This window comes from Bombina bombina, chromosome 4, assembly GCF_027579735.1.
Source record: "Bombina bombina isolate aBomBom1 chromosome 4, aBomBom1.pri, whole genome shotgun sequence".
Lineage (NCBI taxonomy): Eukaryota > Metazoa > Chordata > Amphibia > Anura > Bombinatoridae > Bombina > Bombina bombina.
The window spans coordinates 617,660,994-617,733,082 of NC_069502.1; positions in this window are offsets into that span (position 1 = coordinate 617,660,994).

Sequence of the window (72,089 nt, forward strand, 5' to 3'; positions counted from 1 at the left end):
TTAGGGGGGTTAGGGTTAGACTTAGTTGTAGGGGTTAATACATTTAATATAGTGGCGACGATGTTAGAGACGGCAGATTAGGGGTTAATAATATTTTGCTAGTGTTTGTGATACGGGAGTGCGGCAGTTTAGGGGTTAATATATTTATTATAGTGGCGGCGATGTCCGGTTCGGCAGATTAGGGGTTAAGATAATTATTTTAGTGTTTGCAATGTGGGGGGCCTCCCTTTAGGGGTTAATAGGTAGTTTATGGGTGTTAGTGTACTTTTTAGCACAGTTTTATGCTACGGCGTTGTAGTGTAAAACTCTTAACTACTGACTTTTAAATGCGGTACCAGGCTTGACAGGAGAGGGTCTACCGCTCACTTTTGGTCAGACTCGTAATACCGGCGCTATGCAAGTCCCATTGAAAATATAGGATATGCAATTGACATAAGTGGATTTGCAGTATTCCCGAGTCTGGCCAAAAAAGTGAGCGGTACACCTGTAGATTCAAGAATCGTAATACCAGCGGGCGTTAAAAAGTAGCGTTGGGACCAGCCAACGCTGCTTTTTAAGCCTAACGCAAGACTCGTAATCTAGCCACAAAGATCCCTGTGTTGATGATATTGTGGAGTATGCTATGAAGCGCCCAGCTCCCAAAGTATGAGCGCAAAGGACCGGAGTCCCAGTACAGTTCAAAAAAGTGATCAATAAAAATGCTGAACTTATTAATATTCAATTTAAAAAAAAAGAATACAAGGTGCACAAATGATTTGTTTACAAATGAGCAAAAAATATTTGCCTCCTTCTAGTGGGTGGCTAGAAGTTAAATTTCAGGATTAAGGGCTTTCACAACCATAAAATAATTTTTTTTTAACAGAATTATCCATTTACTGAAACTATGAATTTATCTGCCTTTTGCCATTTGAGAACTTAACTCTACACCAAATGGATGTAGGTACTACGTCACAGTGTACTTTGCCCAGCGTACTGTGTTGACATAATACTTACGTCTAACACTCTAGCACATTTTGCAGTCCTGCTGTCTGCTTTGACAGTGTGAACTGCAACCGGGGGCAGTGGCATTTGACTTCATATGGTAAGGGAGCAATCATCATGCTCCATTACCATATGAAGGCAGATCCAATACAGGCAATTTCGCTGCCTGTATCGGACACCGCTCTGGTTAGGAGAGGTGGGATCAGAGGCGGGTTGGAGGTGATTGTGGGTGGTGGGAGGTGACTGTGGGTGGTGGGAGGGATGAGGCGGGTCCTTATGCTACAGAATATCGTTTGCTGATGGGAGTGAGAGAGGGGTGGAGGGGAGCAGGAATTCCCTACACTACAGAAATAAAAAAAGTAACAAAGGAGCAGTGATCATGGGAGGAGGGAGGGATGGGTCAGGTACCCACGCTACAAAAAATATTTGCAGGGAAGAGGGAGGGTCAGCTCTCTACACTACAGACAAAATGGCAACAACAGAGGGAGGGTGGTGAGGGTGGGCAGGGATCACTACAATACAGAAATTAAAAAAAACTATACTGAGGGGGGAGGTGAGAAGGGATCCCTACACTACAGAAAATGGGGATAAATAAAAATTAAACAAAAATCTGCCCTAACTACACACTGGCAGACTAGCTGCCAGTACTTAACTTGGCGTTCAGCAGTAGGAGGTGGGAGGGCAATCACTACACTACAGCAAATCTTAGGAACCAATATTAGTGGTTCGATGCCTGTGATAATTGCAGTAGGTTGGTGAAGTGATAACATAGGGCAAATAGAAATAAAAAGATAACTATAGAATCTACTCTGACTGTCATCATCGCACTTGCGATTTAGCTTCCAGACTGGCAGAATCATTATTATATTGCAGAAGAGCTTTTGAGTAAGCAACTTTATAGAGCTTTTTATATATCTGCTCATCTATCTGCCTATATAAGTATTATCGGGTCTAATCACCTTTTTCTGCATAACGTAAAGCACGATTTATGCTCATCAGGTTAGCACGACTTGAGAGCTTGCATAATTGGTAGGGGAAGAAAAAAACTTTTATTAAAAACAACATAAATAAACTTAAAAGTACAGTTACACTCATTTAAACACTGTCTGAAAATATTTTAAAAAATATAAGGGCTCAAAGATATATGGTATAAGGTTTTTGAAAGAAAAAAAAGGCTGCAAAGGGCTTTAACATATATATGCATACATAGACATATCTAAATAAGTGTATTTATGCATGTATATATGTATAGATGTGTGTACATATGTATTTAAGTATTTATGTGTTTTACTGTATATTTACTTTCCATACTTAAAGGGACAGTGTACACCAATTTTCATTTAAAGGGACATAATACTCATATGCTAAATCACTTGAAACTGATGCAGTATAACTGTAAAAAGCTGACAGGAAAATATCCCCTGAGCATCTCTATGTAAAAAAGGAAGATATTTTACCTCACAATCTCCTCCGCTCAGCAGAGTAAGTTCTGTGTAAAAAGTTATACTCAGCTGTTCCCAGCTGCAGGTAAAAAAAAATAAAAAATGAAGAAATGAACAGCAGCCAATCAGCATCAGCAGTGCTGAGGTCATGAACTCTTTTACTGTGATCTCATGAGATTTGACTTAACTCTCATGAGATTTCATAGTAAGATGAATAGGGAAATAACATGAGAGTGCACGAGGCTCATCCTTTCAGCTGTCCCATGACAGACACACTAAAATGCTGCTTAGAAATCCTTTACAATGGGAGGTGGCTACTGAGGAACTTTTGAGGTAAAATATCTTTCTTTTTTACATAGAGATGTTCAGGAGATATTTTCTAGTCAGCTTTTTACAGCTATACTGCATCACTTTCAAGTGTTTAAACATTTGGGTATTATGGCCCTTTAACTGCATGTAATAGACACTACTATAAAGAATAATATGTACAGATACTGATCTAAAAATCCAGTATAAACCGTTTAAAAACTTACTTAGAAGCTCCCAGTTTAGCACTGTTGAAAAGGTTAGCTGGAACACTCACTGCAAGTGGTTATATAAAAAATAAGCAGACACTACCCTCTCCTCCCACTGCATATGAAAAGACTCTTTACACAAACAGGAGCAAGCAGGAGTAGGTATACACCAGTATTTTTCACTAAAACTTTGGGGCTTGGTTAGGAGTCTGAAAATCAGCGCTATATAAATGGATCATCTACAAAACATTTATGCAAAGAAAAATCTAGTGTATAATGTCCCTTTAACATTCCAATGTTCTTCACATACAGAACAATGTACTTCATTCTTAGCTGATGAGAGTCCATTAGTCCAGGTAGGTGACATTAGTCCAGGAGCTATCCAATAGTACTCTACACCTGATGAGCTTTACCTATATGTTTAACATGGGAATTTAGGGGAATGAGGCACAGGATAGTTCTTATCTAGCATCCTTAGGACTCCTTAGCAGCTCAATTTACCATTTTTTACCACAAAAACCTTATTTTTGCATTTCATTCTATTTAATAGAGCAAATAATTGCCTTATGCAGTTATCAGTTAAATATCTCACAGTGCAGTTGGGCAGGAGGACACAGGTGGCTGTAGGAGAGTTTTTTTTCACAATTTTAAATTTTGAAAGTTTATTTCAAAATCCTGCACAAGCCTTGGGCCTGCATATTGATAAGCTCTGCCCCTTCAACTTGGCAAAAATTTTTCCTTTTCTGCTTCAGCTGCTGTGAATTTGATTTGGTGGATCTAAAGCATTTTGGTGTTTTATTCTGGCAAGTATAATCCTTTATATGCCCTGGAGGTAAGAGCTGCTAGTGGTGTTCTGTGTAGAAGTTTTATTGGTCCATTTACAGTATTAATGTGCAGACGGACATGATCTAATATAGCGGATCATGTCCGCCGCACATCGATAAATGCCAACATCATACGCTGTCTGCATTTATCATTGCAATACCACCCCATACCAGATTTGCGGCCGCTAGCAGGGGGTGTCAATCAGCACGATCGTATTCGATCTGGCGGATTGCTGTCCGCCACCTCAGAGGTGGTGGACGAGTTAAGGAGCAGCAGTGTTAGGACCGCTGCTTCTTAACTTCCACTTCCCAGTTTTTGTACAACAATTTGCTTTTTAATTGTGTAACCCCCATCAGTCCTCAATTTTGTGTGTTGAGCAGAAAATGTAACCCCCTTTTAATTATTATTATTCTTTATTTATAAAGCGCCAACAGATTCCGCAGCGCTATCCATGGGTACAAAAATAAAAGTACAGTACAATACAATATAAAAGACACCAGACAAAGTTTAACAAACAAATACAGGGGAAATTGAGGGCCCTGTTCCCGTAGGAACGTACCATCTAGATGGGTGGGAGGGTGAGAAACAGGAGGTGGGGACTGCAAAGGTGAGAATGATGTTAGTGTGGAGTTAGATGGGAGCAGCAATTAGGCAAGTGGAATTAATTTGTTACTGATTTGGAGATAGGCTTCCATGAACAGAAAGGTCTTTAGGGAGCGTTTAAAGGAAAAAAGGTTAGGGGAGAGTCTGACAGCTCTAGGAAGTGCATTCCAGATGATTGGTGCCGCACGAGAGAAGTCTTGTAGCCTAGCATGGGAGGAGGTGATGGTAGAAGATGCAAGGAGCAGGTAATTGTTGGATCTTAGGGGGTGGGCTGGAGTGTATTTGTTGATGAGTGAGGACAGGTGGGTGGGATGCACTGGTAAGGGCTTTGTAGGACAGGATGAGAATTTTGAATTTAATTCTACTGTGGATGGGTAGCCAGTGAAGGGACTCGCAGAGAGGTGCAGCAGATACAGAGTGTCGGGAGAGGTGGATTAGCCTAGCAGAGGCATTTAGGATGGATTGAAGAGGGGAGAGGCGGGAGAGAGGGAGGCCAGTTAGTAAGTTATTAAAGTAGTCAAGTCGGGAGATTACCAGGGAGTGGATTAGCTGTTTAGTAGTTTCAGCATTAAGAAACAGACAGATTTTGGAGATATTGCGTAGGTGGTTGTGACAGGAGGAAGAGAGCAATTGGATGTGGGGTATGAAGGACAGATTGGAGTCAAGTGTAACTCCTAGGCAGCGGACTTGGGATGATGGGGAGAAAGTGGTGTCACCAACAGTGATTGAAAAGTTAGGAACCGGGGTAGAATTAGAGGGGGGGATTAGAAGGAGCTCAGTCTTGGACATATTGATTTTTAGGTGGTGAGAGGCCATCCAAGAAGAAATGCCAGATAAGCAGACACTGATGTGAGAAAGGACAGAAGGAGAGAGTGAAGGGGTGGATAGGTAGATCTGAGTATCATTAGCATAGAGGTGGTAGTTGAAGCCATAGCTACTGATAAGTTTACCCAGTGAGGAAGTATAAATAGAGAAGAGTAGAGGACCCATAACAGAGCCTTGAGGTACTACAACAGACAGAGGCATTGGAGAGGAGGAGTCGCCAGCAAAGGAGACAGAATAGGACCTATTAGAGAGATAAGAGTGGATCCAGGAAAGGGCAGTGTCAGAGAGCCCAAGGGAGCTGAGAGTCCGTAGGAGAAGGGGATGGTCAACAGTGTCAAAGGCAGCAGGCAGATCAAGTAAGATAAGTATTGAGTAGTGGCCGTTTTTTTTAGCAGAAAGAATATTATTGGTAACCTTGGTGAGGGCAGTCTCAGTTGAGTGTTGGGAACGGAAGCCAGATTGCAAGGGGTTGAGCAGTGAGTTGGAGGACAAGAAGTGGGTTAAGCGATCGAAGACTAGTTTTGTTCCACTAAGGGGCACTTTGACTCCATTTTATGCAGAGCTGTCAATCATGTGTTACCACAACTTGGTTTATCCTCAAGCAGCAAGTTGATAAAACTGCCTTAGGCCTAGATTTGGAGTTTTGTCGGTAACGACCCGAAAAACTAACGCCGGCTTTTTTCTGGCCGCACCATAAAAATAACTCTGGTATCGAGAGTCCACATAAAGGCTGCGTTAGGCTCCAAAAAAGGAGCGTAGAGCATTTTTAACTCAGCTTCAACTCTCGATACCAGAGTTGCTTACAGACGCGGCCAGCCTCAAAAACGTGCTCGTGCACGATTCTCCCATAGGAAACAATGGGGCTGTTTGAGCTGAAAAAAAAACAAACACCTGCAAAAAAGCCGCGTTCAGCTCCTAACGCAGCCCCATTGTTTGCTATGCGGTAACCCTTCCTACGTCTGCACCTAACACTCTAACATGTACCCCGAGTCTAAACATCCCTAACCTTACACTTATTAACCCCTAATCTGCCGCCCCCGCTATCGCTGACCCCTGCATATTATTATTAACCCCTAATCTGCCGCTCCGTAAACCGCCGCTACTTACATTATACCTATGTACCCCTAATCTGCTGCCCCTAACACCGCCGACCCCTATATTATATTTATTAACCCCTAATCTGCCCCCCACAACGTCGCTGTTCCGATCAGCCAATAGAATGCGAGCTCAATCTGATTGGCTGATCGGATCAGCCAATCGGATTGAACTTGATTCTGATTGGCTGATTCCATCAGCCAATCAGAATATTCCTACCTTAATTCCGATTGGCTGATAGAATCCTATCTGCCAATCGGAATTCGAGGGACGCCATCTTGGATGACGTCATTTAAAGGAACCGTCATTCGTCGTTCAGTCGTCGGCCAGGATGGATGTTCCGCGGTGGAGGTCTTCAGGATGCTGCCGCTTCGCTCCGGATGGATGCAGCTTGGATGAAGACTTCAATCGGATGGAAGACCTCTTCTGGCCCGCTTGGATGAAGACTTCAGCCGGATCATGGACCTCTTCAGCCCCCCGCTTGGGCTTGGATCAGGAAATCGGAGGAGCTCTTCTGGACCGATCGGTGAACCTGGTATGGTGAAGACAAGGTAGGATGATCTTCAGGGGCTTAGTGTTAGGTTTATTTAAGGGGGGTTTGGGTTAGATTAGGGGTATGTGGGTGGTGGGTTGTAATGTTGGGGGGGGGGTATTGTATTTTTTCTTTTACAGGCAAAAGAGCTGAACTTCTTGGGGCATGCCCCGCAAAGGGCCCTGTTCAGGGCTGGTAAGGTAAAAGAGCTTTGAACTTTAGTAATTTAGAATAGGGTAGGGCATTTTTTTATTTTGGGGGGCTTTGTTATTTTATTAGGGGGCTTAGAGTAGGTGTAATTAGTTTAAAATTGTTGTAATATTTTTCTTATGTTTGTAAATATTTTTTTATTTTTTGTAACTTAGTTCTTTTTTATTTTTTGTACTTTAGCTAGTTTATTTAATTGTATTTCTTTGTAGCAATTGTATTTAATTAATTTATTGATAGTGTAGTGTTAGGTTAATTGTAGGTAATTGTAGGTAGTTTATTTAATTAATTTATTGATAGTGTAGTGTTAGGTTTATTTGTAACTTAGGTTAGGATTTATTTTACAGGTAAATTTGTAATTATTTTAACTATTTTAGCTATTAAATAGTTCTTAACTATTTAATAGCTATTGTACCTGGTTAAAATAAATACAAAGTTACCTGTAAAATAAATATAAATCCTAAAATAGCTATAATATAATTATAATTTATATTGTAGCTATATTAGGATTTATTTTACAGGTAAGTATTTAGCTTTAAATAGGAATAATTTATTTAATAAGAGATAATTAATTTCGTTAGATTTAAAATATATTTAACTTAGGGGGGTGTTAGTATTAGGGTTAGACTTAGCTTTAGGGGTTAATACATTTATTAGAATAGCGGCGAGATTCGGTCGGCAGATTAGGGGTTAATAATTGAAGTTAGGTGTCGGCGATGTTAGGGAGGGCAGATTAGGGGTTAATACTATTTATGATAGGGTTAGTGAGGCGGATTAGGGGTTAATAACTTTATTATAGTAGCGCTCAGGTCCGGTCGGCAGATTAGGGGTTAAGAAGTGTAGGCAGGTGGAGGCGACGTTGTGGGGGGCAGATTAGGGGTTAATAAATATAATATAGGGGTCGGCGGTGTTAGGGGCAGCAGATTAGGGGTACATAAGGATAACGTAGGTGGCGGCGCTTTGCGGTCGGCAGATTAGGGGTTAATAAGTGTAGGCAGGTGGAGGCGACGTTGAGGGGGGCAGATTAGGGGTTAATAAATATAATACAGGGGTCGGCGGTGTTAGGGGGAGCAGATTAGGGGTACATAAGGATAACGTAGGTGGCGGTCGGCAGATTAGGGGTTAAAAAAATTTTTTCGAGTGTCGGCGATGTGGGGGGACCTCGGTTTAGGGGTACATAGGTAGTTTATGGGTGTTAGTGTACTTTAGAGCACAGTAGTTAAGAGCTTTATAAACCGGCGTTAGCCCAGAATGCTCTTAACTACTGACTTTTTTCCTGCGGCTGGAGTTTTGTCGTTAGATGTCTAACGCTCACTTCAGAAACGACTCTAAATACCGGAGTTAGAGAAATCCCATTGAAAAGATAGGATACGCAATTGACGTAAGGGGATCTGCGGTATGGAAAAGTCGCGGCTGGAAAGTGAGCGTTAGACCCTATTTTGAGTGACTCCAAATACCGGCGGTAGCCTAAAACCAGCGTTAGGAGCCTCTAACGCTGGTTTTCACGGCTAACGCCAAACTCTAAATCTAGGCCTTAGTTTGTATAATGAGCTTATATATTATAAATGTATTATCTGCTGTAAATGAACAATTTGCATATTCATTTCTCATATAGGATTTTTTTTTATATATTTCAGATGCTTAAATTTTCATACAAAATGTATACATATAATATTACATGTATGTCCTTACTGCTAGAGTATGATCCATTATGCCAGAGAGTTTCTCTAGTGTTCTATGGAATACAGATTTAAAATGCCATACTCTCCTTACAGTACATTAATGTCTGTACAATTTCATACATATATATATATATATATATATATATATATATATATATATATATATATAAAAATCTAAAGAAAAGGAAAAGGTAAGCGCTGCAAAGCATAAAATATAAAAAATCTAATGCAAGAAAAATGAATCAGATCACAACAATAAAAAAAAGGAAATTGAAATAATCATAAAAACAAAAATGTCCATAAACACATAGATAAAATAATAAGTCAGGAGCAAAGTGATGTATGTTCCAAGTGTTCCCAGGAAGTCTTCAAATACAATTCCCCCAAGGATGTAAACTTACTTGAAGAACCCTCAATCCATATGAGGTAAGTAATGACGTAATCACCATCCAATCCCTCTGATTTCAGCAAGCCACTGCTTTCAGATGCATGTCTCCAATAACTCCGGAAGTATCAGTAGTTAGAAACTTTCAGACCACCTCTCCTCCAAATAAAGCTTCACAGATGCTGCTAAACAGCACAAACATCTCACAATTTTTTTGGCGCAATTTTTTTTTTAATTGCGCCAAAAAAATTGTGAGATGTTTGTGCTGTTTAGCAGCATCTGTGAAGCTTTATTTGGAGGAGAGGAGGTCTGAAAGTTTCTAAACACGGATACTTCCGGAGTTATTGGAGACATGCATCTGAAAGCAGTGGCTTGCTGAAATCAGGGGGATTGGATGGTGATTACGTCATTACTTACCTCATATGGATTGAGGGTTCTTCAAGTAAGTTTACATCCTTGGGGGGATTGTATTTGAAGACTTCCTGGGAACACTTGGATCATACATCACTTTGCTCCTGACTTATTATTTTATCTATGTGTTTATGGACATTTTTGTTTTTATGATTATTTCAATTTCCTTTTTTTTATTGTTCTGATCTGATTCATTTTTCTTGCATTAGATTTTTTATATTTTATGCTTTGCAGCGCTTACCTTTTCCTTTTCTTTAGATTTTTAATTTTAGAAGGGGGAATATAGAGAGTCCCTCTTTGCTTTTAGGTACAACAGCAGCTATTGGCATCTATAGAAATAATATTCTATTACTTATATTTATTTGTATTACAGAATGTATAAGATCTCACTGCAGTGGCTCAACTTTGAATATTCATTGCTTCAAGCATGAACATTTACTATGTTATGGTTGCATGACTTTTCACAGGGTGACATGCAAATCTCTGTTGCATGCTTGTTTTTGTAAACCATATGTATGGCAGGTTTTTTTTGTCAAGCTCATACCATATTTAAATTCCTGAATATATATATATATATATATATATATATATATATATATATAAAAGCAACAAGACTCCAGCTCAGCCCTCCTAACGACAACAGCCTGGGTGCAAGGATGTAGATAAATGCAAAATAAAGGCTGCACTCACAGGTCTTTTTGAAACACAAGTACAAGTACATTAATGTGAAACTTTTCGGGGATCTTGTCCCCTTCGTCAGCCTTTTTTTTTTTTGTGTGTAACATACTTGTATATTATGGCCATACTGATGCCAACACGTGGAGGGATACTAGCTGGACACGAAGCAACCAAGTGTATATATGGTTGCCATGGATACAGCCAGGATCGCTAAAGGTGCAAAAGCGGATACCATGGACACAGCTACGATTGTTATTGCAGCCCTAGTGTAATAACTTGTTACAGTGATTATACATTCATGTGCAACACATATAAGTGTCTTACTGGAAAATACAAAGTAATATCAGAAAGATAAGGGTTCTAGATTGTGGATCACTTCCTTATATAAAGTAAAGGATATGTGATTGGAATTAAATCCCAATGCCTATTACCCTGTATGTATGTCCTATAACGAACATAATAAAAGTGGCATAGAAATAAAAAATGGCATAGAAATAAAAAAAAAAAACAGAAAGACTATATCGTAACAGTGTGCTATACAATCAATTGCCTGTATAGTAACAGGTTAAACCTCTACTGCAAGATAACCCATCTGTTCAATAGACATTGATGGTCAAATTCTATTATTTGGGTATAGACAGAATGACACCTTGTAACATAATGGATTATTGTTAGATCCAATGTTAAAGTGCCTTTCATCATCAAAAATACCCCCAGAAATATTGGTCCTTTGACCAGGATCAAATCACTTAATATCCAAACCTTAAAGCCATTAACTGTGCATATATTATGCAGGACTTAGTATATTCAGGTACTCATATAGCATATAGCGATCCATAAATACAGCTATATATGAGATCAAGGCTATTAGAGTGCAGTCCACCCATACAGACTGATAGGTATCCTAAAAGGTTGGCTGACGAAGGGGACAAGATCCCCGAAAACGTTTCACATTAAAGTACTTTTACTTGTGTTTCAAAAAGACCTGTGAGTACAACCTTTATTTTGCATATATAAAAAAACTCTAAAACAGCATACATGTATTATATGCTCTATCCTGTATTGTCAGGACTCATTTTCATTTCTTTAAGTACTTCCCCTTTAAATCTTCTCTCTTACCTTGGAGACATCACTCTCTTACTTTCCCTTTAAATAGAGTACACACCCACTACCAGGTGCTTAGTATTGATTTGTGTTTGCTGAAACACTTGTCTGTTCCTGAGCATTGGAAGGGCTACTCTTCGGAGAATGACACTTGGGAACCAACATCCAATTTGAAAGCTTCCAGACTTGTTACTCTTTTTCATAGGAGAAATCCTGATCGTCCTCGCCCTCAAGCTGTGGAACAGCTTGCTTGAAGAGGGGGTCCTGTCAGGACTCATTTTCATTTCTTTAAGTACTTCCCCCTTTAAATCTTCTCTCTTACCTTGGAGACATCACTCTCTTACTTTCCCTTTAAATAGAGTACACACCCACTACCAGGTGCTTAGTATTGATTTGTGTTTGCTGAAACACTTGTCTGTTCCTGAGCATTGGAAGGGCTACTCTTCGGAGAATGACACTTGGGAACCAACATCCAATTTGAAAGCTTCCAGACTTGTTACTCTTTTTCATAGGAGAAATCCTGATTGTCCTCGCCCTCAAGCTGTGGAACAGCTTGCTTGAAGAGGGGGTCCTGTCAGGACTCATTTTCATTTCTTTAAGTACTTCCCCCTTTAAATCTTCTCTCTTACCTTGGAGACATCACTCTCTTACTTTCCCTTTAAATAGAGTACACACCCACTACCAGGTGCTTAGTATTGATTTGTGTTTGCTGAAACACTTGTCTGTTCCTGAGCATTCCTAAAAAGGATTACAAATATCTTTACTATCAGATTTCCTAATAAATCTGTCAAAGTCTCTACAAGTTTACTTTTGCAGATTCTCCTACGTTTCCAGATGGATGCATTTGTTTACTTACTCAAAGCAGAAGCCTAAACATCGTTTTGTAGCCTTTTCAGCACTACAGATTGCTATACTGCAGCTCCTGTCAGTTCAGCTCAGCTGAATATTACATCTCTCACACAGAAGCTCTGCAGCTCCTCATCTACAAATACTAAGGCACTCTAGTACCAATTACATCTGCTAAGACTGTATTTCTAGGAATTACATAACTGTTTTGATACCTTGCTCTGTTTATATAATACTTTATTTATATCTGAAATTGGATCTTGGCTCTTCCCACTCCAGGACAAACCTGTTTGTTTTTACTTACCTTACTTCAAGTTCATTTCAATTTATGCTTGCTCATAGTTGTTCTTACTTGCTGAAACAGTTACTATCACATGTCATGATCAGACTATTTGCTATCACCTATGCTTTGCAGTGATTACTTCTATACAGCTCTCCTATGGGGTTAATCAGAGAATCAAACTTGAATTCAACAGAATTTTATTTAAATGCATCTGCTATTATAAGACTCTCAATGATTGAGAACTCAAATATATATAAATAATATTCTAATCACTATACTATGATATTTACTTATGGTAGTATTTATCTATGCAAATAGTGATACAACCTGTAATTTAAAGAGATACCGCTCCTAAACAAATCTGCAGTTGTATTGCTTTTAACCAAACCTCACATAATACTAAGCCTTAAAAAAATGGAAACAGCAGATTTGCAACAGGTTGTTTTATAACTTATCACAAAAGGTTGACCAATTAGCACAAGGTTTAAGAGATTTACAGGTTGAAAACCAAACACTAAGGAATGTAATAAAGGATTCCATAGCCTTAAAGTCTAACCAAGCTGAAATTACTCCTGAACCGCAAATATCTCTTCCAGAGACATTCTCTGGGAACAGGAGATTTTATAGACCATTTAAAAATGCTTGTCATCTTTTGTTCACCTTGAGACTAAGAACATATCCAACACAGAGGGTAAAAGTATTAACTACCACAGTTTATATGAGGCTGAAGACCCCTTACTAGGTTCACTAGAGGATTTTTTCTCTGCAATGGATGATCTATATTAAGACATAAATACACAACTTACAGTGGAAACTACCATGAGAAACCTAAAACAGGGAAATAGGCACGTGGAAGAATATATAATAGAATTCAAGCAATGTGCCACTGACTCTCAGTGGAATCCAATCCCCTTAAGAAACCAATTTTGGTTGGGTCTAGCAGAAAATATTAAGGACGAATTTGCTAGAACTGAATTACCAAAAACATTGGAATCTCTTATGAAATTAGTCACACAAATTGACCAGAGGCTCCGTGAGAGGAGATCAGAACGGTTTGGATCTGAGGCACCAAACAAGAATCAAACTGGCAGTTATTTTCCTCTTCCCAACACATCTTCAAAACAATCACTAGCATCTATACCAGTGGAGATTGGAGTTATCAGAGGTTCCCTCTCACAAGAAGAAAGGATATGAAGGAAAAACAATTGTCTCTGTTTGTATTGTGCCAGTTTCACTCATGCAGTCTAGGACTGTCCTATACTACTAAAAACAAAAAGTAGTAAGTCCATATCTATACATACTTCTCAAATTAATAATAAAAAGTTATCCTACTGTTCCCTCTCTCTTCATTTACAGTGGGACCAAAGCCACCTGAAGTCTCAGGCTATAATTGATTCCGGTGCCTCTGGAAACTTCATTGATCTTACCCTGGTAAAAAGAAACAAAATTCCTTTGGTTAAAAAACAAAACCCTTGTTCCATCAGAGTTATTGATGGGTCAAGCATCACCACAGGACCAATCACCCATCATACTATACCAATACTTGTTAAAACCATATCTGAACATACTGAATTTCTAACTTTTGACGTATTAACGTCTCCAATATTCCCTATAGTTTTAGGTTTGCAATGGCTCCAATTACATCAACCACTTATAAACTGGTCAACTCTAGATGTAACTTTAAATTCTGCATATTGTGTTAAAACATGTATTCCACACAAAGGAAATTTCTTTTCTTGGTTATACCATATCTCCCTCTGGCATTAAAATGCAAGACGATAGAGTAGACACCATAAAAGAATGGACTACCCCGAACAATAAGAAGCAGTTACAACGTTTCTTAGGTTTTTCTAATTACTACCGAAAATTTATCAAGGATTTTTCTAAAATAGTCAAACCACTCACCAGATTAACTAGCACTACTACTCCTTACCATTGGACCCCAGAAGCAACGCACACATTTGAGCAGTTAAAAACCTGTTTTACTACTGCACCCATACTAAAATTCCCAGACCCCAAACTTCAGTACATTTTAGAAGTTGATTCTTCAGACTATGCCATAGGAGCAGTGTTATCTCAAAGGAGATCCCTGACAGAACCTCTACATCCTGTCGCATATTATTCAACTATGATGAATACTGCTGAGATGAACTATGCTATTGGGGATAAAGAGCTCTTAGCCATAAGAAAATCTCTTGAACACTGGAGACATTTAATGGAGGGTACTGAATTAAATATAATAATCTATACTGATCACAGGAATCTCCAGTTTCTTCAAACCAACAAAACCCTTTCTTCCCGTCAAGTGCGTTTGAGTTTGTATTTCTCAAGATTTAATTTCAATATAATTTATCGACCAGCTTTAAAAAATGGAAAAGCTGATGCCCTTTCCAGGAAAGATTTGAGACCTAAAGTACCACCAGACGTAACTTCCATCATTCCTGCTGAAAGGTTTATTGGACTTTCATGCCAATTTATCAGAGAATTAAAGACCAACTTGAATAATGATCAGAACTTACCACATTCTTCTGTAGTAAAAGATGCAGATGGACTTTATTATTTCGGGAAAAAATTATATATACCACCTGAATCAAGAACAAAACTTTTAAAAGATTATCATGATTCTCAAATGTCTGGACATCCAGGAATTCACCTAACCCATGAACAACTCTCAAGAGTTTTGGTGGCCTAAGATGAAGAAAACAATTCAAGACTATATAGAATCATGTGTTATCTGTACAACATCAAAATCTGAAAAAAGGCCAGCATATGGATTACTAATGCCCTTATCTATCCCAAACAAGCCTTGGCAACATGTTGCCATGGATTTCATAGTAGAACTACCAAACTCTAAAAATCATAATACCATTCTTGTAGTAATTGACATATTCACAAAGATGGCTCATTTCATTGCTTACCACAAACTCCCCACTTCAGCTGAAACTGCAACTCTCTTTTTGAAACATATCGTTCGCTTACATGGTATACCTCCTATACTCATCACGGACAGAGGAACTCAGTTTACCTCATGATTTTGGACGAATTTATGCAAGAACACACAAATAAATCATCAGTTTTCTACCTCATTTCACCCACAAACTAACAGTCAAGCAGAAAGACTTAATCAATGGTTGGAACAGTATCTTAGATGCTATTGCTCTTATCATCAAGAAGATTGGACACAGTTCCTACACATGGCCGAATATACTTACAACAATTCAGTGAATTCATCAACCAAAATGACACCTTTCTACGCAAATTACGGATATCACCCTACCTTTAACTTGTCACCCTGTAATACCATGGATTTACCATTAGTAGACAAAATCACCAATTCTCTACTAGGTAACTTCAAGATGATACAAAGGAATATTGAGGATGCCCAAGTTTCTCAAAAACATTATTACAATCTCAGGAGGAGAGCTCCGCCTAATTACAAACAAGGAGATAAAGTTTGGCTTTCCACTAAAAATCTGAGACTACAAATACCATCAAAGAAGCTAGCAGGACCTTTCATCAGATCCTTTCCTATTCTTTGAGTTGTTAATGAAAATGCACTCACACTAGAACTGCCCTCTAGTATGAAAATTCATCCTACTTTCCATGTCTCCTTAGTCAAGCCTTATAACTCTATGAGACAGACTCAGACCGTGTTACCGCCCTTGGCCACTGTTGATTCTGAAGAATTTGAAGTTGACTCCATAATCGATTCACGATACTACAGAGGCCAGTTGCAATACTTAGTTCATTGGAAGGGCTACTCTTCGGAGATTGACACTTGGGAACCAACATCCAATTTGAAAGCTTCCAGACTTGTTACTCTTTTTCATAGGAGAAATCCTGATCGTCCTCGCCCTCAAGCTGTGGAACAGCTTGCTTGAAGAGGGGGTCCTGTCAGGACTCATTTTCATTTCTTTAAGTACTTCCCCCCTTTAAATCTTCTCTCTTACCTTGGAGACATCACTCTCTTACTTTCCCTTTAAATAGAGTACACACCCACTACCAGGTGCTTAGTATTGATTTGTGTTTGCTGAAACACTTGTCTGTTCCTGAGCACTCCTAAAAAGGATTACAAATATCTTTACTATCAGATTTCCTAATAAATCTGTCAAAGTCTCTACAAGTTTACTTTGGCAAATTCTCCTATGTTTCCAGATGGATGCATTTGTTTACTTACTCAAAGCAGAAGCCTAAACATTGTTTTGCAGCCTTTTCAGCACTACAAATTGCTATAATGCAGCTCCTGTCAGCTCAGCTGAATATTACATCTCTCACACAGAAGCACTGCAGCTCCTCATCTACAAATACTAAGGTACTCTAGTACCAATTACATCTGCTAAGACTGTATTTCTAGGAATTACATAACTATTTTGATACCTTGCTCTGTTTATATAATACTTTATTTATATCTGAAATCGGATCTTGGCTCCTCCCACTCCAGGACAAACCTGTTTGTTTTTACTTACCTTACTTCAAGTTCATTTCAATTTATGCTTGCTCATAGTTGTTCTTACTCACTGAAACAGTTACTATCACATGTCATGATCAGACTATTTGCTATCACCTATGCTTTGCAGTGATTACTTCTATACAGCTCTCCTATGAGGTTAATCAGAGAATCAAACTTGAATTCAACAGAATTTTATTTAAATGCATCTGCTATTATAAGACTCTCAATGATTGAGAACTCAAATATATATAAATAATATTCTAATCACTATACTATGATATTTACTTATGGTAGTATTTATCTATGCAAATAGTGATACAACCTGTAATTTAAAGAGATACCGCTCCTAAACAAATCTGCAGTTGTATTCCTTTTAACCAAACCTCACATGTATATACTCATATATATTAAAGCCCAAAGTATATCTTCAACAAGGTATTTGGTATTCTTATGTAATATATATACAGAAGTAACTCTGTATAGTCTAACATATCTAGTTGCAATTTAATTTATGACTTTTACGTGTCTGCGTATATACAGTTATATCTTCTGTACAACCGATTATGTACAAATGATGATGCGGTTTTAAATCCAATATAAGTTTTTGGAGGCTACCCAGTGTTTCCACTGTAATTATACTCCAATTGTATACAGCTGCAGCTAAGTAAAAAAGAGTAGACTTAAATCTGGGGATCTCACTACTTACTGTTATTGACATGACACTTTGATTTCTACATAATCAATTTACATAATCAGTAATTTACTCCAAACAATCGGCTAGATTACGAGTTTTGCGTTATGAGTGAAAAAGCCTCATAACGCTGCTTTTTCAGTACCGCTGCTATTACGAGTCTTGTAGCTATAGCTGTACCGCACACATTTTTGGCTGTAACGCAATGTAACTACTACACCTTTCAAAAAGTCATTTTTCAATGGGACTTCCATAGCGCCAGTATTACGAGTTTTGCCTGGGAGGCCAAAAAGTGAGCGGTACACCCTATACTGTCAAGATTCGTACCGCCATCTAAAGTCAGTAGTTATGGGTTTTACGTTTTAAAGCTGTACCATAAAACTCATAACTAAAGTGTTACAAAGTACACTAACTCACATAAACTACCTATTAACCCCTAAACCGAGGCCCGCATTGTAACACTAAAATAAAATGATTAACCCCTGATCAGCCGCTCCGGACATCGCCGTCACTATAATAAACATATCAACCCCTAAACCGCGGCACTCCGGCACCGCAAACACTAGTTAAATATTATTAACCCCTAATCTATAATTAAAATAAATCTAAATAAAAATTACTATCATTAACTAAATAATTCCTATTATAACCAAATACTTACCTGTAAAATAAACCCTAAGCTAGCTACAATATAACTAATAGTTACATTGTAGCTAGCTTAAGTTTTATTTTTATTTTACAGGTAAGTTTGTATTTATTTTAACTAGGTAGACTAGTTAGTAAATAGTTATTAACAATTTACTAACTACCTAGTTAAAATAAATACAAATGTACCTGTAAAATAAAACCTAACCTGTCTTACACTAACACCTAACATTACACTAAAATTAAATCAATTACATTAATTAAATACAATTAACTAAATAACAAAAAAATAACACTAAATTACACAAAATAAAAAAGAAATTATCAAATATTTAAACTAATTACACCTAATCTAATAGCCTTATCAAAATAAAAAAGCCCCCCCCCAAATAAAAAAAAAAACCTAGTCTAAACTAAACTGCCAATAGCCCTTAAAAGGGCTTTTTGCTGGGCATTGCCCCAAAGAAACCAGATCTTTTACCTGTAAAAAAAAATACAAACAACCCTCCAACAGTAAAACCCACAAAACCAAACCCCCAAATAAAATCCTATCTAAAAAATCTAAGCTCCCCATTGCCCTGAAAAGGGCATTTGGATAGGCATTGCCCTTAAAAGGGCATTTAGCACTTTTCCATTGCCCAAACCCTAAGCTAACAAAAAAAAAACACCCAATAAACCCTTAGAAAAACCTAACACTAACCCCCGAAGATCCACTTACAGTTTTTGAAGACCGGACATCCATCCTCATCAAGCCGGGAGAAGTCTTCATCCAAGCGGGCGGAAGTCCTCAACGAAGCTGGGAGAAGTCTTCATCCAAGCGGGCAGAAGTCCTCAACGAAGCCGGGCTAAGTCTTCATCCAAGCGGCAAGAAGTGGTCCTCCAGGCGGGCAGAAGTGTTCATCCAGATGTCATCTTCTATCTTCATCCTTCTGACACGGAGCGGCTCCATCTTCAAGACATCCGGTGCGGAGCATCCTCTTCTGTTGACGGCTACTGAAGAATGAAGGTTCTTTTAAAAGGCCACTGTAAGTAAATATTTTCTATGCCTGTTACTAACTAACTACCCCAAATACGCTTTTTATCAATAGCATTTCATTAACATATCTCTACCGTATATCAGAAATCTTGTCTGCAAATTTAGTTGTTTTCCAAACCCACTCCGTGGGTATCCTTTGCTCTGTACCAATCCGTTTACAATACCTAGGTTTCAAAATGGCGCTTTAAACACAAAGTTATTGGTTTAAGTATTTTGAAACATGCAGTGCTGAAAATAGTGGGCAGGATAACGTGACATCATCGGCGAATAAAAGATATAACTTTTAGAACGTTATGAAACTTCGTTTTGGAGAAAATATAGGTCAGTAGGTTTTAATTAATGTTTATTAACTTTAATATGTTAGTTGTTTAGCTTAAAAATTATAACAGAAAGTAATCCTTTAAGGGACGTCATCCAAGATGGCGTCCGTTGAATTCCGATTGGCTGATAGAATTATATTAGCCAATCGGAATTAAAGGTGAAAAATCTAATCAGCCAATAGGATTGAGCTTGCATTCTATTGGCTGTTCCAATCAGCCAATAGAATGCAAGCTCAATCCTATTGGCTAATAGTCACCTCGGCATGGCAAATAAATCTATCTAAGCAGAGCAGCCTGTGTAACCAAAGTGTGATCTGTGCAGCACCTCTCTAACAGGTTGAACTGTTAGCCTGGAACTACTTCTGCCAATTCATCCTGCATTCCAGCAGGGACTGTAAAACTAGCAGCCACCTTATCTTCTTACTGAGAAGAGTTTTATTAATGGGCTGCCCTGCAGGATTTTTAAGGTAACAACCTTCCATTTGCCTTCATCATGGGGCTTACAGAGTCTGTGATTTATGGTGTCTTTCTCATAGGGCTGTAATATACATGTCATGATTCTCTCCTCTGTTTAGTACAGTACGTGGTGCATTTGCTGAGCTCTGCAAAACAGAGCTCATAGTCACCTGGTCATGGCAACTAAATCAGCGCAGCCTGTTGTTGATCTGTGCCTCTCTCTAACAGAACTGTGAGCAGGGAACCACTTCAGCTAATTAACCCTCCTAACTCCAGCAGGGAATGTAAAACTAGCAGCTGTCTTACTGAGAAGGTTTTTAAAAGCATTTTTAAAGTATTTCCTTACTTACTGTGGGTGGGTTTCTAATATTTATGGTACACAACTACACACTGACTGACATAAACTGCAGTTACCGTTGTGTATGTATGTGTGTGTTTGTGCTTGTGTATTTTTGTGTGTATATGCTTGTGTATGTATGTGTGTGTTGGTGCTTGTGTATGTGTGTTTGTGCTTGTGTATTTATGTGTGTGTGTTTGTGCTTGTGTATTTATGTGTGTGTGTGTGTGTGTGTGTGTGTGTGTTTGTGCTTGTGTATGTGTGAATTGGCTTTATAAGACATTGGCTTTATAAGAAGCTCTTTTGGCTGAGGGGTAACACTTTATCTCTAGCTGTCATTAGTTAACTGTACCTTTTTTATATCATCATATGTCCACTTTGTTAAAATACCTCATGCTTTGTGTTTAAAATCTGTTTTTTCTGCATGTACCTGTCATTAATCTAGGTGCATACAGAGAAGATGATTGGTGCGTACAGCTGTCACTCAAGAACATGCTCAGTACATAACCCCATTGGCTTATGTGTGTATACAGTATATATATATATATATATATATATATATATATATATATACTGTATATATATATATATATATATATATATATATATATATAACACAATTTATGCTTACCTGATAAATTTATTTCTCTTGTGGTGTATCCAGTCCACGGATCATCCATTACTTGTGGGATATTCTCATTCCCAACAGGAAGTTGCAAGAGGACACCCACAGCAGAGCTGTTATATAGCTCCTCCCCTAACTGCCATATCCAGTCATTCGACCGAAAACACGCAGAGAAAGGAGAAACCATAGGGTGCAGTGGTGACTGTAGTATAAATGAAAAAATTACCTGCCTTAAAATGACAGGGCGGGCCGTGGACTGGATACACCACAAGAGAAATAAATTTATCAGGTAAGCATAAATTGTGTTTTCTCTTGTAAGGTGTATCCAGTCCACGGATCATCCATTACTTGTGGGATACCAATACCAAAGCTAAAGTACACGGATGAAGGGAGGGACAAGGCAGGTACTTAAACAGAAGGTACCACTGCCTGTAAAACATTTCTCCCAAAAATAGCCTCCGAAGAAGCAAAAGTATAAAATTTGTAGAATTTGGAAAAAGTATGAAGCGAAGACCAAGTCGCTGCCTTGCAAATCTGTTCAACAGAAGCCTCATTTTTAAAGGCCCAAGTGGAAGCCACAGCTCTAGTAGAATGAGCCCGTAATCCTTTCAGGAGGCTGCTGTCCAGCAGTCTCATAGGCTAAGCGGATTATGCTTTTTAGCCAAAAAGAAAGAGAGGTTGCCGAAGCCTTTTGACCTCTCCTCTGTCCAGAGTAGACAACAAACAAAGCAGATGTTTGATGAAAATCTTTAGTAGCTTGTAAGTAAAACTTTAAAGCACGAACCACGTCCAGATTGTGTAATAGACATTCCTTCTTTGAAGAAGGATTAGGACACAAGGCTGGAACAACAATCTCTTGATTGATATTCTTGTTAGATACCACCTTAGGTAAAAACCCAGGTTTGGTACGCAGGACTACCTTATCCGTATGGAAGATCAGATAAGGAGAATCACATTGTAAAGCAGATAACTCGGAGACTCTACGAGCCGAGGAAATAGCTACCAAAAAAAGAACTTTCCAAGATAAAAGTTTGATATCTATGGAAGAGGTTCAAACGGAACTCCTTGAAGAACCTTAAGAACCAAATTTAAGCTCCATGGGGGAGCAACAGGTTTAAACACAGGCTTGATTCTAACCTAAGCCTGACAAAATGCCTGAACGTCTGGAACATCTGCCAGACGCTTGTGCAAAAGAATAGACAGAGCAGAAATCTGTCCTTTTAAAGAACTAGCTGACAATCCTTTTTCCAAACCATCTTGAAGAAAGGATAATACTCTGGGAATCCTGACCTTACTCCATGAGTAACCTTTGTATTCACACCAATAAAGATATTTACGCCATATCTTATGGTAAATTTTCCTGGTAACAGGCTTTCGTGCCTATATTAAGGTATCAATGACTGACTCAGAGAAGCAACGCTTTGATAAAATCAAGCGTTCAATCTCCAGGCAGTCAGTCTCAGAGAAATTAGATTTGGATGGTTGAAAGGACCCTGACGTAGAAGGTCCTGTCTCAGAGGCAGAGTCCATGGTGGAAAGGATGACATGTTCACCAGATCTGCATACCAGGTCCTGCGTGGCCACGCAGGCGCTATCAAAATCACTGATGCTCTCTCCTGCTTGACCTTGGCAATCAGTCGAGGGATCAGAGGAAACGGTGGAAACACATAAGCCAGGTTGAAAGACCAGGGCGCTGTTAGAGCATCTATCAGCGTCGCCTTGGGGTCCCTGGACCTGGATCCGTAACAAGGAAGCTTGGCGTTCTGGCGAGACGCCATGAGATCCAGTTCTGGTTTTCCCCAACGATGAATCCCCACTCTCCCGGATGAAAAGTCTGACGACTTAGAAAATCCGCCTCCCAGTTCTCTACACCTGGGATATGGATAGCTGATAGGTGGCAAGAGTGAAACTCTGCCCAGCGAATTATCTTTGAGACTTGTTCCCCCTTGATGGTTGATGTAAGCCACAGTTGTGATGTTGTCTGACTGAAATCTGATGTACCTCAGAGTTGCTAACTGAGGCCAAGCCTGAAGAGCATTGAATATCGCTCTCAGTTCCAGAATATTTATTGGAAGGAGTGTCTCCTCCTGAGTCCACGATCCCTGAGCCTTCAGGGAGTTCCAGACTGCACCCCAACCCAGAAGGCTGGCATCTGTTGTTACAATTGGCCTGGGAAAGGTCATACCTTTGGACAGATGGACCCAAGATAGCCACCAGAGAAGAGAATCCCTGGTCTCTTGATCCAGATTTAGTAGAGGGGACAAATCTGTGTAATCCCCGTTCCACTCACTGAGCATGCATAGTTGCAGCGGTCTGAGATGTAGTCGTGCAAACGGCATTATGTCCATTGCCGCTACCATTAAGCCGATTACTTCCAGGCACTGAGCCACCGAAGGGCGCGGAACGGAATGAAGAACATGGCAGGAATTTAGAAGCTTTGATAACCTGGACTCCGTCAGGTAAATTTTCATTTCTACAGAATCTATCAGAGTCCCTAGGAAGGAAACTCTTGTGAGTGGGGATAGAGAACTCTTTTCCTTGTTCACTTTCCACCCATGCGATCTCAGAAATGCCAGTACTACGTCCGTATGAGACTTGGCAATTTGGAAGTTTGACGCCTGAATCAGGATGTCGTCTATACAGGGAGTGCAGAATTATTAGGCAAATGAGTATTTTGACCACATCGTCCTCTTTATGCATGTTGTCTTACTCCAAGCTGTATAGGCTCGAAAGCCTACTACCAATTAAGCATATTAGGTGATGTGCATCTCTGTAATGAGAAGGGGTGTGGTCTAATGACATCAACACCCTATATCAGGTGTGCATAATTATTAGGCAACTTCCTTTCCTTTGGCAAAATGGGTCAAAAGAAGGACTTGACAGGCTCAGAAAAGTCAAAAATAGTGAGATATCTTGCAGAGGGATGCAGCACTCTTAAAATTGCAAAGCTTCTGAAGCGTGATCATCGAACAATCAAGCGTTTCATTCAAAATAGTCAACAGGGTCGCAAGAAGCGTGTGGAAAAACCAAGGCGCAAAATAACTGCCCATGAACTGAAAAAAGTCAAGCGTGCAGCTGCCAAGATGCCACTCGCCACCAGTTTGGCCATATTTCAGAGCTGCAACATCACTGGAGTGCCCAAAAGCACAAGGTGTGCAATACTCAGAGACATGGCCAAGGTAAGAAAGGCTGAAAAACGACCACCACTGAACAAGACGCACAAGCTGAAACGTCAAGACTGGGCCAAGAAATATCTCAAGACTGATTTTTCTAAGGTTTTATGGACTGATGAAATGAGAGTGAGTCTTGATGGGCCAGATGGATGGGCCCGTGGCTGGATTGGTAAAGGGCAGAGAGCTCCAGTCCGACTCAGACGCCAGCAAGGTGGAGGTGGAGTACTGGTTTGGGCTGGTATCATCAAAGATGAGCTTGTGGGGCCTTTTCGGGTTGAGGATGGAGTCAAGCTCAACTCCCAGTCCTACTGCCAGTTTCTGGAAGACACCTTCTTCAAGCAGTGGTACAGGAAGAAGTCTGCATCTTTCAAGAAAAACATGATTTTCATGCAGGACAATGCTCCATCACACGCGTCCAAGTACTCCACAGCGTGGCTGGTAAGAAAGGGTATAAAAGAAGAAAATCTAATGACATGGCCTCCTTGTTCACCTGATCTGAACCCCATTGAGAACCTGTGGTCCATCATCAAATGTGAGATTTACAAGGAGGGAAAACAGTACACCTCTCTGAACAGTGTCTGGGAGGCTGTGGTTGCTGCTGCACGCAATGTTGATGGTGAACAAATCAAAACACTGACAGAATCCATGGATGGCAGGCTTTTGAGTGTCCTTGCAAAGAAAGGTGGCTATATTGGTTACTGATTTGTTTTTGTTTTGTTTTTGAATGTCAGAAATGTATATTTGTGAATGTTGAGATGTTATATTGGTTTCACTGGTAAAAATAAATAATTGAAATGGGTATATATATATTTTTTTTTAAGTTGCCTAATAATTATGCACAGTAATAGTCACCTGCACACACAGATATCCCCCTAAAATAGGCTAATTTGGGAGAAGAAGTAAGGGCGCTAAAAAAGCTAAAGATACCCCTTAAAAGCTTGACAATTAGTTAAAAACAAATAATTGACCAGGGACTTGGATAGACTATATATAAATTTTATAAGTATCAGACTAAACAAACACAAAATTAAAAGCAACACACAAAAAATATATTTAAAAGGGACGTCTCCCTATAATTTCACAAATACACTTGTATCAATGAAACAATGTATATAAGGATAGCAGAGTGCAATAGTGGTAGATACTGTAATATTAAAAAAGGTTCACTCCTTAGGACATTGCCGTTTATCGGATAATGTCTATCTTTGGTTTCATATGTCAAGTCTACAAAACTCTTGATAACCAGTCTATAAATTACTTGCAGGTATAAGCCTCTGCACTTTATCTGAGGTTAAGCAAGTTAAAACGTCTTATATTTGTGGTAACACTTTACCGGTAGTCGATCTCTGTTTAGTGTGCTTCGTGGGTGTTCCTCGAGATCTCGGCGTCTGACGTCACAGTTCCTGAAACAAGGGCTCGTCTCTCTCAGCCAACCAGAGCCTCCGTGGGTTCCGGTCTATTTATCTTTTGTTGTCCGGTCCGTTTCTTAATGTTTGAATAGTAGTTGGAGATTGCTCTTATTGCTCAGCATGCAACCTCTATTGGTGCTATCCGCCAGGGGATAGAAAAGGATAGAATTACAACCCGAGTTGATAACTTTTCCTCTGTCTGATGGTGATTCAATATGTGGTACTAGTGTTTTCTACGCGTTTCACTCCTTTCAGAGCTTTATCAAGAATGACTAGCCCACATTATCCTCCTCCTTTTAAAGAGATCCATTTGTTTCCATTGGTCAATACATCATAGAGGTTAAAGGTGGTATTTCTTCTGACTTTTCAAACTTTGTTCCTTTTTTTTTTTTTTAAATAAGTTTTTTATTGAGGTTATTGGCAAAACAACATCAAATAAACATGTTACATAAACATTCAGAAACATTCTTTCAAACCATGTAAATATTTTGGGATTCAAAACTGTTCTATGGCCACATATAGGGAAATACTGTTCATGAGAAAACCCAAAGTAATCTCTCTATATTTATATGTAACAGGCAAAACTGAAACCTCATTTTCTGCTGTATAGTATTTTCCTCTCCTAGTAAAATAAGCCACCTTTGGGCTCCTGTCTTCTAAAATGGTGTCTAGAGGAAATAGGATGGTAGGACTAGTCTCTTTTGGATATATGTCTAATTAGGATAAGAATTTTTTTTTTTTTTAACTGAGTTAAAGAAGAAAGTTAGGGTGCGAAACATTGAGGGTTATTATGGAGTAGAGACATATGGTGCTAATGAGAAAAAACTATGAAGAAGATGCGGCATAGAAAAGATAAGCCGCGTAGGTAGCCCTCCTGTGAAAGGAGGTTCTTTATGGTGGTGGGGGGGGAGGAGGTGGTAATGATGGTAAGATGTAAGGAATAAATAACAGACGGACTTAGAGGATTGTTGTGAATAAAAAGGAGGGTAGGTGAACACATATAATAGACAGCAAGTGCTTAAGGTATTGAGTAGGCTGGCTACAGTATTGCAGGGTAGTACATACATGTGTGTATCTGTTAAAGCATATAAACTACTAGAGTCATATCAAAATTACAATTCACATCAAGTGCCATGCAGGACCAGCCCGCATAGGCATACATGCGAAATGCATAAATAAAAGGCTGCATGTAGCGATATGTAAGTTCTATTGAGGGGTATAAGTTTGAAGCCATCTGAGAGGATAGAGATATTTAATGGGGAGCGCTAGCGTCTCTCATCTAATGGTTCGGACTACTTTACTTAGGAAGGAACTAACTTAAAGTGTAGTGCACATAGCTATGCAGAGTTGTCCCCACATCAACAAGGAATCCGAAATTAAAGTTGAGACAGGGACAAATTGCCCAATCTATGTGACCCAGGCAGTAACAATGAAGCTGTAGCATTATAGGGGAGACAGTAAAACACAACAATTAGGCCTTACAAATCAACTGAAAAGTGGGGCATAACACATGTTAAGACGCAGCCTCGGCCGCTGGCTATGTCTGTACTGTATTGAAAGAAATAATCCCACTATACAGTTGCACTAATGTGGTGTGAAGAAAAGACATTACAAGTATTCTATATGTCCCCATTCACAATTCTGCTAGGTAAGGGAGTATGTACAACAGCAGGGCCCATCTAGGAAAACATATAGCATCTCTGAAAACCTCAGTACAGTAACAACATGGGGGATGCACTGAGAAAACACACGTTGCATACAGGCATCATATTAAAAACAAACATAGCTCTATGCAGGTATGCCAATATAAATCTGCATTGATGCACTAAACCTATATGTGAGTGACAGTGTGGTGAGACAAATGTTTACTTTAGAGACATTAAAATGGTAATATTAGCTTATAAGTAAATAAACAACCGATATATTGTAGGGGTCAGTGTGAAACATAGAGTTAGGTAGAATCTGTAAGCCCTTCGGAACAGTGTGCCTGTAAATGGCATGAATCTTATCAGAAGCGTACAATAAGTAATATTCAATAGCTAATTTCTGTTGCTGAAATCAAATCTACTCAAACATTGCAGAGCAATATCACAGGAGTAGGCCAAATGTCAGGCTTTAAAAGGTCCAGGTCACCACCGGGATCCCAGCCTCTCAAAAGGGGAAAAAGTACACATAATGTTATATGAGGCTGCAGTGGAGCTGTCCCTTTGCTCTCCATTCATTTATTAAAATCTAACCTACTCCAGTTTGCAGTTTAGGCTTCAATGATCCAGGACTAATATATCTTACTGTTTCAGGGGAAAATTCTGTGTAGTAGCTCCAAGGGCCGAGGGAAAGTAGGAGTAGCTGGGCTAAATTAAAGATGGAGTCGAATGCAAGTACTTTAGCCTCCCCGATCATCGGGTGGGAAGAGGGAGTCCCCGATAGTAACACAAGGGATGTCTCCGTCAAGCCTTCAACCATGCCACTAATACAATTACCATGGTCATGTATCCTGCAATGTGGCAATCGGTGAGACAGCCGCAGCGGACAATTACCAAAAACACCTTCCAACTTGCCGGGTACTCCATATTGAGCAGAGTGAGTGATCATGTCTCCTAACACCTCCCCTGATATATGCAAGTGGGACAGTGTCTTGTCTTTCCTCGGGGTAATCTTAGATACCGCTCTATGTCCGCGGTCAGAGTCCAGTACAGACAGGCTCCTAGCAAGAAAGGAGGGGGAGACTTTCTGCCGCTCCGAAAATATGGCGTCAGCGACAGCCCGATATGTAGGTGTGAAGACGGGTAAGTAGTCATCTGCTGCGATGCTGTTTTCGCTTCTTCCTAGAGCTTGGGTACCCGGCGTAGGGCCATGGGCTGTTGTAGTAAGGAGCTTAGGTAAGAACGCCTCTAGTAATCTGTGCGAGGCCTCAATATAGCCCCATGCTGTCAGCTCACAGACCGTTTCGGCCGCCATTTTCCTTTGTAGAAAGGTGAAGGCCACCTCTGACGTCTGTACCGTGGCTGGTACTCGGCACTTTAATTCAGGCAACTGGGTGCGGGTAGTAAGCCAGCATGCAGGGAGTATGAGCTGCTGGGTCCGTTATGACAAACAAGAGCCTTACAAAAGTTTCGCCGCTTGTCTCACACAGCGTGGATGCAGTATAAGGCTGAAACTTGGGTCTATTTCAATAGTAAAGTTCCCAAACTTGGACAGCAGGATCCTTAATGAAGAAAGTTAGCAGGAGTCTTCAAAAATTCATGAAAATATGTGTAAACTTATATTTTGACCCCTAATACCTAAATTTAGAGCCAGAGCTCCTGTGATGCACGTCTGTTAGCTTAGGTAGTTGGCTCCGCCCCCCCCAACTTTGTTCCTTTTTTATCTTTGGTGGAAGAGTCATTTTGTTCTTAAAGGGAAATTTACCTTTTATAAAGCTTATATTCCCTTCTTAATGTTATCGGCATAACCTTTACAGTATCTTTTAACCACTTTGTCCGATATTCTCTGGTTATTTATTGGAAAATAGTTATTACATGTACAAAAGTCAGTTAAACTAGAAATCAGTTAAAATTAAACAAAAAATTAAACAAAAAATTAAAATTAAAATAGACAGGTATTTGTTTTAAAATCCCCCAAGAGTAAAGGATTTCTCTTAGAGAGAGGATTTTTATAAAATATAACTTTAGTCTAAATTAAATGGGGATACATCTAGTTCAGAATTTAAACCCCTAGGGTTCAGAGTATCATATTTAAATATTAACTCAGCCTCCTTTATTAGCAGCTTTTTTTCAATATTCCCCCCTCGCCAATGTTTCTTTATAGTTTTAATTCCCCAGTATGTTAAGTCCTTTGTTCTCCCTTTGTGAATGGTTTTAAAATGTTTATATAAATAAGTGTCCTCCAACCCTTTTTCTATGCTTCTTAAGTGTTCTCTAATTCTGTCCCTTATTGCTCTTTTTGTTTCACCGATATAGAACAAATTGCACGTGCATTTTAAAACATATATTGCACAGGTATGTGTACACCTAATCAGCTCTTTTATTTGAAAATTATCTTGGGAATTATTGAACTTAATTTCTTTGGTTTTTTTGCTATGCCCGCAGGCCTTGCACGAATAGCATGGAAAAAAAACCATTGGTTTTGTTCCAAATAAAAAAAATTGTATTGTTAGTCTTTTATTACTTTTCTGTCTTTTTAGTTCACTTGGTGCTAAGAGTGATTTTAGATTTGTAGCTTTTTTAAAAATGAAGGTAGGGTTATTGGGGATTTTTTCTCCTAGAATGCTATCCTCTTTTAGAATGTGCCAGTGTCTTTTTACAATTCTCTTTATCAAATTGTTATCCACATTGTATTCTGTAATGAAGGGTACCTTAATCTGTTCGTCATCATTATTTTTAATTTTTTCTTTGTACATTAAAAGAGTCTCCCTTTCAGTATTTTTGGCCCTTTGTATAGCTTTTTCAGTGTGTTCTCTTTTATAACCTCTAGAATTGAATCTTTCTTCTAGAATCTCAACCTGCTGTTCAAAGTCCATTAGTCTCAAACAATTTTTCCTAATTCTTAGAAATTGTCCCACAGGGATATTCTCTTTCCAAGTATTCAAATGACAGCTCTCAGCATGAATATATGTATTACAATCTACCTTTTTAAAGTGTGTTTTTGTTTCTATGGTATTATTAATGGACATAATCTCTAGATCCAAAAATGTTATAGCAGTTTTACTATAGTTATGAGTAAAAGTCAAACCATACGTGTTATTATTCATATCATTAAGAAGAGCTAAAAGTCCAGATTCTGGTCCTTTCCATACAAGCAGAAGGTCATCTATATATCTTTTATAGAGTACAAGGTTTGCATCATAGCTACCCCTGCCAAAGAAATGAGTCTCCCAGGCTCCCATAAATAAATTGGCATAGCTAGGTGCAAACCTTGTACCCATAGCTGTACCCTCCGCTTGTATGTAGAAAGTGTCGTTAAAAGAAAAATAATTATTTTCTAAAATAAATTTAATAATTTTTAATATACATTTTTTTTGTATTTCGGTCATTTCTCTATCTGATGTTAGGAAAGTGTCTACTGCTTTAATACCTTTAGTATGATTAATTACGGTATAAAGTGACGAAACGTCACAAGTCACTAAAAACATGTCATCCTCCCATTTCAGGGAGTTTAGTACATTTAGAACTTGTGTGGAATCTCTAAGATATGAGTCCAATTTTTGGACATATTTCTGCAGGTACCCATCTACATATTTTGACAAATTTGCTGATAGGGAATCAATCCCTGAAATTATAGGCCTCCCCGGAGGATTAATTATACTTTTGTGGATTTTTGGGAGGAAATAAAAAATTGGGATTCTTGGGTGTTTTGGAGTTAAAAACTGAAATTCCTTTTCGTTGAGTATCTGGGATTTCTTACCTTCTAATAAAATTTTGTTCAGTGTCTGTGTAAACTTAGTAGTTGGATCAAAATCTAGTTTTTTATAAGTCTTATTATCATTGAGTAATCTGTATGCTTCGTTTAGGTAATTATGTGTGTCCATAAGGACAATACCTCCGCCCTTATCAGCTGATTTAATGGTCAGCTCAGTGTTATTTTTCAGATTATCAAGTACGGTTCTTTCTTTTTTGGTCATATTATATTTTCTTAATTTGGGTGGATTACACTTTTTTAAATCACTTAAAACTAGTTTTTCGAATGTGTCCAGATAATTGCCTTTGGAATGTATAGGATTAAAATAAGATTTCGGTTTCAAGTTGGAATGTATATATTTTTCTGTATTTACAGGTTGGGCAATAAGTTCTTTCTCAGCAGGATTTTTTAAATAAAATCTTTTCAGGGTTAGATTCCTTACAAAAAATTTTAACATTAATATAAGTGTTAAATTTATTAAGTCTAGTTGTGGGGGCATAGGATAACCCTAGACCTAGAACCTTCTCTTCTTCTGTTTTTAGATGAATACTGCTTAAATTAAAAATTCCCTGCTGACCTTTAGTTATCGCAGTCTTTTTGCTTTGTTTGAGCATTCCCCTTCCTCTTTTTCCTCTAAACTTCTTTTTTTCTTTTGATTTAGTTCTTTTTCTACCCTGATCGGAAACATTTGATTGCCCCCCTTTAGAGGGCTCTTCTCTAAAAAAAGAGGACTGGTATTAGTATTTCTGTTTTCCCTCCCTTCTGCTTCTCTAAAGGCATCAAAACGATTGTAGGTAGGGGTCCTCCACTGTTCATATTGATTATTTCTATCCTCTCTAAAATTCTCAGCCCTGTGGGGTCTTCTTGGATACTGCCATTCTTTTTCCCTATTATATGAAGTTCTATGATCGTAATTAGTGTTGTAATAGTTGTATGGCCTTGGTTCCCAATTTCTATTGCCATATCTTGGATACCATGATCTTTCATTATTGATAATAAAAAACAGCAAAAACAGAAAAAGATGTGTGTGAAGGTGCAGCCAAGGGACCAGACAATCCACCTGTGGAAAAAGCAAAAAATATATAGTGTAGAAAGTCCTATACAAATGGCAGAGAATGAAATAAGGCTTACCAGTACTAGTCTACGCGTTTCGGCCTGTGCTAGGCCTTTCTCAATGTCCTAAGGAGTGAACCTTTTTTAATATTACAGTATCTACCACTATTGCACTCTGCTATCCTTATATACATTGTTTCATTGATACAAGTGTATTTGTGAAATTATAGGGAGACGTCCCTTTTAAATATATTTTTTGTGTGTTGCTTTTAATTTTGTGTTTGTTTAGTCTGATACTTATAAAATTTATATATAGTCTATCCAAGTCCCTGGTCAATTATTTGTTTTTAACTAATTGTCAAGCTTTTAAGGGGTATCTTTAGCTTTTTTAGCGCCCTTACTTCTTCTCCCAAATTAGCCTAATTTTGATTGTAACAGTCTGAAGGATCTGTTATTTAGTTAAGGTGTCTGATACCCTACACTTAGCGCACTTCAATCACCCATCACCACACACTTATCCCCCTAAAATAGCTATAACTAAAAACAAACTAAAAACTACTTCCACAACTATTCAGCTTTGATATTAATGAGTTTTTTGGGTTCATTGAGAACATGGTTGTTGTTCAATAATAAAATTAATCCTCAAAAATACAACTTGCCTAATAATTCTGCACTCCCTGTATTTCTTTGTCTTGCAGCATCGAACATAAGCTTTCGCTGCTTTCAGACTCCCATTGATTTCTATGGCATCCGCGGCCTCCAGGGTGGCGGATTGAAAACCTGATACGATGCATCCGAATAGTCGCGAGCGTACATTTTAAAAGTTTGATAACTTGGAAAAAGTGTCAGATAGAGCCAAAGGTGTATTCGGAACATGTGTAATGATGTAAGCATCGATCTGCGTCGGATTGAGACCAGCGGATCGTATATTATGTCACAAATTTCAACTTTTGCCAGTCTGTAGGTCTTGATAACTAGGTTGGATATATCTCACAACAATTACGATGCAGAATTACGGTGTATTTTAGGTTGACAGCTTGATAGATAGGCCCCTTTGCTTCATGCATATAAGCCAGTTAAGCAGAGAATATAACATATGGAAAGCTTACTTTCTTTGGTGTTATTGAGGTTTTTTTCTTGGAAATCCTTTCAAAATATTGGCTAGTTCTCTAAAGGGTTAGATATCGAATTAACTGTTTTGTTTCACAAAAGTTGGCTAAGTTACCAGATGTTCAAACTTTTGTTCATGCCCTGGGAAGAATTTGTCCTGTTGATGGACTATTTTTTCCTCCTTGGAACTTGAATTTAGTTCTCTCTGTTATGCAAGGTTCTTCTTTTGAACCTATGCATATTTTAGACTTTAATTTGTTGTTCTGGAAGGTTCTTTTCTTCCTGTGGACCACATATGATTATATTTCGAAAGGTGGCATCTTCAGAAATTATTAATCAGGAAATAGTTGTTTCTTCTTTGTGACCAAAGCCTATTAATGCAAAAGGAAAGATTACTTCACAACCTAGATGTTGCCAGAGCTTTAAAGTTCTATATTCAGGCTACTAAAGACTATAGACAAGCTTCTAGTTTTTTTGTTGTTGTAAACTACTCTGGCTCTAGGAAGGGCCAGAAAGCTACGGCAGTGGCCCTGGCATCCTGGCTCAAGCAGATTATTTGTAAGGCTTACACTGTTGCAGTAAATCCGCCATCAAAGAGAGTAACTACTCACTCTGGCTTACACTATTGCAGTAAATCCGCCACCGAAGAGAGTAGTTGCTCACTCTATGAGATAACAGATTTAAAAGGTGGCAACTTGGTCTTCTCTTCAGACTTTTTCCAAATTTTATTATTTTACATTTTTGTTTCTTCTGGTGCAATTTTTGGCAGGAAAGTCCTTCAGGCTGCAGTGTCCGGCAAATTGGAACTGCCTACTTTTTGTCCCACCCGTTCTTAATATGGACTTTCAACTTGGGTATTGTATCCCACATGTTATGAAGCTATGGACTCTCATCAGCTAAGAAAGAAAACAGAATTTATACTTACTTATAAATGTATTTCCTTCGGGCTGATGAGTCCATAGCTCCCACCCTATTTTTGTATATGAGTGACAGTTCTCATTTGCACCTCATAACCCTGCTTTCAATCTTTCCTAGCTTTTTTTTTCCTGTCTATCTCCTCTGCTCGGCTATATGTAAACTGAAGATGGAGAGGAGGTAGGAGAGGCTAAAGCTCTGTGAGGGTTCTTGACCTCCTCCTGATAGGCTGGAATATATCTCACATGTTATAAAGCTATAGACTTTCACCAGCCCGAAGGAAATAAATTTATTAGTAAGTATAAATTCTGTTTTTCTATATATATTTACACTCACTGGCCACTTTATTAGGTACACCTGTTCAATTGCTTGGTAACACAAATTTCTAATCAGCCAATTACATGGCAACAACTCAGACGTGGTGAAGATGACTGAAGTTCAAACCAAGCATCAGAATGGCGAAGAAAGGGGATTTAAGTGACTTTGAACATGGCATGGTTATTGATGCCAGACGGACTAGTCTGAGCATTTCAAATACTGCTGATCTACTGGGATTTTCACACACAACCATTTCTAGGGTTTACAGAGAATGGTCCGAAAAAGAGAAAATATCCAGTGAACGGAAGTTGTGTGGACTAAAATGCCTTGTTGATGTCAGAGGAGAATGGGCAGACTGGTTCAAGATGATAGAAAGGCAACAGTAGCTCAAATAACTACTCTTTACAACCAAGATATGCCGAATACCATCTCTGAACGCACAACATGTTAAACCTTGAAGCAGATGGGCTACAGCAGCAGAAGACCACACCGGGTGCCACTCCTGTCAGCTAAGAACAGGAAACTGATGCTACAATTCGCACAGGCTCACCAAAATTGGACAATAGAAGATTGGATAAACATTGCCTGGTCTGATGAGTCTAAATTTCAGCTGTGACATTCAGATAGTAGGGTCAGAATTTGGGGTAAACAACATGAAATCATGGATCTATCCTGCCATGTATCAACGGATCAGGCTGCTGGTGGTGGTGTAATGGTGTGGGGGATATTTTCTTGGCACACTTTGGGCCCCTTAGTACCAATTAAACATCGTTTAAATGCCACAGCCTACTCGAGTATTGTTGCTGACCATGTCCTTCCCTTTATGACTGCAGTGTACCCATCTTCTGATGGCTACTTCCAGCAGGATAATGTACCATGTCACAAAGCTTAATTCATCTCAAACTGGTTTCTTAAACATGAAAATTAGTTCAATGTACTCCAATGTCCTCCACAGTCACCAGATCCCAATCCAATAGAGCACCTTTGGGATGTGGTGGAACTGGAGATTTTCATCATGATGTGCAGCCAACAAATCTGCAGCAACTGCGTGATGCTATCATGTCAATATGGACCAAAATGTCTGAGGAATGCTTCCAACACCTTGTTGAATCTATGCCACAGAGAAGTGAAGGCAGAAGGAGAGAGAGAAGAGAGAGAGAGAAGAGAGAGAGAGGAGAGAGAGAGGAGGGAGAGAGAGAGAGATTTAATAATAAAAAGTACATTATTTTCTATGTGAAGAACAGAGGAATGTAAAATATGGGTAATGCGTATCAGGGTTTGTGATTTTGGTTTAAGGCGGTGTTGAATTAGCACACATGATGAATTACTAACTTCAACATGTGTTCTTGAAATATTAAATATAAAGTATTATTATACATATTGTAAAAAATATAAATATATTCTATGGATTATTTAGAATATTTTATTGTATGTATAAAGAATGTTATAAAGTTGAAATCTCGCAAAAGCAGTACTTAGAGGGAACATCAAAGCATACCTCAGCAAATGGAAAAAGAAAATCAAATCCTGTGGTATACAACTATCAAATCAAGAAGAAATATGTTTAAGATTTATATTCAGAACCCTATAAAAAATATATTGGATAAATATATGGCTTGTAGGATAGATCAAGAAACTTTCCTTAAGCAAAAGGGTTCTGTACAGGGGGGACTTGAAGGAAAGAGCATTTATGGTGGCCATTATGGAAAGTTTGCTAAATATTTAGCTAGATTAACCAGATTTAGGATGCACCATAATCCTATTATGGTAATAAAAGAATGACTACTAATCAGGAGATAAGAAAAGTCTTACAGGAATATTTTCAGAAGGTTTACGCAGGTGAGGATGATAATCAGTCCAATAAGAGGTGATTTTGGGATACAATAGCTTTACCTAAGATACCACACAATGACTTAATTTTTCTAAATCAAGATATTACAATAGATGAGATTAGAGTTGCCATTAAAAATGCCAAACTTAATAAAGCTCCTGGCCCTGATCAGCCTGCTGAATTTTACAAAATTATAACAGAGTTCATCCTTCCTGTCCTATATTATCTTTTTAAGGAATATTATAGTAATAATACCATTCCCTCTCCTTATTTTTCCTCATCTATTCTTACATTAATTCTTTAAAAAAAAACAAAGATCCTGAATTGCCTGGTTCTTTTAGACCTATCTCCCCACTGAACTCTGATTATAAATTTTTAATGTCCATTATAGCATAGAGATTAAAGAAAGTTTTGCATAATCTCATGCATAACAATCAATCAGGATTTATGTTGGGTAGAAATCCATCAAAAAATGTATGTAAAATAATAATAGTTTTGGACTACTATTGTAATAAGTCACAAATTAAAAAACTTTATTCTAAAATTGATTTAACAATCCTTTCGAAGGCTTTTGATTCTATAGTCTGGGATCGTCTCTTTTTTTTGCTAGAGTATTTTGATCTGGCAGGACATTTTAATAGCTTTGTTTGATTAATTTGTTCCAACCCAACATCATCCATCTTAATTAATGGTGCTCTAACTTCTAGATTTTCACTTCCAAAAGTTACAAGACAGGGCTGTCCCCTTTCTATTGAACCATTGGCAATTTTATTACGGCAAAAACTGCAAAGTATTCTTTTGGGCCGATATTGGTACAGCTGATACTATCTTTGTTTGCTGAAGACTTACTTCTATTTTTGAGTAATAGTAAAGTCAATATCCCACAGTTTTTACACATTATTCAGGAATATAACTTTTTTTTCCGGTTATAAAATAAACCATGGCATATCCAAAATTCTCCATCTACAGATACCTTGAACTCTTAACCTTTTAAAACTGTACAAAATATAAAATATCTTGGTATTATGCTGGTACAGAATCACAGTTTATAATAATATCCTAATTTCTCTATTTTACCCCCTTAAATTACAGTCCAAATTTTAAAATTGGACTTTTTTTTTACCCATTTCTCTCTCTGCTCAGATCATGCTTATTAAGACGATTAAATTCCCTCAACTGTTATATATATTGCAGAATTTACCTTTTCTTTATACATAAGAGACACATATATCTACATATTTTTTTTTAAGTTTTTTATTGCAAGAATAGGTCCATACAACATAAAGAAAAATAAGTGACATAACTTCAAAAGATCTTACAGTAGGCCAGAGTAGTACATTGCATGACCTGTTTCAAAATACAAATATAATATGATACCAGGGGTTGCCCGTGGTGTTGAGAAGAGTCCCCATCGCAAGACCATTATTTTTTTCCAGTCATATGACCACTCATCAGTCCTGGGGTGAAGTAACCTAGAGGTCAGTGCAATTAGGTAGCAATGAGTTGCAAATGAGTTCAATCGTGCCTGTGGTGTTAACCCCCTGATAACAATAATGACATACAATAAGAAAACAAAATTATTCTGTGCATAAACGTAACTAATGCTAAGCGGTTCTCTATACCAGGAGAGACCAAATATGATGAGAGAGAAATGTAGATGCGAGAGGAAAAAGAGAATATGAGTTTGAAGATGAGAAGAAAAAGAACTGAGCCAGTTGTGGAAGGAGCCAACCACCACGGTTATGTCGAGGGGAATGTGTCAGACTCCCAGTAAAATTTTACATCCTGGAAAATGGCTTAGTTCCTTGTTCTGTAGTATTCCTCCACATAGAGGAAATCTGAGGTATTCTGAATCCACTCATGTAGTGTAGGGATCTGAGAGGATTTCCATTTATGTGCAATCAGCGATCTAGTGCTATTTAGGCCAATTTGTAACAGCTTCCAACAGCTTTTACATAATTTCCCCGGTTTATAATTAAATAGTGAAGTTATCGGTGGTAGAGTAAATGAGTTTCCCATTATGCCCTTAAAAAAAAAAAAAAGATTCCACACTTTCCCAAAAGGGAGATAAGATTTTGCATTGCCACCATACGTGAGACATGGTGCCAATCAAGCCACATCCCCTCCAACAAGATGCATTGGCATTAGTGTATATGCATTTGATTCTTTCTGGGGTACCAACGGAATAGTAGCTCATGATTTAGTTTGAGGATTCTTGGGAAGGAGGAGGATTTACACCTATTATAGAATATGTTTTCCCATTGCTCTTGGTATATTAAAATCCCCAATTCTGTTTGCCAATGAGAGGCTTATGGGGTTAGGGGATTTAAAAGAATCATCTAGTAATTTTTTCCCTATCGACAAATACCCACAGAGCATCTAGAAGGCATAGATGTTCAAAATGAGTTAGGTCTTGGAGAAGGTCATGTTTATGAGGTTAGGTCCCTATCAAGTGTATCAGTTGTGCATATTTAAGCAAAGGGGTGAAGGAGCTGCATGCTACTTCTGAAAGAAGTGACCGTTGCTTCAGCTTTCTATTGGCCACTAGCCTAGCGAGGTGGATAGTATGGCCCAATCCTTGGCCCTGTAGGTCGTCTGGTATTAAGCCTCCTACAAGCTCTGCATTTAAGGAGATCAGTGTCATCGGGGAGAGTGAGGTAGATATTCCCTTAGTCTGATCCAACACAGTGGGTCAACAGTGGGAGAGTTCAGTAAGTACAAGTCTATAGATGCCCAATCTTTTAAATTTGAATGATCATGTTACTCTAGAACTCTTTGGAGAGTGATTGCTTTGTAGTATTGTGTGGCGTGTGGTAGGCCCATGCCACCTGCTCCCAATGGTAGGTATAGTACATTTTTGTGAATACAAGGTCTAATTCCCCCCCCCCCAGATAAAGGAGTTTATAAGTCATTCTAATTGGTTTACAAAGGCAGTCGGTAAATGTATTGGGACTGCTTGGAATATATAAAGTATCTGGGGAAGGGTGGTCATCTTAATAGATTGTATTAGTCTCCACCAGGATAGGGTTTTTTAACGCCAATGATTAAAATCTCTGTTTAGTTTGTGTAACAAGGGTTAATAGTTATATTTAAAATGTTTTCCACTAGAGGGGGTTAAGTAGATCACTAGGTATTTGAGTTTATCATAGTTTAATCTTTAGGGGGAATGCTGTTGTAAAGCCTCGTAGTCTTTATGAGTCATAGTGGCATTAAGAATTTCAGATTTTTCTGCATTTATAGAGAAGTTGGAGTAGCTGCCAAACTTCTCACAGACTCAGATAAGCGTGTGAGGGGGTATGGACTGGGATGGAGAAGTGGGGAGTACTGAGACATCATCCGCATAAAGGGTAATTTTAGACATTGGGGCCTAGTTGTAATCCCTGGATACAAGGGTTATTCCCAATATGTGACACCAACACTTGCATAGTTAGAGCAAAAAGGAGCGGGACAGAGGGCAACCCTGCCTCGTACCATTCTTGATATTGAAACTGTCAGACAACAAGCCATTGGTCATGACTCTTGCAGAGGGGTATGAATATAAGCTAAGAATTCTATGTATTATCTGATTTCCAAAGCCAAAGTTGGTCAGACTCCTCCTGAGGAAATCCCAGTCCAACCGGTCGAAGGCTTTTTCAGGGTTGCAGGAAATTAATATTGATGGTTGTTTCGACCGGTTGGCATGGTCAAGCAACAGAATAACCCTGACCGTGTTATCCTGCACCTCTCTCTGTGGCATAAAGCCAGTCTGATCAACATGTATTAATTGAGGGAGGACTCTATTAAGGTGTGAAGCCAACACTTTGGCAAATATTTCTATGTCAGTGTTGAGTAATGAAATAGGCCTATAGTTCTCAACTTTGGTGGGATCTTTATCTGCTTTCGGGAATACAGATATGCAGGCTTCTAAAATTAGTTTGGACCAGGATACATTATCATCTATGGAGCAGAACATAGACATGAGGTAGGGGGCCAGAATGCATTTAAATTGTTTATAATATAGGTTCGAGAAGCCATCTGGACCTGGGCTTTTATGACGGGGAAGGGCTTTGATGGCTGCGTAGACTTCTTGAGTGGGAATGGGTTAATCTAAAGAGTTTGCCAGTTCAACCGATAGCACCGAGAGATTGGCATCCGTTATATATTGTTTGCACAGGTTGAGTAGCTTTGCAGCTGACAGGGTAGGGAGGCTGTATAACTTGCTATAAAAGAGTTTGTATTAATCCGCTATCTGATGACTTCCTACAAGGAGATGTCCCTTTGGATGTACTAGTTTGTAAATAACATAATTTATATAAGAACTTACCTGATAAATTCATTTCTTTCATAGTGGCAAGAGTCCATGAGCTAGTGACATATGGGACATACATTCCTGCCAGGAGGGGGCAAAGTTTCCCAAACCTCAAAATGCCTATAAATACACCTCCCACCTCACTCATAAGTTTAACATGTAGCCAAAAAGTGAGGTGTAAAAAAAAAAGGAGTAAAAAGCATACAAAAAGAGGAACTGGAAAAAATAATGTGCTTTATACAAAAAAAATCATAACCGCAAAAAAGGGTGGGTCTCATGGACTCTTGCCACTATGAAAGGAATAAATGTATCAGGTAAGTTCTTACATAAATTATATTTTCTTTCATGTAAGTGGCAAGAGTCCATGAGCTAGTGACATATGGGATATAATACCCAAGATGTGAAAGTCCACGAGTCACTAGAGAGGGAGGGATACAAATAAAAACAGCTATTTCCGCTAAGAAATTAAATCCCAAACAATAATTAATTTTTTTTTAAATATTTAAAAAAAACTCAAAAACAAAGGCATTAGAATCTAGCTGAGAAAACTTCCTACCATAGGCTGCTTCCGAAGAAGCAAACACATAAAAAAGGTAAAATTAGAAAAAGTATGCAAAGTAGACCAAGTTGCTGCTTTGCAAATTGAGCAACTGAAGCTTCATTCTTGAGAGCCCAAGAAGTGGCAACTGATCTAGTAGAATGAGCTGTAAATCTCTAGTTAGAATGAGCTGTAAATCTCTAAGCTTTGTGAATCAAAAATCTGAACCAAAAAAAACAGAGAAATAACAGACTTTCTGACCTTTCCAGAAAAGATAACAAAAAAACAAACAAACTAGAAGTCTTTCTGAAATCTTAAAGGGACACTCAGGTTTTATTACATTTTCATTCATTTCATTTCAGATACAGCATGTCATTTTAAACAACTTTCCAATTTACTTACATTAAAAAAAATGTTCACAGTCTTTTATATTTACACTTTTTTTTAGTCACCAGCTCCTACTGAGCATGTGCAAGAACTCAGACTATACGTATATGCATTTGTGATTGGCTGATTGCTATCACATGGTACAGGGGGAGTGGAAATATACATAACTTTGAAATGTGTTAGAAAAGAATCTACTACTCATTTGAAATTCAGAGTAAATGCTAATGTATTGTCTTGTTATCTTGCATTTGTTGATTATGCAAATCTGCTGTGTTTACTGGTCCTCAACAGAATATTTCAAAGCTCTTACCACATCCAAAGAATGTAAAGACCCTACAAGAGTATTCTTAGGACAATTATTTCCTTATTGATGTTGTTAGAATTCACAACTTTAGGTAAACATTTAAATGAAGTCTGCAAAAAAGCTTTACCTTGATGGAAAAATCAGATAAAGAGACTCACAAAAGAGAGCAGACACTACAGAAACGCTTCAAGCAGAAGAGATAGTCAAAAGAAAAAAACACATCTGGATGGAGACCACTCCCTCAGATATAAAGTCTGACCGCTGTGATAATCCCCTTCCCAATTGTCTACACCTGAGATATGAATCGCAGAAATTAGACCAGAGTTGGATTCTGTCCAAGAAAGTATCCAAGATACATCCTCCATAACTGAAGGACTGTGAGTCCCTCCTTGATGATTGACAAATGCCACTGCTGTGATATTGTCGGTTTTAAAAAAACAAATGTAAAAGTTGTCTCTTCAATAGAGGCCACACCTGAAGAGCCCTGAAAATAGCATTTAGTTCTAAAATATTGATTGGTAACCTCGCCTCCCTGAGGTTTCCAAACCTCTAGTGCAGTCAGAGACTCTCAGACAGCTCCCTCACCTGAAAAACTTGCATCTGTTGAGAATACAGTCCAGGTAGGACGAACAAATGAGGCCTCCTGAACAATAAGGTGATAGTCCAACCACCAAATCAGAGAAAAAAAAAGTGTTGGGATTTAAGTATATCAGTTGTGATAACTGAAAATAATCCCTGCACCTGTGGTGCAACATGCAAAGCTATAGAGGCCCCAAACGAAAATGAGCAAAGAGGATCGCACCTGATGCTGCAGTCATGAGACCAAAAACTTCCATGCACATAACCACTGAAGGAAAAAAAATAGAGACTGAAGGTTTAGACAAACTAAAATTAACTTCATTCATCTCTAGTCTATCAGAGAAAGAACCATAGATACTAACATTTATATGGAAACCTAAAAAGGTGACTCAGGAAACACTATTGTAAATTAATTCTTCAACCATGTCTTGAGGAAACCACACTAGTTGTTTCAAGTGAGATTTTGCTGAATGAAAAGATTGAAGCTAGTACCAAATATCATCCAAATAAGGAAACACCACAATACCCTGCTCTCTGAATACAGATAGAAGGGCACCAAGAATCTTTGAAAAGAATCTCTGAGCTGCCGCTAGCCCAAAAGGAAAAGCAACAAATTTGTAATGCTTATCTAGAAAAGTGAATCTCCGAAAACAATAGTGGTCTGAAAGATTTGAAAATACGCGTCCTGTAAGTCTATTATGGACATGAAGTAATTTTGCTAAACAGAAAGGCAGAATGAAAGTTGTGACTCTTACAAAATATAAAAATTTCAGATCCAGAATTGGTCTGAACAAATTTATTCTTTAGGACAATTAATAGATTTGAATAGAAACCCAAACTCCGTTCCTGCAGAGGAACTGGAACCATCACCCCTGAAAACTCTAAATCTGAAACATAATTCAGAAAAACCTGAGCTTTCACAGGGTTTGTTATAACATGAAAAATAATCTTCCCATGGGAGGTTTTTATTCTGAAATCTATTTGATACCCCTGAGAAAACTATATTCTGAATCCACTGATTTGAATAGAAACTGTCCAAATGTGTTGCAATAAATTAAATCTGCCACCCCCACCAGTAGAACTGGTTAAAAGGCTGCACCTTCATGCAGTCTTAGGGGCTGAAATTAGTTTAATTATAAGGCTTGGAATTATTCAAATTCTGAAAAAAATCTAAAATCAGAGCCAGAGGCCTTAGGGGAATGAAAAAACAATTGGGAGCTTAAAAATTACCCTTAGATTTCTTAACTTGGGGCAGAAAAGACTCCCTTGCCCCCAGCAATAGAGGAGATAATAAAATCCAATAGAAAACCTTTAAAAATTACTATCCTAAAATAATAATATAGTAATCAAAATTTAAACACCATATAAGAGATTTAAGCCATAAAACGTTTCTAGTAAAAATGGCTAAACACAAAGATTTAATATCAGTTAAAATTACATAAAATATAGTATCATAAATGAAATGATTAGCATGTTGAAGTAAAAGAACAATGCTTAGACAAATCAAGATCTGATAACTAAACTGTCCAACCAAAAAGTTGAAACAGCAGCACATTAGTATCATGAACTGTTCTGACAGTTTTATATTAGTTTTGTAGCTGATTCCTTATATACAGCTCATATAGCTTTAAATGAGTGATGCATAAGGTATTAGCAGAATTATATTAGTAGGTATCATATAAGTTTACCCCACAAGTTATAGCTTGATACTTAAGGGTTAAATGCAGTAGAGATTTGTGTAACAGACATGAGGTCTCTCCAGAGATTATTATAGATAAAACAGAGGAAAATGAAGTAACATGGAAGTTCCGTTTTAAACAGAAAATGAGTCTCTAGCTTGAGTAACAATATGCGCTGTTTACTAGTAGCACTTACTTGAGAAGTTGTTCAGGGTGAAGCGTGCAACCTAGGTGTTACTTGCGGTTACCGAACAGCTGAGTAGCGTGAGGTGTTCAACCGGAGAGGCGTCGGGCTCTGTGACAGAGACACAGTAGGATGTTGCAGGGAAGCGTGTGCAGCGTAGGCTCTGGAACAGCGTCTGTTAGTTGGTAGCGACTCAGACGGGAGTCGGAGAGGGATGACGTCAGAAGTTCCAGCTATGGCCAAAAAAGGAAGCTGAGATCCGTTGACTTGAATACTGAATGAAACAAAACTGAGAGTTCGAATTAGATGTGCAGGTAGTGATAAACGTAGGTATAACAGCATGTACAGATAGAGGCTTGAATTAGATTAGGATGAGAGTACAAGGGAGCAATCTGGTTCACGACTTCAATAACCAAGCAACAACCAGGTGTTACTGATAGTGTTTTATAGGGTAACAATAAAGGTGGACAGCTGGGATTTAAGGTGGAATCATAACAGATCCCCCCTCTCAAGGTGACCCTCCTGGGTTCAGCGATCCAGGTTTGGAAGGGTAACGAAAATGGAATTCACGCAGTAGATCAGGAGCGTGAATGTCTCGCAGACGTATCCAAGAATCCTCTTCGGGACCATAGCCAGTCCAACGAACCAAATATTCCACCCGTCTCCAACGATTGCGGGAATCCAGGATCTTCTCAACTTCAAACTCAGACTGGTCTGCACACAAAGTTGCTTCAGAGACATCGTCCTCAGGCTGTGAATCCGAACGTCTGGAGTAAGGTTTCAAGAGAGACACATGGAAAGATGGATGGATCCTTAGATTTCCTGGTAAATGGAGAACTACTGCATTAGGGTTAAGGACTTTCTTTATCCTGAAAGGTCCGATAAATTGGTTCGCCAATTTTTTGCAGGGGACCTTTAGCTTCAGGTTCTTTGTAGATAACCATACTCGATGACCAGGTTCATACGGAGGGGGAAGTAAATGTTTTTTGTCAAAGTAAAGTTTTTGTTTGCCTTTTGCATTCTCCAAATGTTTTTTCAATAGAGGTAAAGAATTTTTTAATTCGGTAAAGTAATCAATAGCGTATGGTGAGGAAGAGGTGATAGTAGTAGTGGGTATTGTTCTCGGATGATATCCATAGGAGGCATAAAACTTTGACATTTTAGTGGAAGTGTTGATTGAATTATTGTAGGCGAACTCCGCCATCGGGAGCCAGTCAGACCAATCATCTTGGACTTGTGAAATGTAGCACCGAAGGTACTGTTCTAAAGTTTGGTTTAGACGTTCTGTTAAACCATTAGATTGTGGGTGAAAAGCTGTTGTGAATCTAGGAGAGATCTTCATTAGACGACACAATTCCCTCCAGAATCTGGAGGTGAATTGTGTTCCCCTATCTGTTACTATTGAGAGAGGTAGTCCGTGTAATTTTACAATATGTGAGATGAAGTAGTTAGCTGTGGTTGTAGCAGTAGGTATCTTCTTTAGGGGGATGAAATGTCCCATACGGGTGAGATGATCAACAACCACTAAGATACAGGTGTGATTCCTTGATGGTGGCAGATCTACAATAAAGTCCATTGATATCATCTGCCAAGGTGTGTCAGGAATGGGTAGAGGAGACAACAATCCGAATGCTTTATGTGGAATACGTTTGTTTCGGGAACAGATTTGGCAGTCAGTGATATGGTTACATATGTCTTGTTTCATCCTTGGCCACCAGTATTCTCTATTCAACAATTCAAGGGTTTTGGTAATACCTGGATGTCCTGATAGAGGATTATCATGGTAATGACGGAGTAATTGTTTTCTCAGTGTTGGTGGTACATATAACAGATTGTCATAGTGAAATAAACCAGACTTCGATTCTTTGGTACACATCTGGGGGATGTTAGGGTCCATACGCTGAGCAGTTAGTAGGTTGGAATGGAATGATGTAATAGAAGCTAGAAATTTGTGAGAGGGAATGATGTTTTGTGCCCCTTCCTTTTCTGGGATACTTTGGAAGGTTCTGGAGAAAGAATCTGCTTGGGTATTTTTGGAACCCGGTCTATAGTGTATCAGAAAGTTGAAGCGATCCAGGAAGAGCGACCAGCGGACTTGTCGTGAAGAAATCGTCTTATTTTTCTTCAGGTATTGTAAATTCTTGTGGTCAGTCAGGACCAAAAAGGGTTTGAGTGTGCCTTCTAGGATATGCCTCCAGTGTTCCAAGGCGACCTTTATTGCCAAAAGTTCAAGATCACCTACAGAGTAATTCCTTTCTGCGGGTGTCAAGAGTCGTGAATAGAAGGCAACTGGGTGGCGAACTTGTGATCCAACGTGTTGTTGAGATAGAATAGCCCCAACACCTACATTAGAGGCATCAACTTCTAAAGTGTAATCCGCATCTGGATCTGGAAGCTGTAAGATTGGAGCTGAAGTGAAACATTTTTTCAGGTGTTCGAAAGCTTCATTTGCTTTGTTAGTCCAACAAAATCTGTTTTTTCCTGTTAACTTAGTTAGGGGTTGAGCTATGGACGAGTATCCCTGTATAAATCTTCTGTAAAAGTTGGAAAATCCTAAAAACTTTTGAAGAGATTTTAAACTGGTAGGTGTGGGCCATTCCAAAACAGCTTTTACTTTGTCAGGATCCATTTCTATGCTAAGTGGGGAGATGATATAACCCAGGAATTTGATTGTCTTTACATGGAATTGACATTTCTCAGACTTAGCATAAAGATGATGTTCCCTTAACCTCATTAGGACCCATCGTACGTGTTTAATGTGGTCAGACATGGACTTTGAATATATTAAGATGTCATCTAAATATATCACTACGCAAATATCTAATAAATCCTTAAAAATCTCATTAATAAAAAATTGAAATGTAGCTGGAGCATTTGTCAAACCAAAAACATTATACTGAAATAAGCCATAACGGGTCTTAAATGCCGTCTTCCACTCATCTCCCTTCCTCATGCGAATAAGATTATATGCCCCCTTCAAATCTAGTTTGGTAAAGATTTGAGCATCTGTTAATCTTTCTAGAAGTTCGGGGATGAGTAGAAGTGGATAGCGGTTTTTCACTGTGATGGCGTTTAAACCCCTATAGTCGATAATCGGGCGTAAGGTGCCATCCTTATTGGTCACAAAAAACATTCCAGCAGCTGCTGGGGATGTAGAGGTGGATATAAACCCTTTTCTTAAATTTTCATCGAGATATTCTCTAAGGTGTTGCAACTCTTTTTTAGACATAGGATATATCTTACCAAAAGGTATGGTGGTGTTTGGCTTAGTGTCTATTGGGCAATCGAAAGGCCTATGAGGTGGTAAATTTTCTGCCTCTTTCAGGTTAAATACGTCTGAAAATTCAGTGTATTCTGTGGGTATTTGAGTTTGTATGTGGTTCAAAGAGAGAATGGGGTAACAAGTAGTAGTACAGTATTTAGATGATAACTGTATGGTGTTTGCAGTCCAATCTATACTTGGGTTATGTGTCTGTAACCAGGGGAAGCCTAAGATAATAGAGTGTATAGAGTTAGGTAGTATATCAAATGTGATATATTCAGTATGCCCATTACCTGATGTGGTGAGTAGCGGAACGGTGTGGTGTGTTATTGGACCTTTTAAGTGAGTGGATCCGTCAATAACTTTCACATGCACAGGAAATTGCTTTGACACACTAGGTATTTTATTTACAGTTACATAAGATTGATCCATAAACATGCCGAATGCCCCTGAATCGATCATTGCTTCATTCCAGAGAAGATGTTGATCCCACTGCAAAGACAATGAAATGGTTAAGTGTGACATCACTTTAGAATTTGGTTGTGGGTTAACGATCAGTATCTTACCCCTCTTTTGGCGCATCAGATTTGGACAATTTTATACTGAGTGGTCTTTGTTTCCACAATACATACATAGATTTAAATTCCTTCTTCGTTGTTTTTCCTCATATGTTAATGGACCTTTTATTGTTCCGATTTCCATAGGTACAGGACTTGAAGTAGTTTTCTCCACTTGGGGTACGTGATACTTCTTGGGGTAGATTTCAGATGGTACTTTTTCCGCTTGACGTTCCCTGTATCTCCTATCCATAGAGATAGAGATCTTTATGAGGGACTCTAGGGTGTCAGGGAACTCAATACGGGAAAGCTCATCTTTTAAATGTTCGGACAGTCCCAGGCGGAACTGATTGCGTAGAGAGACTGAGTTCCACTGAGACTCCGTGGCCCATAGCTGGAACTCCGCGACGTAGTCTTCAACGGGTCTTTTACCCTGCTTCAGTGTTCTCATGTTGTTTTCTGCAGTGAGTTGGGTGTTTCGATCTTCGTACAATAGGGCCATTGCTTTAAAGAATTCTTCCAGAGAACATAATATGGGATCATTAACTTCAAAGAATTTATCAGCCCACAACCTAGGTTCACCACTTAAGTAAGAAATCACAGTGCATACTTTTACTCTGTCAGAGTAATACGTTTTAGGTTTCATTGAAAACATTAATAAACAGGCGTTGTGAAACTCGCGAAAGCGAGTGCGGGCACCTGTAAACACACATAGAGGGTTCATTTTTGGTTCAGGGTGTTCAGCAGCCTTTTGCGTGACAAAATCATTCAGAATACGCTTCAAGGTATTATTTTCATTTTTCAACTCTGTTAAACCCTGAGCTAATATTTCTACCTTCTGGTTTAGACTGGTTATTTCATTAGCCATAGCTGCAGGATCCATAGCTCAGAGTTGAATCCAATGAAGTTGTTTTTGGGCTTGATTATTCTATCATGAACTAAAGTTCTGACAGTTTTATATTAGTTTTGTAGCTGATTCCTTATATACAGCTCATATAGCTTTAAATGAGTGATGCATAAGGTATTAGCAGAATTATATTAGTAGGTATCAAATAAGTTTACCCCACAAGTTATAGCTTGATACTTAAGGGTTAAATGCAGTAGAGATTTGTGTAACAGACATGAGGTCTCTCCAGAGATTATTATAGATAAAACAGAGGAAAATGAAGTAACATGGAAGTGCCGTTTTAAACAGAAAATGAGTCTCTAGCTTGAGTGACAATATGCGCTGTTTACTAGTAGCACTTACTTGAGAAGTTGTTCAGGGTGAAGCGTGCAACCTAGGTGTTACGAATTAGATGTGCAGGTAGTGATAAACGTAGGTATAACAGCATGTACAGATAGAGGCTTGAATTAGATTAGGATGAGAGTACAAGGGAGCAATCTGGTTCACAACTTCAATAACCAAGCAACAACCAGGTGTTACTGATAGTGTTTTATAGGGTAACAATAAAGGTGGACAGCTGGGATTTAAGGTGGAATCATAACAGATCCCCCCTCTCAAGGTGACCCTCCTGGGTTCAGCGATCCAGGTTTGGAAGGGTAACGAAAATGGAATTCACGCAGTAGATCAGGAGCGTGAATGTCTCGCAGACGTATCCAAGAATCCTCTTCGGGACCATAGCCAGTCCAACGAACCAAATATTCCACCCGTCTCCAACGATTGCGGGAATCCAGGATCTTCTCAACTTCAAACTCAGACTGGTCTGCACACAAAGTTGCTTCAGAGACATCGTCCTCAGGCTGTGAATCCGAACGTCCGGAGTAAGGTTTCAAGAGAGACACATGGAAAGATGGATGGATCCTTAGATTTCCTGGTAAATGGAGAACTACTGCATTAGGGTTAAGGACTTTCTTTATCCTGAAAGGTCCGATAAATTGGTTCGCCAATTTTTTGCAGGGGACCTTTAGCTTCAGGTTCTTTGTAGATAACCATACTCGATGACCAGGTTCATACGGAGGGGGAAGTAAATGTTTTTTGTCAAAGTAAAGTTTTTGTTTGCCTTTTGCATTCTCCAAATGTTTTTTCAATAGAGGTAAAGAATTTTTTAATTCGGTAAAGTAATCAATAGCGTATGGTGAGGAAGAGGTGATAGTAGTAGTGGGTATTGTTCTCGGATGATATCCATAGAAGGCATAAAACTTTGACATTTTAGTGGAAGTGTTGATTGAATTATTGTAGGCGAACTCCGCCATCGGGAGCCAGTCAGACCAATCATCTTGGACTTGTGAAATGTAGCACCGAAGGTACTGTTCTAAAGTTTGGTTTAGACGTTCTGTTAAACCATTAGATTGTGGGTGAAAAGCTGTTGTGAATCTAGGAGAGATCTTCATTAGACGACACAATTCCCTCCAGAATCTGGAGGTGAATTGTGTTCCCCTATCTGTTACTATTGAGAGAGGTAGTCCGTGTAATTTTACAATATGTGAGATGAAGTAGTTAGCTGAGGTATCTTCTTTAGGGGGATGAAATGTCCCATACGGGTGAGATGATCAACAACCACTAAGATACAGGTGTGATTCCTTGATGGTGGCAGATCTACAATAAAGTCCATTGATATCATCTGCCAAGGTGTGTCAGGAATGGGTAGAGGAGACAACAATCCGAATGCTTTATGTGGAATACGTTTGTTTCGGGAACAGATTTGGCAGTCAGTGATATGGTTACATATGTCTTGTTTCATCCTTGGCCACCAGTATTCTCTATTCAACAATTCAAGGGTTTTGGTAATACCTAGATGTCCTGATAGAGGATTATCATGGTAATGACGGAGTAATTGTTTTCTCAGTGTTGGTGGTACATATAACAGATTGTCATAGTGAAATAAACCAGACTTCGATTCTTTGGTACACATCTGGGGGATGTTAGGGTCCATACGCTGAGCAGTTAGTAGGTCGGAATGGAATGATGTAATAGAAGCTAGAAATTTGTGAGAGGGAATGATGTTTTGTGCCCCTTCCTTTTCTGGGATACTTTGGAAGGTTCTGGAGAGAGAATCTGCTTGGGTATTTTTGGAACCCGGTCTATAGTGTATCAGAAAGTTGAAGCGATCCAGGAAGAGCGACCAGCGGACTTGTCGTGAAGAAAGCGTCTTATTTTTCTTCAGGTATTGTAAATTCTTGTGGTCAGTCAGGACCAAAAAGGGTTTGAGTGTGCCTTCTAGGATATGCCTCCAGTGTTCCAAGGCGACCTTTATTGCCAAAAGTTCAAGATCACCTACAGAGTAATTCCTTTCTGCGGGTGTCAAGAGTCGTGAATAGAAGGCAACTGGGTGGCGAACTTGTGATCCAACGTGTTGTTGAGATAGAATAGCCCCAACACCTACATTAGAGGCATCAACTTCTAAAGTGTAATCCGCATCTGGATCTGGAAGCTGTAAGATTGGAGCTGAAGTGAAACATTTTTTCAGGTGTTCGAAAGCTTCATTTGCTTCGTTAGTCCAACAAAATCTGTTTTTTCCTGTTAACTTAGTTAGGGGTTGAGCGATGAACGAGTATCCCTGTATAAATCTTCTGTAAAAGTTGGAAAATCCTAAAAACTTTTGAAGAGATTTTAAACTGGTAGGTGTGGGCCATTCCAAAACAGCTTTTACTTTGTCAGGATCCATTTTTATGCTAAGTGGGGAGATGATATAACCCAGGAATTTGATTGTCTTTACATGGAATTGACATTTCTCAGACTTAGCATAAAGATGATGTTCCCTTAACCTCATTAGGACCCATCGTACGTGTTTAATGTGGTCAGACATGGACTTTGAATATATTAAGATGTCATCTAAATATATCACTACGCAAATATCTAATAAATCCTTAAAAATCTCATTAATAAAAAATTGAAATGTCGCTGGAGCATTTGTCAAACCAAAAACATTATACTGAAATAAGCCATAACGGGTCTTAAATGCCGTCTTCCACTCATCTCCCTTCCTCATGCGAATAAGATTATATGCCCCCTTCAAATCTAGTTTGGTAAAGATTTGAGCATCTGTTAATCTTTCTAGAAGTTCGGGGATGAGTAGAAGTGGATAGCGGTTTTTCACTGTGATGGCGTTTAAACCCCTATAGTCGATAATCGGGCGTAAGGTGCCATCCTTATTGGTCACAAAAAACATTCCAGCAGCTGCTGGGGATGTAGAGGTGGATATAAACCCTTTTCTTAAATTTTCGTCGAGATATTCTCTAAGGTGTTGCAACTCTTTTTTAGACATAGGATATATCTTACCAAAAGGTATGGTGGTGTTTGGCTTAGTGTCTATTGGGCAATCGAAAGGCCTATGAGGTGGTAAATTTTCTGCCTCTTTCAGGTTAAATACGTCTGAAAATTCAGTGTATTCTGTGGGTATTTGAGTTTGTATGTGGTTCAAAGAGAGAATGGGGTAACAAGTAGTAGTACAGTATTTAGATGATAACTGTATGGTGTTTGCAGTCCAATCTATACTTGGGTTATGTGTCTGTAACCAGGGGAAGCCTAAGATAATAGGGTGTATAGAGTTAGGTAGTATATCAAATGTGATATATTCAGTATGCCCATTACCTGATGTGGTGAGTAGCGGAACGGTGTGGTGTGTTATTGGACCTTTTAAGTGAGTGGATCCGTCAATAACTTTCACATGCACAGGAAATTGCTTTGACACACTAGGTATTTTATTTACAGTTACATAAGATTGATCCATAAACATGCCGAATGCCCCTGAATCGATCATTGCTTCATTCCAGAGAAGATGTTGATCCCACTGCAAAGACAATGAAATGGTTAAGTGTGACATCACTTTAGAATTTGGTTGTGGGTTAACGATCAGTATCTTACCCCTCTTTTGGCGCATCAGATTTGGACAAGTGGATACTGAGTGGTCTTTGTTTCCACAATACATACATAGATTTAAATTCCTTCTTCGTTGTTTTTCCTCATATGTTAATGGACCTTTTATTGTTCCGATTTCCATAGGTACAGGACTTGAAGTAGTTTTCTCCACTTGGGGTACGTGAAACTTCTTGGGGTAGATTTCAGATGGTACTTTTTCCGCTTGACGTTCCCTGTATCTCCTATCCATAGAGATAGAGATCTTTATGAGGGACTCTAGGGTGTCAGGGAACTCAATACGTGCCTGAGGAAACGGTCCTTTACGGACTGAGAAACGCGTAGCAAATAAAATATTCTGTTTTTATACAGACCCGGTTTCTTTGCTATTTTATATTGATGTCCTATTGATTTTATATTTGGTTGGATATCGAACACTTTTCCTTATTTGGACAATCACCATTTCATTTGGGATTAAATCTGATTGTACGAATACGATCATCTGGAGAAAGTATCCACAGTTGTTTGCACCTCTCCACTGGTATTCCGGCCTCTCAAACGATCCACAGCTGACGTAAGCCACACCTGTCTTCATCAATCCATAGGTTTCCCGGGTGAGACCTCCAGCGAACTGACTGCTGGTTTTGAATGTCAGCCTGCCTGCACGCACCTTGTTGATTTAAGGTGCCACTCCACTTGTGAGTATATTTCGTATACTTTATTTCTCAGCTGATGTAAACTGATTCACACTATGTTGGCGCCCGTTGTTGCTTTTATATCCTCAAAGAAATCACAGTGCATACTTTTACTCTGTCAGAGTAATACGTTTTAGGTTTCATTGAAAACATTAATAAACAGGCGTTGCGAAACTCGCGAAAGCGAGTGCGTGCACCTGTAAACACACATGGAGGGTTCATTTTTGGTTCAGGGTGTTCAGCAGCCTTTTGCATGACAAAATCATTCAGAATACGCTTCAAGGTATTATTTTCATTTTTCAACTCTGTTAAACCCTGAGCTAATATTTCTACCTTCTGGTTTAGACTGGTTATTTCATTAGCCATAGCTGCAGGATCCATAGCTCAGAGTTGAATCCAATGAAGTTGTTTTTGGGCTTGATTATTCTATCATGAACTAAAGTTCTGACAGTTTTATATTAGTTTTGTAGCTGATTCCTTATATACAGCTCATATAGCTTTAAATGAGTGATGCATAAGGTATTAGCAGAATTATATTAGTAGGTATCAAATAAGTTTACCCCACAAGTTATAGCTTGATACTTAAGGGTTAAATGCAGTAGAGATTTGTGTAACAGACATGAGGTCTCTCCAGAGATTATTATAGATAAAACAGAGGAAAATGAAGTAACATGGAAGTGCCGTTTTAAACAGAAAATGAGTCTCTAGCTTGAGTGACAATATGCGCTGTTTACTAGTAGCACTTACTTGAGAAGTTGTTCAGGGTGAAGCGTGCAACCTAGGTGTTACTTGCGGTTACCGAACAGCTGAGTAGCGTGAGGTGTTCAACCGGAGAGGCGTCGGGCTCTGTGACAGAGACACAGCAGGATGTTGCAGGGAAGCGTATGCAGCGTAGGCTCTGGAACAGCGTCTGTTAGTTGGTAGCGACTCAGACGGGAGTCGGAGAGGGATGACGTCAGAAGTTCCAGCTATGGCCAAAAAAGGAAGCTGAGATCCGTTGACTTGAATACTGAATGAAACAAAACTGAGAGTTCGAATTAGATGTGCAGGTAGTGATAAAGGTAGGTATAACAGCATGTACAGATAGAGGCTTGAATTAGATTAGGATGAGAGTACAAGGGAACAATCTGGTTCACGACTTCAATAATCAAGCAACAACCAGATGTTACTGATAGTGTTTTATAGGGTAACAATAAAGGTGGACAGCTGGGATTTAAGGTGGAATCATGACAATTAGCCATAGAAATGACAGGTTAAAAAAATATGGCCAATATGTAAATATGCTTCTCTTAAGATAGGAAACAAACTTCCTATCTAAAGGATCCTTAAAAGAAGAAATATCTTCCATAGGATAGAAGTATGTTCGGCAAGTGAAGAAATAGCCCCACCTTAAGGGACTTTACCTTTTGGCTAATGTAGTGTTTTTAGGTAAAAGGATATAGCTTTTTAAAACTAGAAGAAAGGTAAAAAGAAGCACAAAGTTTAGATTACTTACTAAATATATGATAGATAGCATCTGGAATAAGAAAAACTTCAAGATTTATCTCAGAAGTTTAAAAAAACAGAATTCAAACATTTTCTATTTTTGTTATCAAGAGGACTAGATTCCTCAATACTCAAAGTAAACAATACTTCATTAATCAAGAATGAATACATTCAATTGAAAGTTTGATTTTTCAAAATCAGTCTCTGAAATAGGATCTGCTGAGTCAGAGAAAACCACATCAGCAAAAATACTACAGTATGCTGTCTATCAATACAAACTTCATAGGTTTATGAGAAGTTAGAAGAGATTGTTTACATTAATTTGAAAACAGAATAGCAGTCATAGCCTTCTCTATATATTTTGCAATATAATCCTTAATATCAACAGTAATATCATGTACATTAGACTGTAAAGGTAAAACAGTAGATGTATATGTACTATAGAAACATTATCAGTATGAATAATAAAACAACAAGTGCAACATATTTGAGCTGAAGAAATAAAATTAGCTAATTAAACAATATACCCACTTAGCTTTGGTAGAAATTGTGTACAAGCAGCATAGTTTCTACAGTAACATCAGAGGCAGGATCAGATTGAGACATTTTGCAAAATGTAACAAAAAAATAAAATTTAAACAAAATATCCAATTTCCTCAAAATAGCAGTTTCAGGAATGGAAAAAATTGCTTATGCTAAAAAGCTAAAAGGAAAATAAAATCAAAAAGCAAACATCATAGCCTTCTGTAAATAAATGAGAACAGAGAGCAAAAGAGGAAGAGACTTAATATAACAAATGAATAATGACGCAAACAAAGATGACACAAATGCAGAGAAAAAAAACTTTTGGCGCCAAAGATAAGAAATAACACAATTCGCATCATAACAAGCTTGACTTTGCACCAACAAAAACAAATTGCGTCACCAAAGACACAAGAATGACGTGACTCGCGTCACAACAAACGCAACCTTTGCACCAAAAATATTCGCGCCAAGAATGACGCAATAAATAGAAGCATTTTGCGCCATCACGAGCCTAATTTGCCCGCAAAAGTTTTAAAAGAAAGTCTGAATTTACAACTAGCTGGAGCCCCAGGTAAGAAAAAAAAATTACTAAATTACTCCCAAAAACATAATTTCCATGCTGAAACTGGTAGACTGCAAAGGGAAATAAACATAGACCTGACTCATGGCAAATATATGCAATATATATTAAAATTTTAAAATATAAAGTGCCAAACATAGCTGAGAACACACCCATCCACATATAGCAGACAGCCAAACCAGTACTGAAACATATCAGCAGAGGTAATGGTAGAGGAGTATGTTGATCTGTAAAGGGAGGTGGAAGATGGAACCCCACAACCGAATTTACCGAGAGCCTTAGAATAGATTTCCCATAGGTGAAAACATGGCATCATCAGGCAATACTATCTTCACATCCCTCAGACAAACACTGTACTTTGAGAGGAGCTGGGCTTCAAACTGCTTAGAAGCGGCTTTCACAGAAAAAAAAAATCAAGCACGACTTGCTTCACCATCCTCCAACGAAGGCAAAGTTTGTAAAACTGAAGTATGAGTGAGGTGGGAGGTGTATTTATAGGCATTTTGAGGTTTGAGAAACTTTGCTCCCTCCTGGTAGGAATGTATATCCCATATGTCACTAGCTCATGGACTCTTGCCACTTACATGAAAGAAATAGGAATTAAGTTTTCGTTCTTTGAGAAGTCTAGCTAATGAGGATCCTATTTTGCTGGATTCAGTAAAGTAATTGGCTTTTAGGGTGACATAATATAGGAGCCAACACGATAACAAGCTTTACAAATGCAAGGGTTGAAAACCTGGAAGGGTACATATGCATAACTATTCAGACAGTAAAGTCCAATGGTAAGATCTCATAGCAGGAGGCTTCTGGCTCATCGGTCTGGAACATGGCTCACTGTTAGTGCATCTGAGGTGACATCCATTGTGTCTTTGTTTTTCCATTTGCAAGGGACTTGTGTCCATCCCAGTCTCTGGGGTTTATGGATAGTAGTGTCTATTAGTGGATCTTTGTGGCTAGATGGAGGAGCTTGTTTCTGGGTATTAAGTTGGGAGAAGAAAGAGTCCAGATCAGATGTCTTAATTATTATATCAAGAATTTGTATCAATTTTTTTGTGAGGCAGAAAAAATGTTTAGAGGACAGGCTGTAGATGCACAGTTGGTCCATACTTGGGATAGAACATTCAAAGTAAAGACCTGGCCAGAAACCTGGGTTTGTTATCATGGATGCAGCCCTTTATGTTCTCAAAGGAAATGGCAGAGTGTAAGAAATCACAATAGGTAGGCCCCTAGTGGTGCAGGTTCTCCATCAGGGTAATTAACTGAATATTATGCGAGTATGGTTGTAAGGAGATGCTATGGTTTATATATGGATCACAACTGCAGAACAATACTGCTACAGGTATGTACCTGAAAGTAGTGGTTTGTATCACTTTGACTCAGTTGCTACTTATATGGAAGAAGCTGGAGAAGTCTGCAGGGACTTACTAATGCTGAAGGATAAAGTGTTACAAAGTTTCCAGTCTTAAGGTTCACACAGAAACTGGTTGGTTGATACTTTGTTTACAGACCGTGAACTGAATATTTTGTCACAGTGTGGGAAGTAAGCTGGGCTGATGATGTCACTGAAAAGGGCAGTGCGTAAGTCCGGTACACAAAACAAATATTATAGCGCTTTGTGTAAAGAAACAATTTGCTAAGTGACTGCCATTTAGAGTGAAGATCAACTTCTGATGTGACAGTGCGGTATAGTATGAATGGTAAGTGTATCAGATCCAGGAAGTTTTGTGCATCGTTCTGCTTGATGTCTTTGAGAGAGTGGAACAGCTGACAGGCTGAAGCAGATAACTTTCGACGAAATCAGAGAGGCTCAGCGGATAGTTACAGTTCATAAAAGAGCCTGGTTTGAATATAGATGCGAAATACCTTAGGAATTAACTGCAGCTGAAAGATTAAGCAGATCAGAGTGTGCGGCTGGGGATTCTTCCGTGCAGCTCTAATTGTTGAAATAGAGTCCTGGGTAATATAAACTCTGTTGTGAGTTCAGTTCTGATTGATGGTAGTTTAGAAGTTATACAATTCCATGGTTAGGAAATGCTGTGAAAAGCAGGTAATCCAGAAAGGAGAGAGCTCAGTGTAACTGCTAGTGAATTGCTAAACTAACACAAATTACTATGCAACTGAAAGTGGGTTCATCTGGGATTTTAAGGCAGTGAGGGAAGGGCTTAAGAAGGTGAGAGAGATCCTGACAATGGTACATGTTCAGTTCCAACCAGGATAGGGTCCGTGCTGGCAGGCAAATAACAAACCGGGTGATATGCCAATGGCAAAGATTACTCACAGTCTGCTGAAATGAAGGAGCGCTGTCTCCCATGCGTCAGGCCTCTAACATACTTTTCTCTCCATCCTGGCCCTGATCGGAGTGACACCTCCCACTTGTTGCGCTCTAGCCACCGGCTTAATTGTGGTGGTAGTGTAGGTGTGGAAATGTGGGTCTATGGCAAGTACAACAGCCTACACATCGTGAGTCCATAGTCTGATATTGGGTGGCTGGGTTTTTTCAATTGCAGTGGTGCCATATTGCCTTGGAGCTATTATCACCGTGGATCCCTGAAACATAGATTTGGACTGCAGATAAGAGCCATAGACCCAGCAAGTCTGCCCGATATTTCCTAAAAGTATAAACTTATCTAGTTTGTAGGATAGTCTTATGCTTATCCCAGGCATTCTTAAAGTCCCTCACAGTGTTTGTCATTACCACCTCTTGTGGAAGTTCATTCCATGAAAGAATCTTATTTTAAGAAGTGTTTCCGCAAATTACTCCTGAATCTACTATCCTTCAGCTTGAGATCATGACCCCTATTACCTCTTTCCCTTCTCTCCTCTAGGCTTAGGTCATTGAGACTCTCCTGGTACGTTTAATTTTTTAGACCACGTACCATTTTGGTAGCCCTCCTTTGCAGACTCCAGTTCATTTATATCCCTCTGACTATATGGCCTCCTACAGCACTTCATCCCTCCCCCCTCACTGGTATGGCAGTCTTATATTTGCCTACCAGGAGAGAGGTGAAGCATTGAGGTGCTCTAATTTCTTCGTTGAGAGGGTCCACAGACTGATTTGAGACCCATTTCCTCATCAGAGAACTGAGGGGAGATTGGAGTAATGGGTAGTGACAACATTTCTCCTGGTGCAAGAGTTAGTCACAAGCCTGGAACAAGTGTCGTGGTGACTGGTCCCTTAGCCTTTTCCTGTTGTGTCACCAATATAATTAAAAAAAAGATTCACTGCTGTAATGTGCTCAGTACTGGATTGGTTTTCTCCCGCAAGCAGTCATTTCTGCAGCTGGTAAGCACAGCAGAATGGGTGCAGTTCTGGTAAATATGAAAACACCACATATTGCAGTCATATAGCCCCCAGACTTTTAGTAGGTACATTTATTATGATACATCATAGTCATGGGGACTTACACACATTCACACTAGACTTTATAATTTAATTCAGTCTGGATATTGGGTATTGAGACTTTAGAGGACAATAAGGACCCTTTTTATTATTTACACATTTTTTCTTAATTGAATAGTCAGTAAAGTTTGCATCATTTAAATATTTTATTGTGTAACTCTGTCAGATTTTTACTTGCGCTAGGTGTGCGCACTCCTATATTCCATTAACGCACACTCCTTTTCCTTTCATAGCGTGCATCGGCTCCATAGGCAGTTTTTTACTTTTCACAGCCACCCATAAGGGCGCACTCCTGCATCATGTTAGCGGGCTTTATACCTATATATGTACATGCGCTCTTTTCCCTTGTATAGTGAGTGCCAGCTACATACATAGTTTTTATTTAGCATCCATGCTGCCGAGATGCACTCCTGTTTTCAGGTTAGCATGCTTTATAGCCCTATGGGTTTTTTTTTTGTCTCTTTGAAATGAAGTAGTTACTGTTTTTCCCACGCGCTATAACCCGTCTTTTCTTTCGACGGTTAGCACTGCTTAAGGAATATATATATATATATATATATTCTGTCAAAAAATATTGTCAATCCCCTACATCAGCCAAGGAACCAAAGATCATCCTCCTTTACACCACAGCAGGACTCTTCCAGACCTTCCTGGAAATCTAATCTGTCAAAGAAGCCTCCTTCCTCTACTAAGTCTGCAGTAAGGTGCAGCCTTCAATCCAGATTCTCTTCTGGTAGGGGGCAGATCATGCCTTTTTATGAAGGCCTGGTCTCTATCTTTACAGAATCATAGGGTAAAGAATAGAGACCTCCCAGAGGAAGGATTTTTCTGTTCCATGTACCATACTCATGTACTCAAGCCATTTTCCTTGTGTTCAGGACCTAGAAGTCTTGGGAGTATTAGTTCCAGTTCCAATATCAGAACAAGGATAGGAATTGTAAGCTAGCCTTTTCATAGTTTGAGAACTTTCAGGATGATTCTGGATTTGAATACTATAAAACAAATTCTTCAGGGTTCCTACTTTCTAAATAGAAACAATCCAGACTATTCTTCCCCTTGTTCAGCAAAGGCAATATATATCTACGATAGACTTGAAGGATGCTTACCCTCACATTCCCATCCACAAGGACCATCCCCAGTTCCTAATGTATGCCTATCAGGACAAACATTTCTGTTTGTTGTTCTCCCTTTTGGCCTGGCTACTGCTTACAGAATTTTTTTTAAAAAGTTCTGCAAACTCTTTTGTCTGTAATAAGAATGCAAGGTATATTGGTGGTACCATACCTGGACAATATCTTGGTACAGCCTCAATCTTTACCTTTAGAATTTTCTCATACAGACTTTTGTTGTTTCTTCACACTAATGGCTGGAGAATCAACATTTCAAATAGTTATCTATCTTTCTCCTCAAACCAGAGTCTCTTTTCTAGGAGCCATTATAGGACTATTAAACAATGAGTCAAAGAAAATCAAAGTTAAAGCCAACATTTCTTTTGCCCGGTTTCACATTAAACCCTTCAATTATGCTTGCTATATCAGTGGTGCATGGACTACTCTCAGCTTTCTCAAAGGACCCTTTTGGATCCCACTACTAGGAATACTCTATCATGGTGAATAGAGAACCAATTTCTCAGTGGGCAACCTTTGTCTTTCCATGTTGGACAAAAATAAACTCAGATGCAAGTCTCTCTTGTTAAGGTGCAGTGTGGTTGTACAGAATTTGGTCTCTTCAGGAGGCAAGGTTACCAATAAATTTCCAGTCGGACAATGTCACATCGGTGGTGTATATCACTTTCCAAGGGGGAACTCGACGTTCTCTTGAGATGAATGAAACCTCTTGAATTCTGTCTTGGACAGAAATCAATCTTTGTACGATTCCAGCAATTCATATCCCAGGTGTAAAAAATTGGGAAGCAGATTATCTGAGTCGTCAATTTTCTTCATCCAGGTGAATGGCCTTTACATCAGGATGTGTTCAATCAGATTGTAGATCTTTAGGGTCTAACAGAGATAGACCTCATGGATTCTTGTTTGAACAAAAAACTACCCAGACACTTTGCAAAATCCAGGGATCCGCAAGCGGAGTTCCCTGGTCATTTCATTTTGCTTAAATTTTTTCTCCAACTGTTCTACTGCTCAGACTGATATCTCAGATTAAACTGCAGGAATATTCCCTAACTTTGTTGCAGCTTGGCCACGCAGGACTTCGCAGATGTGGTTCAGATGTCCAGCTGTCCTTCGTGGCCTTTTCCACTAAGGTAAGATCTTGTATCTAAAGGAACCCTCTATCAAGTTCTCGAGTCTCAACTTTAACCCCTTAGTGACCAGACCATTTTTGAATTTTCTTACCGTTAAGGACCAGGGCTGTTTTTACATTTCTGCAGTGTTTGTGTTTAGCTGTACTTTTCCTCTTACTCATTTACTGTACCCACACATATTATATACCGTTTTTCTCGCCATTAAATGGAATTTCTAAAGATACCATTATTTTCATCATATCATATAATTTACTATAAATTATTTTATAAGGGCTGGAAAACATCCAAGGGTAGCGGGGTCAACTATGTACCGCTCAAAGTTAAATGGGGGCTTAGGAGTACCATGTTTAGCTAACTATAGAACAGCAGTGATTCTACATAGAATCAAAGATTGGAGCTGTAATACCCAAGTGAAAGAATGGGTCCACCTAGAGCATGATATCTTAAATCTACCCCAATTGGGAGCAACATGTTGGTTACCTAGTAGCCAATGGCCTAGAACAACACAGTCCTACCCGATCATTGATCTGGTCTTTCAGACCTGGTCAAGGATTATGAACCATAAAGAACGGATTTCAACAATACCCTCCCCATTGACTTCGGTCATTCTAGATCGAACACTACCTTTCAAAGACAATATTCAAAACTTGACAATGACATCACTTAGGGATACTATACCCTTCTTCTTGATCACAGAAGGGGACACCTTGAAAGATAGGAGAGACCTCCTCGACTATGGACAGGGGACACTCTCTAATTGGTTTAGCTACTCACAACTGCACCATTTTTTCTCTACACACCCACAGAAACATAACTTAACAAGACAGAGAACAGCCTTTGAGTCATTATGCACAAATGTACTACATACTAAGGGCTCACTCTCCTTAATATATAAAATCTTAAACTCACACTCCACTGACCCACTCCCCCAATATACCAAGAGCTGGGACAGAGATTTACTACACCCACCCTCAACCAAAGAATGGGCGAAAATATTCCAGATTACAGCTAAAGCCTCCATTTCAACAAATATCTTGGAAACTAATTACAAATTGCTTATGAGGTGGTACATGACCCCCCACCGAGTAAGAACAATATATCAAAACACCTCAGACAGATGTTGGAGAGACTGCAGAGAAAGGGGGAACCTTGTCCATATATGGTGGTCATGCCCGCTATTGGTTCCATTCTGGTCGCAGATAATAGTCCAGATAAACAAGATAGTGTCCATAGAATTAACCCTTGACCCCTCAGTGGTATTATTAAATAAACCCGTTCCTAAGCTCACAAAAACACAACAAACCGCACTACTGATTTTGCTAAATAGCGCAAAACAGATAATCCCAAGGCACTGGAAATCTAGAGAAATCCCAACTCTGGAAGAGTGGGAAAGACAAATCAGAACCACATTTTCCTTAGAGAGATTACATTTTCAGATGCAAGGTCAATTGGAACTTTATTTTAGCATAGCAGACATTTTGAAGATAGAAATATAAATAGTCCATTAGGGACGGATTGAAGTGAGGGCTGACCAATATTCTCTTTTGCTGGGAGATGGTTTAACCTGGTAGAATGGAAATTTTGGATCTTAGAAGACACAGCACATTTAAATATAGAACACTCACTGATCTTATTCGAATCCTTATATTTTTGATTTTTTTTTTTTTTTATATATAATAGTTTGGTTTATTGTTCCTGTTACTGTTTATTTTTATGAATCCAGCAGATGGTTAAGGAATTGTGCTGAACATGAGAACAATTATGAATAATGTTGTGTTTATAGTCTAGTTACAATAATAATGCCTGTACAGATGTGACTTTAACATTTCTTTTTCTTTTTAAGGAGAACTACACACAGGCAAAATTGTAATGTAATGTTGATCGCTAATTGTCTCATGTGGAGACTTCTTGTATTGTTTGCATATTAAAAAATAAAATAAAAATTATAATAAATTATTTTATAAAATATTGAAAAAACACACTTTCTTACTTTGACCCCCAAAATCTGTTATGCATCTACAACCAATTATGGCACAAATTGTTGTAAATGCTTCTCTGGGATCCCCTTTGTTTAGAAATAGCAGACATATATGGCTTTGGCAAGTAGGAAGTTTTGGGAATCTTTGCCTCCTCCTAGTGGCCAGGAATTGAATCCCAGGAGTAATGGATCCCCACCATGAAATAAATGAATTTATCAGGTAAGCATACATTTTCTTTTTTTTCCAGTGTACTGGTTATTGAAACCTTTGCATATAACAAGATATGTATAGTTGGTAGCTCTAGAAGTAATGTAAGACTGAATATATATATATTTTAATAGAAGATGCTGATTGGAAATGCTCACATTGAGTGATAATAACATTTAATGAGAAACACTGAGGAGTAAACCATATATTGTAGTCTTACTTTTCCTCTAGACATTTTGTCCAATGGTATATAAATACTGTATAGTTTTATTAAAGGGCTATAACTTGGTCCATGTATGACCACTGTAGATCTGATAGAGGCTTATTTTTGCTTTTCCATTTAACTAATTCATTATTTACTACTATCATACTCAAACCTACCTGTGGCGTGTGTACATAAAACTAAATTTTATTGTTTATAAGTTAAAAACAGAGAGACCTCTGTGCTCCACACTAAATACCCATCCCCACATAAAAGCCGTGTGTCACTCCCCTGTTTCCTGGCCGATAACAGGAAGCATTGGCTTCAGGTGACAGGAGTGACAATCACTGTGAAATTAACAACCAAAGTGAACAACAAACGCGTTTCAGCCGTATACTGGCCTTTCTCAATGTTGAATGTTGTGTTATAAGTACCCACCCATATTTTATACCATTTTTCTCACCATTAAATGGACTTTCAAAGATACTATTATTTTCATCATATCAAATACATTTACTATAAAAAAAAATTAATAAAACAAAACACTTTTTCTATCTTTGACCCCCAATATCTGTTACACATTTACAACCACAACAAAACACCCATGCTAAATAGTTTCTAAATTTTGTCCTGAGTTTAGAAATACCCAATGTTTACATGTTCTTTGCTTTTTTTTGCAAGTTATAGGGCAATAAGTACAAGTAGCACTTTGCTATTTCCAAACCATTTTGTTTTCAAAATTAGTGAAAGTTACATTGTAACAATGATATCTGTCAGGAATCCCTGAATAACTCTTCACACATGTGTACATATATATTTTTTTTTAGTAGACAACCCAAAGTATTGATCTAGGCCCATTTTGGTATATTTCATGCCACCATTTCACCACCAAATACGCTCAAATAATAAAAAAAAAAGTAAACTTTTTCACAAACTTAAGGTTTCTCAATGAAATTATTTACAAACAGCTTGTGCAATTATGGCACAAATGGTTGTAAATGCTTCTCTGGGATCCCCTTTGTTCAGAAATAGCAGACATATATGGCTTTGACGTTGCTGCTTTTTTAGTATTTAGAAGGTAGCTAAATGCAGCTGCACACCACACTTGTATTATGCCCAGCAGTGAAGGTGTAAATTAGGTAACATGTAGGGTTAATTTTAGCTTTAGTGGAGAGAGCAGCCTCCCACCTGACACATTCCACCCCCTGACCCCTCTCAAACTGCTCTCTTCCCACCCCAACCACAAAAAAGTCACCTTCATCTTAAGTACTGGAAGTACTAAAATAAAATATATTTTTTTATAGGAACCCTCCCTTACCCCCAACCTCCCTGATACCCCCCCTCAAAACAGCTCTCTAACCCTCCCCCCTCTACCTATTTGCGTCCATTTTAGGTACTGGCAGCTGTCTGCCAGTATCTAGTCTGCAGTAAAATTGGGCTTCATTTTTATAAAAAAAAAAAATGTAGTGTAGCTGCCCCCCCCTCCCTGATCCCTTTTCCAACTCTTATGGTCCTCTCCCTCATTCCCACTCACTAAAATCTTGACGTAACGGTCCCGCCCGCTCCCGGACCTCTGACGGAACTCTCAAGCCTCCTCCAGCGATGGGCCGCCCACCCGCCTCCCTCCTATCCCTCCCACACCACCAACGATCGGCACCATTGCTGGCTGATACAGAGAGTTCCACAGACTGGCCCTCTCTGCATCGGTTGCTTACCAGAGGGTATTGCACAATGCCTCAATATCGAGGCATCGCTGCAATACCCTGAAAGCAGGTGGAAGTTATCACAATCGCTTCCAGTGCTTGAAACCCCTGAGGACATACCAGGCACATCTTTGGTCATTAGCAACTGTTTTTTGTAGGAGGAGCCTGGTACGTCCTTGGTCGTTAAGGGGTTAAGAGATACGCTACAAATACCTGAGGAGATGGTATTTAACTCCCAACAGGTTAAATTGGCATCCTCTGAGTCAGCGAAGACCAACAATTTTATATATATATATATATATATATATATATATATATATATATATATATCTCAGGGTATATGAATATTATAAATGATTATATATATATATATATATATATATATATATATATATATATATATATATATATATAGTTGCTGGGACCACAGGATTAATTATATATGAGGCTATTTGCAACAGTTCTATTCACTGTAAATCACAGCCCCCTCTGCCAAATGGTTTTGGCTGGGTGAGACACGTTTATCCTAATTAACCCCTTAATGACCGGACCATTTTTAAATTTTCTTACCCTTAATGACAATAGCTATTTTTACATTTCTGCTGTGTTTGTGTTTAGCTGTAATTTCCCTCTTACTCATTTACTGTACCCACACATATTATATACCGTTTTTCTCGCCATTAAATGGACTTTCTAAAGATACCATTATTTTCATGATATCTTATAATTTACTATAAAAATAAATATAAAACATGAGGAAAAAATTTAAAAAAAAAACACACTTTTTCTAACTTTGACCCCCAAAATCTGTTACACAGCTACAACCACCAAAAAACATCCATTCTAAATAGTTTCTCAATTTTGTCCCGAGTTTAGAAATACCCAATGTTTACATGTTCTTTGCTTTTTTTGCAAGTTATAGGGCAATAAATACAAGTAGCACTTTGCTATTTCCAAACCACTTTTTTTTTCAAAATTAGCGCTAGTTACATTGGAACACTGATATCTTTCAGGAATCCCTGAATATCCCTTGACATGTATATATTTTTTATTTAGAAGACATCCCAAAGTATTGATCTAGGCCCATTTTGGTATATTTCATGCCACCATTTCACCGCCAAATGCGATCAAATAAAAGAAATTGTTGACTTTTTCACAATTTTTTTCAAAAACTTTAGGTTTCTCGCTGAATTTATTTGCAAACAACTTATGCAATTATGGCATAAATGGTTGTAAATACTTCTCTGGGATCCCCTTTGTTCAGAAATAGCAGACATATATGGCTTTGGCGTTGCTTTTTGGTAATTAGAAGGCCGCTAAATGCCGCTGCACGTGTATTATGCCCAGCAGTGAAGGGGTTAATTAGGGAGCTTGTAGGGAGCTTTTAGGTTTAATTTTAGCTTTAGTTTAGTGTAGTAGACAACCCCAAGTATTGATCTAGGCCCATTTTGGTATATTTAATCGCCAAATACGATCAAATAAAAAAAAAAAACTGTTAAATTTTTCACAATTTTAGGTTTCTCACTGAAATTATTTACAAACAGCTTGTGCAATTATAGCACAAATGGTTGTAAATGCTTCTCTAGGATCCCCTTTGTTCAGAAATAGCAGACATATATGCATAATAGCATAAGAAATAGCAGACATATATGGCTTTGGCATTGCTTTTTGGTAATAATAAGGCCGTTAAATGCTGCTGCGCACCACAATTGTAATATGCCCAGCAGTTAAGGGGTTAATTAGGTAGCTTGTAGGGTTAATTTTTAGCTTTAGTGTAGAGATCAGCCTCCCACCTGACACATCCCATCCCCTGATCCCCCCCATGACCCCCCTCAAACAGCTCTCTTCCCTCCCCCACTTCATAATTGTCATCGCCATCTTAAGTACTGGCAGAAAGTCTGCCAGTACTGAAATAAAAAGCATTTTTTTTTTTTTTTTTCATACAGTGTGCAGTGATGGATCCCCCCTTACCCCACAACCTCCCTGATCCCCTCCATACATCTTTCTAACCCTCCCCATCTACCTATTTGCCGCCATCTTGGGTACTGGCAGCTGTCTGCCAGTACCCAATTTGCCCCCCCAAAATTATTTTATTTTACTTTTCTATATGACAAATTTGTTTTCTGTAGTGTAGCTGGGCCCACCTGAGCAATCTACATACCTCCCCCTCCCAGATTTCTTACTAAACAACGGAGACACCACTTCATCTGCATCCGTTTTTTTTTTTTTTTACTTAAAGGGACATGAAACCCAATTTTTTTCTTTCATGATTTAGAAAGAGCATACAATTATAAACACATTTCTAATTTACTTCTATTATCTATTTTGCTTCACTCTCTTGATATTCTTTGCCGAAAAGCATATCTAGATATGCTTAGTAGCTGCTGATTGGTAGCTGCACATAGATGCCTCCTGTGATTGGTTCACTTTGTGCATTGCTATTTCTTCATTAAAGTATATCTAAAGAATAAAGCAAATTAGGTAATAGAAGTAAATTTGAATGTTGTTTAAAATGATATTCTCTACCTTATTCATGAAAGAAAATGTTTGGGTATAGTGTCCCTTTAAATGCATATTTTCTGCATCTGTGGGTAAAATAGGGGATTGCAGTGAAGCCTCAATATTGAGGCATCACTACAATCCCTTGGAAGCAGCTGGAAGCGATCATGATCGCTTCCAGCACTTCAAACAACAGAGGACGTACCAGGTACGTCAATTGTCATTAAGGGGAGTTTTTTCTATGACGTACCTGGTACGTCCTCTGTCATTAATGACAATTGACGTACCTGGTACGTCCTCTGTTGTTTGAAGTGCTGGAAGCGATCATGATCGCTTCCAGCTGCTTCCAAGGGATTGTAGTGATGCCTCAATATAATGAAATAAAAAATTTGGGTTCAGTGTCCCTTTAAAGATAACATTTAAGAGAAGGGCAGACAGAGGTGGGCTTATCTAACGCAGCCTTTCAAATCTACTCCGGAGGGGTAAGCAAACACCGGAGGTTACACCGGAAAGACTTTCATTTACTTTCACCCCATATGTGCTGATCTTAAGCCGCCCAAGCCCGAGTTATACATAACGCACATTGAGCCATATCAGACAGAGCCCAGAGGCGCGAAAAGACGCCATTTTGAGAGCACTAGCACACAGAGCAGAGAAAGTTGGAGCTCCGGTCTCTTTCTCCTTTTCTTTACCCTACCACAAAAGTGACTGACACTAAATATCAATGCCAGCTAACTACACCATAGCTCCCAGTTATAATTAAAGAGAAGCCCCTCAAAACCACAAATCAGAAACGGGCTCACAGATATTACTTTACATATGTTCAGTGTGAGAAGATCTTAATGCCCCTGCAGACACAAACTGTCTAGAAATCACACGGTTTGGGGAAAATTAGTGCACAATACCTAAAGGGAGATCTGTTTGTGGATTATTTGACAGTCACACTGAAGCTTTTAATACAGTGTACTACCCATGCTGAAAAAGTTTTATTTGCTGCAACAAGTTGTTATTGCTGTGGAGGAGGGGGGGAGAGGGTGTAACATCAAATAAAGAAGAGTCATCTGCAGCATTTCCCCATCTGCCCCCCCCCCTCAGCATATTTCAGGAGCTTGGGGGTCGCTGTGTGGTTCCCTCTCCCCTACATTTCCTGCTGATTGAAATATCAGTAGATCATACCCCAATTCCTTTTCCCGTTTCCGTCCAGTGAGGACAGCTTCCCTGGGGTGGGGGAACTTTCAGTGACTATTTCAGTTTCCCGTCTGAGCGCTTGCTCAAGGTCTAGGGACAGTTAACACAGAGGATGTAGAGGCCAGAACCATAATATGATGAGATGATCCGACATGGATGATTAAACGCTGACCCCATACCCACTATTGCATCACTTGCAGTGTCACTGCCTCTCATAGATTGATACTATGAAGATGATATATTTGCACACAGGCTTACTTAAGCTATGAAAGGTGAGGCATCTCTTATCTACTAAATATCTCTGGAAGGAGCGGGAGGAGATAGGGAGGGCGCAGAAATAGCTAAATACACCTTACTACTCAGCGGAGGTCAGGAGGAACTGGCACCTCTCCACAATAGGAATAAAGGAACTTAGACACACCTGATAGATACTTGAAAAACCGCAAAAGAAAAGTAATAGAAAACAACTGGTCTACCAACTTACACAACATGGCTACAAGAAAAGGTCTTAAAGGAGACAAAAACCTAAAATCTTTATCAGTAGATACCTTCTTTAAAGCCCCCAAAATCACCAAATCTCAAGAAATCGCCCTAGCGGAAACTGAAGAAGATATGGATTCTGAGAACGAAGAGGAATCCCCAGATCAAATTCCCGCTACTAAAGCAGACCTGCAGGGTCTGGTATCCAAACAGGACATAGCTTCCAACTTCGAGAAACTATGGGAAAAAATGGACAGCTTCCAAACTGCAGTCACTAACAGCCTTACGGATATCAAAGCAGAAATGCTCGAGTTGGGAACCCGAGTAGATTCCTTAGAAACAGCTACAGAGGAAACGGGAGAGGAGATTACAACGGTTTCCCAGACTCTTAACTCACATAACCAGCATATACAAGATCTAGAAGAAAAGATTGAAGATCTGGAGAACCGGAGCAGACGCTCTAATATCAGACTTAAAGGCATCCCTGAGTCCATTGGAGCAGATGAACTACACAACTATCTCCAGCAACTATTCAATGCGATACTAGGAAACTCGATGGACTCTGAATGCCCAATCGAAAGAGCGCATAGGGCCCTAAAAGCGAAGCCCAGACCAGATCAGCCACCACGAGACGTCATAATTAAGCTTTTGCGGTTCCCTGACAGAGAAAAACTTCTACTAGCTGCTAGAAATAACCCCACGTTCAAGTTTCAGGGCAATATTATCCAGTTCGTCCAGGACCTTTGCATTAAAACACTACAGAGAAGATATGCGCTGAAACCTCTCACTCTACTGCTGAGAAAAAACAACATCCCCTACAGATGGGGTTTCCCTTTCGCGTTACAAGTGATGCGAAATGGTAAAATGCTAACTCTTAAAAACATTGATGAGATCCCGGACATCTGTAAGCTCCTGGACTTGGAACCACCAGACATCCCAGGAGAGGATTTGTCATCTGCCCCCTCCGAAAGTTCGTCACTAAAGCCTAAATCCCAAGGATCAAAATGGAAGAAAGTGACAAACAAAAAGAAATCCAAAACATGAAAAGTCCAGGCAATACATAAACGTCCTGGATGAGAACATCTACTCCTTCTCCTATATTTTGTGGTCTGCCCTCGGTCCTATGGGTGGCTGAAAATGACCAAGAAGCAGATCAAACTTTAAACTCACAGGTGGGGAATGAGACTCCTCGCCTGATGTAAGTGATGCAATGTAGAGATTCCATGTTGGAGATACACAGTACAAATCTTATGTGCTGGATCCGACATGATTGTATTCAAATGTTTAACTGTTATTTAATGTTATGTTATTATATTTGTTTGTTTATACTATCAATACTTAAATGCACGAAATGTTGTTTGATTTTAGCATGCTCATCCTGTAGAAATGCTCTACAGAGCCATAGAAATAAGGAAACACAGCTAGAGAGTCAGGGGAGGAAGGGGGAAAACTACAGGCTTATACTCTTATATTATATATTCAGCTATCAAGACTTAGAGAGAGTTATGTTATCTGGGGTCCGTGTTGCTAAAAAGGAGGATAGGAAGACACATTGGTATATAGATTCTGATGACTGTCCCTAAGATAGTTCTAGTCTCGCATAATGCGAGAGGTCTAAACACCGACATCAAAAGAAGGACTGCCATGTCACATTATAGACGGCTGAGGGCTAACATTATTTATCTTCAGGAGACACATTTCCTGAAAGACACTATCCCCAAATACTGGGCAAGAGATTACTCAAAACAATATCACTCGGCCTTAGACTCCAAGAAAAGGGGGGTCTCTATTTTAATACACTCATCAGTGCCCTTTACACATAGAGAGACTATCTCTGATAAGGAGGGTAGATACCTCTTGGTTTTTGGGAGTTTGGGAAATACAGAAATTCTTTTATGTAACATATATGCCCCTAATGAACAACAAGACAAATTCTTTGCTGCCATTTCAAATTTGCTAACTGACTGGTCTAGAATAAGAATAATTCTGGCGGGGGATTTTAACATTGACTTGCAGTCACTGACCAGACCAACAGATACCCAACTGACTAAGAAAAAACAGAGACAGAAAAGTACGGCTACACATATCCTAGAGACTCTGGCTCAACACACACTCCAGGACACTTGGCGAATT